Below are 72089 nucleotides of genomic sequence, written 5' to 3' on the forward strand. Positions count from 1 at the left end.
AAATCAATAAGGAAAAGGCAATAAACAAGGTTTCCCTAAAAAAGACAACTTTCCAAAAGGGAATTCCTTCTCTTTTGAGAAGTTTTCAACAAAGGAAAGTTCAGCTGAAAGTGCAACTTTCCAAACAAGGAAAATGGCAGCTAATAACCGAATAAAAGAGGTAAGATTTCGAAAATGAATGCATAGCAATCTTACCATAAAAAAGAAAAATTATTTTGTCACCTAACTTGCCAAAAAAGGACTTTACATCATGTACTGCAGTTCAATTAAAGTCATATTCGGACGAGGTAAATATAAAAAAATAAATATATAAAATTTATACCTTCTCATAAATAGAAGTATATTAAATCTTATTACTAATTATTTTTTTACAGAAATATAGGTTATTTGTCTAAAAAACTACGGAGAAATTATCAGCCAAAAAATAGAGAGTTTAGTTGTATGTAGATCCAAAATGAACGATGAGTTCAAAGTACAATCAATACACCATTCAAGCAGCTGAACCAATAGGAGAGTAGGGAGAAGTTTCACCATACTCTTTTTATTTTTTCAAATAATGTTCCATATATTAAGACTTTTTTAATAATTTTTTCTTCTATTTTAAGATCGAACATTTTCTTTAATTTTAGTTACATAATGTTTGTTTTAAATTTTGCAAAACTTATATCTTGTTCCTCTAAATTCTCTATAAGTAAATAATAAGTATTATTTTGTTATGACTTAAATATACCCAATTATATTTTACTAAACAAATATGATAGCACACATATTACTTTAATAAAACAAATCATTCGCATCATCATACATTTAGATACAATCTAAATAAAACAACAAAGAACTAAACTCTAAATAAAACTAATATTTACGTGCCTCGGCACGTAACTTCTAACTAGTATATATGTATAAGCATAGACATATATTGTATAAATATTCATTCATAACAAAATATATAAATAAAAAATGACTAGAATGTGTTTCAGTCAGATGAGCATGTATATGCATATATAGCGTATCATAACTTTGAAACATTCGAGATCGGATATAACAAATATTCTCGTGCTGATAACGTATTATAAAATATTATAATTTAGAAAAAGAAAAATAAAGAAGATATGATAATTTTTTTAGTATTTTATTTCTATGGGTGATCTCCTATTTATACACATATGAGAATTAAAGATTAGAAAATAAAAAAAAATATTAATTATAATTAATGGTAATAAATAATAGATTTAGATATCAATATATTTATTAATATTTATAATAATACAAATTTAATTGAAAAATTTACATGAAAAATACAAAAACCTAAAAATATTACCCCTATACCTTTACAAGGATACTCCTACATTTTTACATTTGATTTTATTTTATTTACACTAATACCTCCTACACATGCATGATATTATTATACCACCTTTACACACTATCTATTTTCCATCCTTTTCTATCATCTTTTTTCTTTTTCTTTTTTCATTTTTTAGTTTCGTTTCATTTTTCATTATAGCTTTTTGTTTGAAAACTTCTCCCACAATCAAAACTATTTTTGATCCAAAAAAAACTAATTTTGTCCATCTTTCTCAACTGCCTTCCTCCATCATCTGGCCACATTTTTCTAATTTTTTTGTTCTATAAATGGTCATTTTGTCTTCATCTTCCCCATCACCATTGCTGAAAAAATCTTTAAAAATGGGTGAAATCTCTTGCCAATAAATCTAAAGGCAAACATCCAGTTGTTGAAGATGATGAATCAGACTTTGCTCCACCTACCAAAAAAAGTGATTGATGTTTAGCTAAGAAGAAATCAAAAGTTAATATTGCTGAAAACATTTCATTCCCTGAAATTAAGAAAGGAAAGAAACAAGCTACTGAGAGTCTGAAAATTTCTTTTTAATTTCTTTATAGTTTTGCACTAACTTTGCCCTAACTTTTCTTATTACTAATTTCTTTAGGAGAAAAAAATCTCATTTATTCTATTTTTAAATGGGATATTGGCGGCTAAACCACCTGAACTTTACGGTTTGTAACACTTAACCATAAAAACTGAATTTTTGGCGGCTAAACTACCTAAACCCTGGTTCCGTTTTGCTCTGCACACCTCCGTCCAAAAAACACAGTTAAGTGCCACGGTGGACTGTCCACGTGTACACACTTGTACACGTGGCTAATTTTTAGTGGTCCACGTAATTTTAATTTTAAAAAATAATTATAAATATTTAAAAAATAAAAAAGAAACAATTTATAAAAAAAATTATTTTTTTTTCTCTTTTTCTTTCTCTTTCTCTTTCTTCTCGAATCTCGACAGAACCCCTTAGCATAAGGATGTGTACACCCAAAATGGGTGTTTTAGAGATGCTTTAATAGTATTTTTGGAAATGTGTAGAGGTGGTGTTAAAGCTAATCAGTTTGGATATGGCAGCACGTTGAGGGCTTGCACGAGTCTGAGATATTTGGAGACTGGTTTTCAGATACAAGGGTGTATTCAGAAGAGTAGATTTGTTGAGAATTTGTTTGTGCAAAGTGCATTGATTGATTTTCATTCCAAGTGCACAAAGATGGAAGATGCTTGTTGGGTTTTATGCCCTAAATAAAACTCTTTACAATCTGATTAGTTATCAATATAAGAAATTTGAAGTGATTGATGTTTGCATGAATTTTACATGCTAATGGTTTAATATGTTAAATATGTTTATTACATTTACACACAAAATCAGTTAAATCCAGATCATATGTTTATTCACAATTACAGTATCGTCAACACAGTGGAATGTGATTGTGATCATATGAATCAAAAGACTTGGTCCCTGTTTCATCAGTGTTATTGGATTTACACTAATGTGATAATTAGCGATGATGTATACTTACACTTGGAGTAAGTGTTATGTTCTTTCCAGGACATTAGTAAAGTATACTAGTTTCGAATGTATGGAGAATACATTGGACTGGACCGATATTGCAACTAAGTTAAGATATTACAAACTTACCGTTATACATATCTTTCCAAGTCAATATCAGTAGTTGATCTTAAGATTAAAAGAATCTAAATCCTGATATGCTTAGGCTCAACTCAGGAGTGCTATTCATGTTCTTTGATTTATTAGTTAAGCCTACTTTTGGGTCAGGGTGATACGTATATTTTGGGAACATGATAGTATGATTGAGTGGGAGTGCTGAACATAAATATGGAATCTATAGCTTCTACTGGTGTATAGAAGTCAAGTGATGATTCCCTTCGAGCTTAGCAAATAGAAGTAAATGGATGAGCTCTTGTTTAACTGACTAATTATTAGATCACTAAACACCATTTACAGGTAGCTAAGTGTTTTAAGGGGCAAAATACATTGAGGGGTGAGAACGGTAAAGAAATCCCATCTCGATGTAGATCATCTATATAGAGGATCTTTAAATCACAATAAGATTATAACAATGGTTAAATGAGATAGCATATTGATATCGTGGAACATACAATATGCTCTATATAAGTCTGAGAGTGCAATTCTAAGTTCTAAGAGTGGATTCAACGAAGAATTAATAACTAGGAATTTACTTGGTAAATTTGGTTCACTTATTGGAAGCTCAGCATATAGATCCATGGTCCCCATTCTAGTTGAGAACATTCTGCTTGTAAGACTCATTAATTGATTCGTGATTGATCAATTATAATTCTAAAGTTAGACTATGTCTAATTTTATGAATTTTCACTAAGCAGGGGTGAAATTGTAAAGAAAAGAGATTCTAGGTTTATTTATTTATTAATGGAATTTATATGTCTAATTAATAATTAAATTAAATGACAATATTATTTAATAATCTATTTTAGTTATTAAATAATTTGTTTTGGCATCTAAAAGGTTAGAATTGGAAAATTGGCGTTTTTGAGAAAATAGAGATAAAATTTGATAAAACTGCAAAATCAAGTGAGGCCCAATACAACACCATGGCCGGCCACTTAATGTGGGATTTCAAATTAATATTTTCATTATTTTAATGCCAAATAATTCCTAACCTAAACCTAGTAGTTGCCTATAAATAGAAAGTGATGGCTCAGTCACAACACATGCTTTCATTAGTAATCTGACAGAAATTTCTCTCTTCAGAAAAACTGAGTCTTCCCCACTTTCTATACCTGGCCGAAACCCTCTCTCCTCTTTTCTCCTTCATCAATTTCGACCCTAGTGAAAGAGTAAGTGCCCACACACAGCAAGCAGTAACTCAATCATAGATTGGAAGACTGTGAAGGATCAAACTTGAAGAAGAAGGACATTCAGGCTCAGATCTTGATTATACTCTGCTACAGAAAGGATACAAGGGTTAGAGATCTGAGTGGAAGGAGACATTAATTTCGCCGCATCAATGTAAGGTTTTCTTAACTTTATATGTGTTTATTTTATCGTTTTAGAAAGTTCATATTTAAGGTGTTTAAACAATATACTTGTGAGTAGATCTAAGATCCTGGTAAAATAAATTTCCAACAACTGGCCTCAGAGCCATGGTAATTTATTTACTTACATGAAATTTGGACTTTAAAACGATTGTTTGTTTGTTTTTGGATGGTATCATGTTGTATTGAGTGTTATTTGATGATTGATTGATGTTTATAAATTTCGTGAAAAATAATTGCGATTCTGTTTCTAGAATTATTTTTAATGGATAGTATGGAAAAAATTAAGCAAGTTACTTTTTTACAGAACTCAATTTCGATTTAATTTGAATTAGTTATGATTTTTTGAAGATTTGAAAAAATCAGAGCTGTGCTGAAATTTTTTCTGCGATCGCGAAAACTGTCCGTACAACTCACAATTTTTTCGTTTTTCTTCGATTTTTCATGCTTTTTCATGGAATTAACTTCCAATTTTTTGTGTAGTTTTGTATTAATAGATTTACTATTCCTAATTCAATTCTAATTATCATTATGAATTAATTTAATATTTTTTAAATTTAATTCAAGATATTAGTGTAATTTGAATTTTGAAATTAATAAATATCTATCTTATTGCTTAATTATCTATCTTATTTTTAAATTTGATTATATCTTATCTTATTTTTAAATTTAAGGTCAGATTTTAACTATTTTTAAATTAATTTTTTTTTTAATATTTAGACCTTATTTAAATTTAAAATAAGATAACTATAATCATGTAATTTTTAATAGATGTAAGATATTTTGCTAACTTTTAAATTTTGTTATTTTATTTATTCAAATTAAATTTAAAATCAGAAAAAGATATTTACTTATCTTTTCTAATTTTTATTTAATTTTTATTTATAAAATAACATTTAATTTTTTAAAAGTAGTTAGCAAATTTTTGAAATGATATTTAGGTTGGTTGAAACCTAATTTTTCAAAAATTGTAGGTTTAATTTTAATTTTTTTTTAATAAATTCGAAATTTAAAATAATAATTTTTTATTTATTTTCGAAAGTATTTTTTTTTCGAAAATTAAATTATTTTTTTTAAATTAAATATTTTTTTATTTAATTATTAATTTCGAAATTTATTTATTTAAAATTAAATAAATCATACTTCCAACTATCCAGCTAACCTTGTTGCAGGAGTATATGGTTTTAACTTGTATGTAAGTGATATCGCCCAATTAGTTACACTGCGGTCGCGGTAGTAAACGGGCTATATGTCGTATCCACAGGGAGGAAAAATACACTCAAAAGGACAGTTAGTAATTTTACGAGAATAAAATAAGAACCTTGAATGTGATGTGAGAATATTTGAGAAAATGATTTTTCAAAATTAAACAAGTAATTAAAATGAGAAGTGATCAGAAAATAATTATGGAAGACACAAGCTTTGTACATGCAATTATATTTTCATAATAAAATTGATTCTTTAACCTCAACTATAATTCTACACCATTAATTATAGTTGGAAAATGTGTATGAATAAGCTCACTAGAAAAATATGTTCTCTAATTAAATTAATACTACTTCTAAAAATACTATCATATCATATAATTTAAATCGACAAAATACCACCGGCAGAATGCAGTAAAAATCATATAATATAATAAACACCCTAATAATTAATAGCCTAACTTACATAAGAAAAGCATGACTGAACTTATATAAAAGGTACTATTAAATTTAAAGTGCAATTAAGAAGAAGAGAAATTTAATATAACAAATGTGAAAATGAAGAACAAAGAGAATCAATATATTAAAAGAATAAAAATTGCATGAACTTACACTTGAGTCTTGCCAAAGAAATTAGCCTAGAAAAGGCATTGTCTTTACACCAAAATTAATAAAGTAAAATAAAGAAGAAGGAAAGAAAAAGATAAAATTTTGGTATAATAACACTACTAAAATCTGATGCCTTTCACAATAGTTTTGGGTCCTATTTATAAAGAATTACTGCTCACAAAACTAGCATTTTCGTGTACCACTTTAGTTGATTTAGTGGCAATAAAAGCTGAAAGATGGTGTTAGTGGAGTAATCTCATCATTGAATAGGGGTCCGCATCAAATGTGGGCCGAAGAGTGGATCTGGACGTGAAGCGTGGAATATGACTTCACCTTGTGAGTTGCAACTGCTGGATGTGAAGAGAACATAGGTCTACGTGGCTATTTTGTTTCCAAAGTTGACTTCATATCTATTAGTGCACTGAACCATAGGCCCAAGAATGATGTAATGTTATTATTGAATAATTGGACTTCCATCCAAAGTTGATCACGTGGTGGCCTTTTAGAATGTACTTGGGCCAAAATTTTGAGATGGAAATCAAATAGGCCTTAAACCATAATCCTTTGCTTCCATGATTTTATCATTTTTACTCTAAATCTGAAAAATGGCATAAAATTAAAATAAATTAAATAATTTCAATCAAAATAATTTTACAATTAAAACTATAAAAAAAATCTAATTAAATTAATTTTATGCCTATAATTAAAGACTTAAAATGTACAAATTTGAGCTTTAATCAGTAAGTTTTCAAAACCTATTATTACTTGATTGCAAATAGCCATGGTTACTTTTTGCCAGATCTAATGATCTGATGGCTCCCTTGGTCAAGTTAATAATTTGTAACAGGTAAATTTTACAATCTTCTTTCATCTGTGTATGACTTAGCAACATGATAGGACCCATCCAAAGTGTGCCTGTGTGAGCCTATATGTTTATTTTATTATATAGATGCATATAGGTTGTTGCTAAATAAAATGTCACACCATGATAGATTTTATTTAGGTCCATCTAGTTATTGGACCTATTCAATTAATAACAGTTATTCATTTTAAGGTTAAATTCCTCTCTTTTGGGCCTTGTGTGAGAGTTGGGAGCCATAAAAGTGGGTACGACATACTGAACCCAGCACCCCCTCACATGAACTACCCCAATTGTGAAGGCCCATTTGCCTGATTTGAATAACTGTACTAGGTTAATTATATTAGTTTGACCTAATAAAATTGAATTAGCAACATAATTAACTTTTAAAATATATGAAAATTTATTTTCATTTTAATATTTTAAAGTTAATTTTAAGAAAAACACTTTTAGTTTTAGATATTATTTCTAGACAAACTATTTGTATTTTTCTTGTATTTAATTAAATATAGAATTTTAGCTAACTAGATTCTTTCTGGGGCTTATTTAATTAAATATTCCTATTTAAGTTATAAATTAGTTGTATCAACTGATTTTTTTTATCTAACTTAAATTTGAATATTTGATTTAAATTTTAAATCAAGTTGAGGAATCCTAGGTATTAGTTATTAAAGATTCTTAAGATATTTTTTAAGTTAATATCTTTTCGAATATTAACTTAAAATGGAATATTTTAGATATTTTTTAGGTTAATATCTTTTCGAATATTAACTTAAAAAGATATCTTCAAATTAAGTGGTTATAACTTAATATTTAATTAAATCTAAATTTGAAATTATTTAAGTTTTAGATTTTTTCTATATAACTCAAATTAGATATTTTTTCAAATTTTTGTTGAAAAGATACTTAGTCAAATAAGATATTTTCTAGATAGTAATTTCTAGACTACTTATTATTTCTAATATTTAAATAGGAAAATATTATACTTTGTGAAATTAATTATTTAAATAATTAATTTTGGTACAATTTTATTAAGTATATTTTTCCTAGTATTAAACTAGAAATTAATAATTAAGCCTTCTCTACACTTAATTATTATTTCTTGAATTTAATACATTTAATTAACTTGAAAAATCTAAATATCTAAGTTGATTTTAATCATGATACTTGAATATTTATTGATTTTTCATGACACTTAATTAAATAGAAAATTATTTTTAGGTTGAAATTTAATTTTTCAACTTAAATTTAAATAATTTTCAATATATATTTTTCCTTTATTTTATTAATCAATTTCGAAAAAATGGCATTTTATTTATGCAATATTTTTCGAATTTTTTATTTTGAAAAATAGATTGAGTTGTAAATTAATTATTTATTTTAATTAATTATTGGACCAACTACAATCAATGATTTATTCATTTAATTGATTAATTTAAAATAAATAAATTTAAAATGTATATATAATATTAGAAATTGAATTAATTAGTCAAAAGAAAATCTAGATAGGTGATATTTTTGCTTGAAGTACTTCTTTTCTATTTTTATTATTTTTTCGAAAATTGTATAGTTTTTATACTTTAAATTTTCGAGCTCAATAAATATATTCTCAAAGTAAATTTTTAAGTTGTTAATTATTTAATTCAACTTAAATTAATTTCCTTAATGTTTATATTTAAGATTATTACTAAGATGGAAATAATTTATTTTATTTCAATCACCATCTAAGTATAATTTTATAAATATTATATTAAATTCTTATTTTTGAATTTTAATTCTTAATTTCGAATTTAATGAGAATTTATTTATTAGAATAATAAAGAAAATACATTTTAAAGAATGAGCTTTATTATTATTAAGATATTCGATCTCCATTGTGGGTTTTACACCGCGTTTGTTTTAGTGAGTAATCCTCCCTAATGGAGGAACGTTCATTAGCAATTTCGCACCGTTTAATCTCGCATGATAAGTGGTTTGTAAGTGTTTTATATGGTATAGATCACCCTAATGGTGGCGACCATATTTGACTTGCAAATTGCGAAACAATGGTAGAAGCTCATAAGATAGAATAGCCTTGACTCTCGCCTAAACGGGACAACGCTGGATTCCAATCTTGATCGAATAAAGGTTGCTAGAATGTTTAACATTTTAGATGAGCTGACAACTCTATTCAATGGATGGTAGCTTTGACTCTCGCCTAAACGGGACACTGATATCAGTTTATTGAAAAACCTTGGAAATTATTTAGGATTAAATTTTTAAGTATTTTCTCATATCATTCCTACTTGCTATGTGCTTATAATTTCTGAATTGATTTTGTGTTAAACCATTATTAATTTCTATTTGTTGATTTCTATTATTTTGTAGTATCCTGTATTATCAAAATGAATCCCATGTTATCACTGTTGACTGAAAACAAGCTGAATGGATCTAACTTTAATAAGTGGAATGAGAACATTAATATTGCTCTCATAGGAGAAAGTGCCTTGTTTGTTTTAACTGAGCCGTCACCTGAAGTGCCTGGGGACAATGCTTCCAAAGCTGTGAAAGAAAAGTATGAGCGTTGGCAGAAAAAAAATGACAAAGCTCTATACTTTATGCTTTCTAGCATGGTTGACACCCTCAAAACTCGGTTTTCTAAAACCGAGAAGGCTGCTGAAGTTATGACGAAGTTAAATGAGCTATTCGGTAAGGCATCACTTCAGTCACGCTTTGACGCGACTAAGAAGTACATTAATGCACGGATGGAACCTCACCAAAACGTGCGTGACCATGTTCTCCTCATGTCAAGTTATTTCCAAGAAGCCCAGGATCATGGTGCTGAAATGGACAGTGCTACTCAAGTAAGTCTTATCTTGAATAGCCTGACTCCAGCATTTCTACCATACACATCAAATTATGTCATGAATAAGAAGGAAATTGACTTTCATGAATTAGTCAATGACCTTCAAACTTATGAAAATTTGATTGGAGGACCCAAGAAGAAAGGGAGTAAACCTCATAATCCTGGAATAGGTAATGGAACGATGAAACCTGAAGCAAATGTTGCCTCTGCTTCAAAGCCCAAATCGAAGAAGAAGTGGAAGAACACCAAGGAGTGAACAAAAGCCATGAAGAATAAAAAGGCTGTTCCTTCTGGTGATGCTACACTTAAAGGAAAGTGTTTCTACTGCAATGAAAAAGGTCATTGGAAATCCCAGTGTCCTAAACTTCTTGCAAAGAAACAAGGTATTTCCATTTATAAACTTTAAGAGTTTTAGTGAATTATTATCCAATTGGATTTATGATTATGGACTAACTTTGTTTATATGCTTTCTTCTTCTTATAGGCCAATCCACTTGAACTCAATTGAGTTGGATCAGAAAGCTGGACCAAGGGTAAAATCGTCCAGATGAAGATGAAGCTCTTCAATTTATTTTTGAATTAATTGTTTTAGTTTAAAGACAATTTGGATTTCAAATTTTAGTTAGGGATATTTATCCCTGTTTCTCTCATATTGTTGCAATACATTTTTTTTTATTATTAATAAAGTTTCTTTTATTTTCAAAATCACCATTGCAATTTATGAGATTGAGCTTCATTTATCTTATCTTCATCAATTATTACCACATTATATTTGTATGTTTATATGTGTAAGTGTTTTTATTATTGATGCAAATTCTATAATATTTACAACTCTTCATAGAGTTATATTAAATAAACACTAGAAATTATTTCTATGTTTATTAATAATTGTTAATTCTAATACAATTATTAAGAATTTGTTTAATAAAAGGATCTTTTGATCTGATAGGGGTGGAGAAAAGTTAAGAAAACTATGCAGTTCAACGATCTTTTATATCTAATGAACTCTGGATAGTATTCAACTCCACATAAACTCTATCACACTAAGAGAATCATGATCTTTACAACCTTTAGGGGTGGATCATAATCTCTATATACTTAGGGGTGGAGGTTGTCCACAAGTACCCTATATGTATATTCTTAGGGGTGGAGTCTATTCCACAATTCCCTATGTAATACATATCTTCTTTAAACATGGAAGTAATATAATGAGTTAGCTGTTATCAATATAAATTCTTGATCTTGATTGTATGTTCCATTTCGATTTTACTGTTGTAAGTAAAAGTTTGATACCTTTGAAAGTTCTTTGTTAAAGTTTCACACTACCTTAATTGAGTGGGAGAATTTTAAAGTTCTATACCCATCTTCATTAGGTTGATAATTGTGATAGGTACTTAAGAACACTACTGAAAAACAAATCTAACCATTCACATGGATAGGTATAGCTTATCAGAATTATGAGAATAAGATAAAGAACTCTAGTTCAGTCCATTCGAATGACTTGAACCAAGAATTCTTAATCCTCATAAAATTTTATGGTATCTTTATTTTGATTACTTTATCTCTGGCATGTATTTTTCACTTCAAATACTAGTCTGCTATGTTGATGACTTAGTCTTGACTTAAAGTTTTAGACTAATACAAAAGTCACAACTAGGTAACTCTCCAAACAATCAGAGGTTAAAAGTATTATTTAACCAGACATCTGCTATTGAGTGGGAGCTATCTGAGATGTAATCAAATAGGGAACATTAGAAGATATTCAAGAAAGATTTATGAAAGTGATCTATATGTTAGATATTAAGGAACTGTGTATCAGTTGTCCTAATATCTCACCAACTCATTTCGATTTCTATGAGATGGTGTTTACTTTGGGGGTGGAGGAATTATTGTATAATAATTCAAGCTCTACCAGAGAAGAATTATAACTTTGTGTATTCGAAATCCAAGAAAGTTATATCACTGAAGAAAAGTCTACACTGTATTATCTCAATTCCATATTTTAAAATATGAAAGATATGTCTTCTATTTATTCAGATGTACTTTTAAAACAGTAAAGATTTCAGTATCCCTTGATAAGTAAAGCATATAGTAAAGGATGTTTCATAAGAGTATTTATGAACTATTTCCGGAAGTTTGGGTGGATTCAAATATACTACACTTGATCTAAAGATCAAGACATCAGATTGACCTATTTGCGCAGTTTGTTTTATATTAGTGCAAGTGGGAGTTTGTTGGATTTTATGCCCTAAATAAAACTCTTTACAATCTGATTAGTTATCAATATAAGAAATTTGAAGTGATTGATGTTTGCATGAATTTTACATGCTAATGGTTTAATATGTTAAATATGTTTATTACATTTACACACAAAATCAGTTAAATCCAGATCATATGTTTATTCACAATTACAGTATCGTCAACACAGTGGAATGTGATTGTGATCATATGAATCAAAAGACTTGGTCCCTGTTTCATCAGTGTTATTGGATTTACACTAATGTGATAATCAGCGATGATGTATACTTACACTTGGAGTAAGTGTTATGTTCTTTCCAGGACATTAGTAAAGTATACTAGTTTCGAATGTATGGAGAATACATTGGACTGGACCGATATTGCAACTAAGTTAAGATATTACAAACTTACCGTTATACATATCTTTCCAAGTCAATATCAGTAGTTGATCTTAAGATTAAAAGAATCTAAATCCTGATATGCTTAGGCTCAACTCAGGAGTGCTATTCATGTTCTTTGATTTATTAGTTAAGCCTACTTTTGGGTCAGGGTGATACGTATATTTTGGGAACATGATAGTATGATTGAGTGGGAGTCTTTGAACATAAATATGGAATCTATAGCTTCTACCGGTGTATAGAAGTCAAGTGATGATTCCCTTCGAGCTTAGCAAATAGAAGTAAATGGATGAGCTCTTGTTTAACTGACTAATTATTAGATCACTAAACACCATTTACAGGTAGCTAAGTGTTTTAAGGGGCAAAATACATTGAGGGGTGAGAACGGTAAAGAAATCCCATCTCGATGTAGATCATCTATATAGAGGATCTTTAAATCACAATAAGATTATAACAATGGTTAAATGAGATAGCATATTGATATCGTGGAACATACAATATGCTCTATATAAGTCTGAGAGTGCAATTCTAAGTTCTAAGAGTGGATTCAACGAAGAATTAATAACTAGGAATTTACTTGGTAAATTTGGTTCACTTATTGGAAGCTCAGCATATAGATCCATGGTCCCCATTCTAGTTGAGAACATTCTGCTTGTAAGACTCATTAATTGATTCGTGATTGATCAATTATAATTCTAAAGTTAGACTATGTCTAATTTTATGAATTTTCACTAAGCAGGGGTGAAATTGTAAAGAAAAGAGATTCTAGGTTTATTTATTTATTAATGGACTTTATATGTCTAATTAATAATTAAATTAAATGACAATATTATTTAATAATCTATTTTAGTTATTAAATAATTTGTTTTGGCATCTAAAAGGTTAGAATTGGAAAATTGACGTTTTTGAGAAAATAGAGATAAAATTTGATAAAACTGCAAAATCAAGTGAGGCCCAATACAACACCATGGCCGGCCACTTAATGTGGGATTTCAAATTAATATTTTCATTATTTTAATGCCAAATAATTCCTAACCTAAACCTAGTAGTTGCCTATAAATAGAAAGTGATGGCTCAGTCACAACACATGCTTTCATTAGTAATCTGACAGAAATTTCTCTCTTCAGAAAAACTGAGTCTTCCCCACTTTCTATACCTGGCCGAAACCCTCTCTCCTCTTTTCTCCTTCATCAATTTCGACCCTAGTGAAAGAGTAAGTGCCCACACACAGCAAGCAGTAACTAAATCATAGATTGGAAGACTGTGAAGGATCAAACTTGAAGAAGAAGGACATTCGGGCTCAGATCTTGATTATACTCTGCTACAGAAAGGATACAAGGGTTAGAGATCTGAGTGGAAGGAGACATTAATTCCGCTGCATCAATGTAAGGTTTTCTTAACTCTATATGTGTTTATTTTATCGTTTTAGAAAGTTCATATTTAGGGTGTTTAAACAACATACTTGTGAGTAGATCTAAGATCCTGGTAAAATAAATTTCCAACAATGCTTGCTCTGTGTTTGAGAGAATGACTAATAGGGATTTGGTTTCTTGGAATGCGATAATTGGTGGGTATGATGTTCAGGGTTACTCTGAGGATTCGTTTAGAGTGTTTTGTTCATTGATGAGAGAAGGTAATTTAAGATTTTTTTTTTTTTGTTAAATTTCTTAAACAGCTATGCATAAAGACTTTGCCACTCTCTTATTTCTTTGGTTCAACATTTTTGGACTAACATGCATTTGCCAGCTCTGTAATTTGATTCTCAGTCAATCATATGTTGACAGGATGTATATAAATAATATATGTACATATAATGTTATAAATAATAGGGTATGGGCGGCGAGTCAGAGTAGCGGACCAAAAATTTGATGGCCTTGAGGAGGCGTGGGTAGATTTCTACTTCGGTTGAGTTGATCGCCCTTTGAATGAGGGCCCTGACCTTCCCACGGATGATGTTTTGGGGCAAAATGAAAATAGGAATGGGATTTCGGAGGCGGAAGAGGCGGTGATGGTTTAAGAGCATGGTGAGAATGGAAGAAGAAGAAGAAGAAGAAGAAGGGGTTCTGTCGAGATTCGAGAAGAAAGAGAAAGAGAAAGAAAAAGAAAAAGAGAAAAAAAAAAGACTTTTTTTTTTTAATTTTTATAAATTGTTTTTTTTAATATTTATAATTATTTTTTAAAATTAAATTTACGAGGACCACTAAAAATTTGCCACGTGTACAACTGTGTACACGTGGACAGTCCACCGTGGCACCTAACTGTGATTTTTGGACGGAGGTGTGCAGAGCAAAACGGAACCAGGGTTTAGGTAGTTTAGCCGCCAATATCCCATTTTTAAATATCTCTAAGGATTATAAAGTTTTTTTTTATACAAAAGTACAAATTATTTTTTATTTTTTAAATAACTGATTAATTGTACCACCGAGTGTGTGGTGTAGTTGGTTGGAATACTTTGCATAAGATTTCTCATTTGATTATTCTTGAGAGTTTGAGTCCCATGATGACACTTATCTTGGGCATTATAAATTGTGCTATTTTAGTAATAAGAAACTTTTGAAGATTCAACAAATGAGTCAATTGACGAGTGCATATTTGTACACTCATTCTTAGTCAATTATTAGATGAATTAGTATTTATTTTTGTATAGATTTGATGTGTTTTCTCCAAGTGTGTAGGTTTGTGTTGAAAAGACATTTTGTGATGGATTGAGATCTTTGAGCCCATTTTTTACAATGATTTCATTATTTTCTCGAAGAGCTTATGAAACCCAAAATGATAGAGCTCGTTCCCAGCTTTCTAAAACATGTTAAATCATCTCATTTGGAGTCTGGATGCAAAAGTTATGCATGATTTATTGAGCAAGGTCGAAGTAGAAAAATAGCGACAAAAAATAGCATGTGGCTATAACGCCCAAATTGCTGCGCTATAGCATCGAATCTGAAAAAAATTATATTTTTTGCGTTAAAACAAAGCCTCAAGGAGTACCGCATGGCGCGATAGTGCAATACTTATCTTTTTTTATATATATATTTTTTAATTCTAATGAGATTCATCTATCTTTTTTTGGCCTATATAAAGAAGGAGATAAATTAAATTTAGTGACGATTGGAGAGATAGAAACAAGCAACTTTGAGATTAGAAAACACATTGAAGAGTGAGAGAAAAGAGATTCAAAGCAATCATCATCAACTTTCATCATTAAGAGTTTTTTTTCTTCTTCTTCTTTGTTCTTTGTTTAGTTATTTAATTATGAACATGATTATTGTAGTTATTATGTTTGTGATTATAAACTAAACACTCATTCTAGAGTGTTGATGAAACTATTTTAAATTATGAATTTAAGTTTTTAGATTATTCTCATATTTGTTCTTGTTATTTGTTTATGCAATTTTGTGCTAATTATCATCTTCTTAATGCTTGATCACCATTAATTAGTATAGAAATTTTAGGTCTTACACTTGAGAGAGGATATCTAAAATTGAACTTAGAATTACATGACATAGGAAAAGTGTGAGATTGAGAGATTCCACTAATTCTATTAGTTTCATTTAAAGAGAATCATATTGCTTTATGAGTGCTTATTTGATTAACATTGAATAGAGATATCGTGTTAGTTAATTTAAGTTAAATCTATCATCGCTCGAGAGAGGTTAATAGCTTACATTAGGATTCTTGAAATTACAAATTATAGGATAAATTAGGATAATCAGTAAATTGAGATTCATAATTTGAAATAGGGAAATCAATGCTCTAGGTTTTTACTTTTTGATTAAAAATCATTATTTGTCTATTTATTTTTCCATTTATCTTATTATTTGATTCTTAATTATAATTTACTTTGTGTAATCTAATTAAAGTATACAATTAAAAAGTATAATAATTAGTAAAATTTAATAATAAATTCCTGTGGGTTCGACAATCTTTTTAGTATTAAAACTACTATAACAACATGGTATGCTTGCAGTAAAAATTGTGTATCATCAATGTAATAAGAAAATTTTAAAACTTCACATTAATGTGTTAAATATGATGTTGATAATACTTCATGTTTCTGTTAATACTTTGAATATGACATACAATCTTAAAACAACTGCTGTGCAACTAATGAGTTGCTCATTGCAAAGAAGGAGGTATTGTTTGTTGTTATTGTGTAACTTGTGTTGCTGACCATGTTCACACACAATGGATACCTTATGAAGCAAGGTTCTTTTAGTTTTACTTGTATGTAGAAGAATAAGATTAGATCGTCATTTATCCTCAATGGTTGGTATCCTTCTTTCACTTGGTATTTCAGTTACAATGGAATGTTTTCTTGGTTGTGTTGACCGAGATTTTCGGCAACTAATAAAATATTATAAAATTATTGAGCTGTAAGAAAGTGAGAGAAAGATTTTTACGTGGTTGGGGCGTTAATGAGCCTTAGTCCACGAGTCTTTTTTATTTATGGATGTATTTAATACAGAGATTAAACTTGGGAGAATTTCACCCTTATAAATACAGAGAATGTTCTTGGTGAGTATTTACTCTACTTGCTCATATGCAGCCCAAGATTCTCGATCCTATTTAATGAGCTTTGAGGGGGTATTTATAGTGTTTTTGGTGGGGTAATCCCTAGAATTGTCCTTACAAGTGTATCTGTAAGTATCCATAAAGTTGGGTATTCCCAATGAATATACCATGGGTAATGCATGGTCAAATCCCTAGGTGCTGTAGGGTTTTTATGTGGAATGTCCTTATTGCCTTTTGATTGACGTGACTCTTCACAGTGTAGCCGTCGCTAGACTTAAATGATCATTACTGTGGCGCTGCTGGTTGGAGGTTGTGCCGTCAGACTTTATTGCGTGTAGCAGTCCCAACACGCTTCCTCCCATGCGACATTTAATGCGACTTGATTGCTCAGGAGAAACCTGACACCTCGCGGAGATGCCTTAGCGTTATGCGAGCTTCCGGGAGCACCTTGAGTTCCATGTGCCTTCTCCGGGACCTATGTCCGGGACGTTACCTTATGGCATAAAAGACTTAGCAAACAATGTGAATTGCTTGACCCACGTGTCCCTGTCCGGTTGGTCCACGTATATTGGGCAAAATTAGGGGCAACAGGTTGCATTCCAATACCTGTTTCAACTTGTGTACTAGTTCTTCATATTTGCAATCTATTAAAATGTATTGGCCAGTAGCTTTGTAATTTACATAATTTATTCCTTGATCAAACTATCCATTGCAAAATATGAGAAATGAAATTACGTCTTTTTTCTGACAGTTTGAAAATTTAAGCATTGTAAGTCAACTATGGGATAACTGTCATGAAACTGTAGTGCAATAAATATATTTGTTGTGAGGCAACAGATATTAAGCCTTAAAACAACTAATAATGCACCTATGTAATACAAACAAAACTTATCACAATCGAGTTTTCTCTGTACGAGTCGTGTATTGCCAATTCTAAGCGCTATTTTTTTTAAATAATAATATTGTAGTAGCACAACTATTATTCAACCAATATACAACTTAAATGCAACTATAAATTGAAAATTTGAATGAGCATTATCATGAAAAAATTTGTCAGTATTTTTTTTATCACTGATCAACAATCAATTGTACCTTAATATTATTTTAATATTATTATGTGAAGAAACAACTGTTAGAATTCCATACACTAACTTTATATCAACTAAGTGAATATATTAATAAAACTAACCATGCTAAATATTTTTTTTTTAAAGAGCTTTGTGTTGGATTGTGGATATAAAACACCTGCAAATATCATAAAAACTATTGTATCATTGACAGTTTGTAATTATTGATATGTCTAGTTTCAGAGCGTTAGTAAAATATTAATGCAACATCAATGTAACTACGTAGAAACTTAAGAACTAGAACAATATTTCTATGTATGTGGCTCTGTATGAATTTAAATTTTCTTTGTTATTTGTGATTTGATATGACTAAATCCACCATTGAAAATCTGGAAAACAACGTTAATGCAACAGGAGAAATATTAGCTAGTATATTGATACATTTTTTTTTTTCGATTTATACCCGTTTTGGATTGATCAGGATCTCCAAATCTATTTCAGACAGATCTACATTTTATGAATATGAAAATTGATATTAGGAAGATTAGTTTTTTGTGATTTTAATCATAACTCAGGGTTGAATTTTAGTTTCGAACTAAATTTTCTACCCGATTTTGCATAAATGTGAAATTGTATGTGTTTAGATTTCTTACGGTCTTCTTTTCAGGTGAAGTCGCTGAAATTTATGGTGATTCTCTGTCTAGCTTGGTTTCTTTTCAGTTGGCCTGCTGGTTTGGTTGTTGGAAGCTGTCATTGTTAAAGAAGGCGGTTCGTGAGGCTGAATGGTTAGAGCAAGATGTAGTTTTGTAAATTTATGTTGTTGGGCTGTATAAATATTTATAGGGCCTACCCGATATATTTATGTGATATTTTTGCCATTTTAATAGAGAAACTTACAAAAATACTGGAATTTGGGTTAACTTTTACAAAAATACTGACACGGAATTTTTTTCTCAATAATACTGTGTTTTTATAAAACAACAGTGGGACACAAAATAGAACAACTAAAAACAACAATGGAACAACTGATAAACAACCGTAGAACAACAGTAAAAACTTAACACAATACACAGTATAAAACTTACACAAATTTTTTTAAAAAAACACAGTATTTTTGAAAAAAATTCATCCCACAATAAAAAAGTAAGAAAAATAAGAATTTCAGTATGTGGTGTAAATAATTCTTTTAATAGAGGAAATTATATTGTATACCCACTTTACTTTATTTGTTTTAATTTTTACTTTGATTTCCATATTCTTTAAGATACACCCACTTTTATAGATGATGTCCTATTATACTCTTTAGGTTGATGTAAATTATGTGCTAAATTTAAATAAAAGGTGAGGGTATATTAGGCAAATTACTCACAATAGTGGGTACTTTTTATATATTTTTACAGTTTTCTATAAAAATAACAAAAAAACTATGTAAAAGTATCATGAAAATAACATCAAAATAACAACAAAAGATAACATATAAATAACAAAAAATTAACAAGAATACAACATAAAAGACGGTATTTTCTGTAAATAAAATAAAAAAAATATTTAAAATTTATATAAAACCGTATTTTTATAATTTGTGTTTTTTTTGTGAATTTGTGAAATAACCTCTGTAATAAATACATGAAAAAAGCCCAATTTAATTTAATCTCAAACTTCTGTAATTTTTAATAATTTCGGTTTTTTTTTTTTTGAAATATCTTTAAGCTATCTTAAATAGGTGGGTACGGATAGAGAAGAGGGAGAGAAAAGTAAGTAGCTGTGTATGAAATGAGTTGAGCTCGCCCCAAGCCTTTTTGTTTCCCGGTGGGGTTACCCGAAATATCAGGATCGTGCAGATTTCGACACGTGGACCCACGCTTATAATCGGATGCAAACCTATTTATATTCCACTCTTTATTCCTCTTTTCTGGTCCGCCCTCTCTCTCTCTCTCTCTTCTCTCTTTCTTCCTCAACGTCGTTCTTGTTTCTCACTCCTGTATCCTCAAACCCTAGAACCCTTCTCCCCTCCATCCTTGACCCGATTTCATGATTCGGTTCTTTAACACCTTAGATTTTCTCTCCTGAGCATTTACTTTCCCATTCTGTTTCCCGGAGAAAATCCAGCTTGGATTCGTTATTTTCCGAAACATCGTCGGAGTAGTAGGAGGAGGCGGTGGAGGAAGGAATCATCGAGAGATAAATGGCGACTGCAACGAGCAGTGTGTATGTTAGTGTTATCGAAGATGTTGTCAGCAAGGTCCGCGAAGAGTTCTTGAACAACGGTCCCGGAGAAGACGTTCTAAAAGAGCTTCAAGGAGTAATTTTAGCCAAAATTTCATCTTTCTTGTTATATTATAGTCTTCCATTTTGAATTTTATAGTTCTAGATTCACTTTTTGGGTATTTCCACTGATTTATTGCGGTTCTTGCTAGAGTGGTGTTACGGGGGTTCGATCCGATCTTCGTTTTAGGGTTTTGAGATTTGGCTGAGATTTGAGGTTAAGTTATGGTTTAACTGATCCAATGTTGTTTCGGGAAAATTTCAGATGTGGGAAACGAAAATGATGCAAGCGGGTGTAGTAAATGCCCCCATAGAGAGGTCCGGTGCTGCGAAGCCCACGCCTGGAGGTCCAATTACTCCAGTTCATGATCTCAACGTACCATATGAGGGGACTGAGGAGTATGAAACCCCTACAGCTGAGATACTGTTCCCTCCGGTGAGTATTTTATTATAAATATATATATTGATGTATGTCAATTCATCGGTTTCGTTAGTCTTGATATATCATAGTTGACTTGGGTTCTTTGAAATGGTAGACTCCGTTGCAGACTCCGATTCAAACACCTTTACCAGGAACTGCTGACATTTATAATATTCCCACCGGTCCTAGTGACTATTCTGCATCTGGAAATGATAATGGTGGCGGTGGTGCTGGCACACCTAGCAGTGGCAACACTGAGCTGAAATCTGCTACTGGAAGACCCAGTCCATACATGGTAAACCCCACTCTGTGTGTGTGTGTTTAGAGTTAGAGATAATATGTAAGAACGATTTCAATAAATAAATATAAAATAATAAATAATAACTTTCTGTATTCATTGTTGTAGCAACCTCCTTCATCTTGGATGAGCCAGCGGCCTCCACTAGATGTTAACATTGGTAAGCATGGTTGGATACTGCTGACGTTACGAAGCTTCTGTTCTTTATGATTTTATAGTAATTATTGCTGTATGGATGTAGCTTATGTTGAAGGGCGGGATGAAGTGGACAGAGGAACTGCTAATCAATCTTCCACACAAGTAAGTCTTGTTTGTTTTGCTTTCTTAGAAACTTGAAAAAAAGATGCTGGTTTCTGATTTGAAGAAAATTCATGGTTAAAGAGCTGTAGATAATTATGGTTTATATGATTCTTTTTTCTAAGTTTTAATGTTTATTCTATAATTGTTGTTGTTGTTGTTGTAGGAGGTATAACGTTGTATAGCAATGCAATCAACATGTCATCTTTATGGTTAATTTGTGTCTTATGTGGGGGAAATTCCAGGACTTCTTCACTATGAATTCTGGTAAGCGGAAACGTGAAGATCTTCCTCCACAGTACCAGGCTGGTGGCTTTGTCCCCCAGCAAGATGGAGCTGGGGATACCCCTGAGCTTTTTGAGATTGAGGTTTGTAGTTTTTTTTTCATGTTTCCCTTTTTGGAAGTTCTATTATGCCATTTCACGTACATTATCATTATTGGAAGTTCTGTTATGCCATTTCACGTACATTATCTTGTTTTATCTTTTACGGTTGCTTTTCTTTTATTTTAATTTAACACGATCAGTTTGGCCCTCTTGAATATTTTGTGGTGCAACTACTGTTGTCACTTTGCATTTTTGGAGTCCTTGTATTATATTCTACTTATTATGTCCATTGTTTTTGTTGTCCTTTATTTGTTTCTTGAGTGCGACAATTAAGTTGAAATTGGTATCCTACAGAAGGGTTGTCTGTAGATAGGTGAATATGTGGCAGCAGGTGGTTCAGGCAATGACAGGTTTTAGTCTGTAGGAGAAATTTTGACAGAAAAGAGACATCTTCTGAGTAGCTTGTTGTGTTAAAAGCATTTTTTGGTTGAGGATTCAATTTATGTTGCAGTTTATGTATTTTTTAGTAGCAGTTCGTCCTTGTTATATGGTGCATTTTTTTTAAGTACAATAGCTTTAAGTATAAACCTTTTACCTTTACCTTTATTTGTATCACTTTAAGCTTGATTCACGCTTTCATATTAACTTGCATATCTATTTTGCTATTTACCAACTAATTATTTAATTTTAACCTTCCAGGTAATGGGTGGAACCACTTTTCATAGTAGAGGTGGGAATAATGAGATGGTAGAGCGCATGCTTAGGTCATCCTCAAAGATTCCTCAACTTGATGGGCCGATTCCTGATCCTTATGATGATGTGCTTTCTACTCCCAATGTATGCATATTTATTTGTTGTTTCATGTGGCTAAACATTATCCTTTTGTCACTGTTTAAGCCCTGTGCTCATCTGTCATGGAATTATTTTTCATTGTCTCAGTTCAGTTTCCTCCCTTAAATTTATGATGTCCACTCACACAGATTGTTGATAGAATTGAATTCTTTTGTTGTTTCTATATGATCACTGTAATAATTTTGTACAATTATTTCTATGCTATGTACTGTATTTGTTAAAAAGATAATAATGCTTAGACATTTATTTGTTAGGGAGTGAATCATCTTCTACTTTGCTAACTTCATTTGTCGTAGATTACTTTGCAGAGTAGATCTAAATACTATATTTCTCTAAGTTATTTAGAAGGTTGGGATGTCATGTTTGTGGCACGCAGGAGGAGGGGGTAGAAAAAGCCACCCACAACATTGATAATTTGGTGGAACTTTTTATTTTTTATTTGACTACCACATACATTTTTTGGATTTTGGGTCTCTTTGTTTGGTTGGCCTGAATTGACTAGAAGTTTATTTTGAAGTTGAAGTAGATATATGCTATTCTTCATTTGCTTAGAAATTCAAATATGTTGATTGATATTGAGCTGCAGTTTGTTTCTGCTAGCGCTAGTGCAACTTGGATTGTTGTAGTTTCTGTTTTTTTTTTTTTTGTAACTAGGATCCCCGCCTAGCCCTACATTATTGGGGGGGCGAGGAAAGTATTGTTCATATATGTGCATGCATTCTTAGTAAAGTTGCGTCACTGTGCTTATGTACTAAGAAATTTGTAAAGTACCATTAAAATGCTGTTCCCTTTACTCTCTTCTTTCCCCCATTTATTGTTGTAAACTCCTGTTTGTACCTATACCTTACAGATATACAATTATCAAGGAGTCTATAATGAGGACTACAACATAGCAAACACACCTGCACCCAATGGTAAGTATTGGGATATAAAGAAAAATCATTTTTGTTAACTCCAAGTTGATGGCATATTTCTTTATGGTGGTGACATTTTGTTGTGGAATTTATTATTATTTTTTTTTAATTGATCTCTCTCTATTTCACTCTTTCCTTCAGACATTCCAGCCAGCACTCCTGCTATTCCTGCTCCAGAAGATGTTGGAGAGGATGATGATGATGAACCTCCATTGAACGAAAATGATGATGATGATTTGGATGATGTGGACCAAGGAGAAGAGCTAAATACACAACATTTAGTTTTGGCCCAGTTCGACAAGGTAACTCTCTCTCTCTTCACTGTGTTGTTGAAGTCAGCTATTCTGATATTTTGATTTTTTTTTTTATTTCTTTTGTTCGGCTATTCAATCTAGTAATGTAAAATCTTGTGTATCTAATCTGATTGGGTAGGTTACGCGCACCAAGAGCAGGTGGAAATGCACTTTGAAGGATGGCATTATGCACATAAACAATAAAGACCTTCTCTTTAATAAGGTTAGGATGTGCTGAACAATCTTATGGTATAGTTTCATGAGGTGTTTGTCGCCATCTCTCTTACTGAAATTGTGCCAATGGCAGGCAACAGGGGAATTCGACTTCTGAATCTGATTAGCCGAAGATATATATGAGTTTCGCCTACATAGTGGATGTGGCCAGCCTTAGAGGAGAACAAGGGGATGGAGCGGTGTGGTTGGATGTTTAGGTGACTTTTGTTTCTTGATTATATATTAAGTGAAAAGCTTGAGGCAAGAGAAAAAAAAAACTTGATTAGTACTTTTTTATTAAGATTGGGATGGACGTTGGCCTGGTGTACATAATGAATGAGCTTTTTCGGCCTAAGTGGATGGTCGCTCGAGGCATTTCCAGAAGTTGAAATTCTGTAATGGAATATTATATCATTCCATGGACTTCGTATACTTGGGGACTTTTGTTTTTTTTTTTTGGGGGGGGGGGGGGGGGGGGGGGGCGGTTAATTTATGAATTGAATTACTCATCATCTACCCTATTTTTTTCTTCTTATTGCGCGGCCTTATATAGGACCGTTTCTGTGACTCTATTCTAATTCTAGGAAGCTTTTGCTTTCATTTGGTCGTTCGGATCTCTCATCTACAAAAATTACAAAAATATGTGTGGGAGTAATGAATAATATCTAGTTTTTTTTTTTGAATAAGAATATTGTTTAGGATCTATTAGTCAATTTTTCATTACCATTGAATTAGTACGTAGCTTTATTTGTCAACTTTCAATTTTGTAAAATAGAAAACTTTTCTTAAAACTTAACTTGTTCGAATTCGTAACTGTCTATTTGAACTACAATTTTTCTTTTAAAACGAAAGCAATAGCTGCATGTCTTTTTGTTCCATTCCTCTGTTGCAATAATTGAAGAGGGGAAAAAAATACCAATAAGAAATTAACAACTGAAACACAAACAATCTCTTGCCCCTCAAACAGATGGGACTCAGGGGAGCACAGATTAGTGAGGCTTTAAACTGTAGTTTTAGTTTTGTGAACACAAAATACTAATGCAAAGGTAATAATTGGTATACACATTTCTCAAACTAAAAACAGATTTATAAACTTATATACAGAACAGAAGAGAGATCGACATGAAGTTACACCAAACCATGCAACAGAAAAAAAAAAAATGATAATTATAAAGCCAAACTTAGAAAAGATTACAGGAAAAGAAAAAATTAACATAATTATGACTGAGCTTGGTTGGCGATAATGCATTGTGATTGAAAGAAACTAAACAAGGAAGATGGATCAACGAAAGTCGGCACGGCCGGATGTTGCCACCCATTTTTAGGTGAAACGGCATCGTCCTCAGCTACCACACCGTTTTCTCCTTGATCACCATCTTTATCATCGTCCCCTTCAATTTCATCTCCATCGTCATCGTTGCCACCCACACTTGTGTCCTTCTCATCAACTATTCGCTCTTGATCATTATCATCATTGGCAGCAGCATCTGGGTTGGGAGAGAGAATAAGTGGCGATAGCAATGGAATCGCCTTGCAAGAATCGATCTCAGGATAATTAGCCGGGAACCTAGGCTCGGCGGCTACCGCGGCCATTGATATGATCTGATCAAGAAGAAGACACGGCGGCGCGTGAGCCTTCAGCCTCGTCGGCGACTTGTTATCGGCTTTCGCTTCAGCTTCCATTATGTTAGTCTCTAGTAGTGGTTTTTCTATTTTTCGAAAGAATGAAATGAATTGGATGATTCAATGAATCGATTGATCTCTGTTTAAATATTTTCGAGGAGTCAATCAAATTGAGGTGCTATTTATTTGAATATGGCGAAAAATTAAAGCAAAAGCAAATTAAAAAAAAAAACCTAAAATAAGAGTCCGTTATTGAATCGGTTACAATACAATCAAGAGAAAAAAAAGGAAACAAAATAAGTAACGGCTCATGAGATTTGCATTTGTTGGTGTTATTATTATTTTTGACTAACTCTTTCTCTCTCTCTCTCTCTCTTAACAATAACATCAACATCTATCGAAGAAGCTGAGTCATGCAATGTAAAGGCAGAGAGAGATCTCATCATCATTTTTTTCAGGTAACTTCTGAAACAAACTGTTTTATTTATTATGTTTCTGTTACGAATCTAATTTTTATGAGAGAAATAAAGTGATAAGAATAGTTATTTTGTTTAGTGTAAGGGAGAAGATAAATGGAATTGGGTATAATTTATTTTCTTCTGTGTTCTGCAAAAGCTCTACCTGTGGACCAGGAACCAACCAACCAACAAACCCAAATGACATCTAAAGTGCAAGTCAATTGCGAAAACTATCAACATATTTGGTTCTTTACGCCATATACAAACAAAGAACCAAATACCTAATCACTAAATCACAAACCAATTACGTGGTCATCCGCAATTGGCTATTTCTTTTACATAATAAAAAAAATAAATAATAGAAAAAGAAAAAGAGAGATAATAAGGCGCCAAGAAGTAAACGAGTGATCATTGTGTGTCTAGTGATTCACAATGGCTTACAGTGTCCCTAGTGGTAGTAGACCTTTGTTGAACCTGAAACTCTCTGAGAAACGCTTCCGCTTTCACAGATTTAATAATGAGAAAACTCAACTCCTTTTCTTTAGTACTACTAAGTCCTACCCAACCACACACTTCTCTGCAACTTTTCATACTTGCTTCAACTCTAATTATGCCGTTTCTTCAAGTCTAAAAGGGGCTAGACTTGGATTCACTGCCAAGGTAATAATGAAGCCCACCCATTTTGTATTTAGCTTTTTCAAGTTTTGGGTAGTGACTAATTTTTCTTTTTAGGCTGGAGCTCAGGAAGGGTATTCTTCAGGGGAAGAAGCTGAGTCGGTTGTTGATGAGGCAAATTATCAAGAGGAGTTTTCTTGGTTTTCTGTGATATTGCCGTACGTTTTTTCTGCTATAAATTTAATAGGTTTTTGTAGTTTATAATTAAAAATGATGGTGAATCATTCATTAGTATTTTGCTTCTGTTACTAAATCAAGACGAGTAGCTTCTATACTGTTGCATCACAAGTTTATATAGGTACTTTTGCTTAATCTATGATATACGTGAACATGTAGAATTAAGTCCACAGTATAATTTTACTTGGGTTATTAAATCTTAAGGAAAATTTCAGGTTTTTGTTTCCTGCATTGGGAGGTTTGTTATTTGGGTATGACATTGGTGCGACTTCCGGTGCCACAATCTCATTGCAAGTACGTCTTCAGTTTGGCAATTCTCATTATTTTAAATGCTTATTGTGTAATATGTGTTTTTATGTACAAAAGCACCTAAATTGATTCAAACTGTAATGTACATATTTCAGTCTCCTGAGCTTAGCGGCACAGATTGGTTCAACTTTGGCGCTGTTCAGCTTGGTCTTGTGGTATGGTCATGAATCATACAAATACTGTATCCGTGCAAGTACAGAACTTTTTAATTTGTTTCCTCTAAAGTTTGATCACTGTGGATTATACTTCTATTTTAAGGTGACTATGTATTGTTAATGTAGGTAAGTGGATCCCTATATGGAGCTCTTCTTGGTTCCTCCCTTGTGTACCCAATTGCTGATTTTCTTGGTATATACTTTGCTTGTTTACTTTGTCCTGAAATTTTAATCTTGTTTACGAGTGTCTTCTAATTCAACTTCTTGAATTGGCTTATAAAAGGAAGGAGGAGGGAACTTATCATAGCAGCTTTACTATATCTGTTAGGAGGTCTGATCACTGCAAATGCACCAGGGCTTAGTGTTCTCTTAGTAGGACGGCTTCTTTATGGCCTTGGTATTGGCTTGGTAAACTTCTTATAACTATTTTCCTCCCAAATAATAGAAAAGTGTATATGTATATTGGAAGAGATTCTGGTAGAGTTCATGTACTCAAACATGCTTTTGGCATCATCTGTTTGTTTGGACAGGCAATGCATGGGGCTCCTCTTTATATTGCAGAAACATGTCCGTCTCAAATTCGTGGAACTCTAGTATCGTTAAAGGAGCTTTTCATAGTTCTGGGAATCTTGGTATTTTAAACAAACATTGATGAAGTTTGCCCTCATTTTCTTGGCTAAGTGAAATAATTCTTCTTTTGCATCCTCCTGCAGTTGGGTTACTTTGTAGGAAGCTTTCAGATTAATGCTGTAGGGGGGTGGCGTTTCATGTTTGGTCTTAGTGCCCCTGTTGCTGTACTTATGTTGCTAGGCATGTGGAGTCTTCCACCGTCTCCACGGTGGTTGCTTCTCAGGGCTGTTCAAGGTAAAGGGCCTGTGCAAGAATTGAAAGAGAAAGCCATTGTAGCCCTGAGCAAACTGAGAAGACGACCTCTTGGTGATAAAGTATCTGAGAAGCAAATAGAAGATACTTTGGTTTCATTGAAATATGCCTATAAGGATCAGGAATCTGAGGGTAGTTTCATGGAGGTCTTTCAAGGCCCGAATTTGAAGGCATTTGTGATTGGTGGTGGTTTAGTTCTTTTTCAGCAGGTTTTTCTTCATATATGCTACTGCATATATTTGTTAGTTGTGCTCGTTTTCATTTTAAAACTTAACAATGGAGTGTATGAAATATTTATAAGCTAAATTTCTTCTTGATTGTAACAGATAACTGGGCAACCAAGTGTACTATATTATGCTGGTTCAATTCTTCAGGTAATTGATCATTAAACTTGACCTCATAAATTGAAGTGAAGTTATTCCTTTAGTTAACTTACAGTATAATGGATTCATTATAATATTGATCCAGACTGCAGGATTCTCTGCTGCCTCTGATGCAACCCGAGTGTCAGTTGTAATTGGTTTGTTTAAGGTGCATCTAGTACTCTTTTTGTTCTTATTGTTGGTTTTTGGGGGAACTTTTTCTCATGTTTCTGTTTAGTGTTTGATCATACTTTCTTTGTGATTAATTTGTCTGTAGTTGTTAATGACATGGATAGCTGTCCTGAAAGTTGATAATCTTGGAAGAAGACCCTTGTTGATCGGAGGTGTCAGTGGCATTGTATGCTTCTAACTATTTTTGAAATTTATTTCACTAAATTAAGATTTCCCCACCTTTAATTGCTTCTTGTCTTAAAATAAAAGAGAAAAAATATGCATCCATTTTATTTATGCATTTGATCTAAAGCCTTAAATTCTTCTAGCTACTTCAGTAGCACCCATAGAGGTGAAAAATACGTTTGTAGCTTAGCCTTATTCTGCTTTTGTTTTATCCGCCACAGGCTGTTTCCTTATTTCTTCTCTCTGCTTATTACAAATTTCTTGGGGGGTATCCACTTGTTGCTGTAGCTGCTTTGCTTCTCTACGTAGGTTGTTACCAGGTAAAAGTTTTTCTCTTAACTATTATCAATTTCCACTCAATTTTGTCTTAAGTGTTTGAAGACTAGATACGTATGCTGCTACTAGTAATGGTTCTCACATTTTTAGAATTGGAACTTAAGATCAACTTTCACACAATATGTATTCTTTTTTGTCTTTTATCATCTCAGATATCCTTTGGGCCTATTAGTTGGCTGATGGTGTCAGAAATCTTTCCTATTCGTACAAGAGGAAGAGGAATTAGTCTTGCAGTTCTTACTAATTTCGGTTCAAATGCTGTTGTAACATTTGCATTCTCTCCACTAAAGGTCGTCATCATCGTTATCCTTACATTGTCAATATTGTCATTTCAGTTTGAATTATGTTTTCCATTGTTATGCCTTGGTTGATAAGAGATCAACAACTAACACAACTTATGATCCTGCAGGAGTTGTTGGGAGCAGAAAACCTTTTCCTCCTTTTTGGAGCTATTGCTCTATTATCACTTATTTTTGTTGTAGTTTATGTCCCAGAAACCAAAGGAATGAGCTTGGAAGATATAGAATCCAAAATCTTGAACAAATAAGTACCAAGACAGCAATTGCCACCACCATCGTATTTTCATGATAACTCTGTTGACTTTTATGTGCATACTAGTGTTGCCTTGAGAGATAATGATATGTTCTGTAATTATATATTTATGCTCTTTACCTGAACAGACTTGAATAAGGGAACTGTAAGCTATAAATAATGGCATTCGATTTTTTTAGCAATAATTTAGAGAAGATTCAAAGCTTGTGTTTCAACTCAAATAGCTTTACTACGCATACCTTTACAGAAAAGGGACTTCTTGAAGATGCCAATTTGTAAAGAAAATTATATTGTATTTTGTTAAATGTTGGCTCAATCCTTCAGTTAGTATGACTGACAAGCAATGAAAACTGGTTAAGGATCACAATAATTATTATCTTTTTAATCATTTTGTGAAAAGTTGGTTCAATTCTTTAGTTACTATTGGCTGAAGTACTCAATCAAATGTTGACACCGAGGGGACCAATAATAATTAAAGTATGTCCAATCCTTGTGTTAGTTTCTTTTTTTCCTTTGGTTTTTTACTCATTAGAGCATAGTTAGAGGGACTCGTTTGTCTTAAACTGAATCTATTACAGTGACTCGTTTCTTATCCAAAGAAAATCTATTGCAGTAGTGGGGACAAAGACAAACCAACCAAATCAAAATAACAAAAGAAAGAAAGACTTTTAGTGGTGAAGAGAGAGAGAGAGATGGATCCCAACCTCATGAGAATCTTTTATTGGTCCAACACAAGCCACGTGTGAGTGAGGCTAATCTGAGTTATTTGGCCGTTAGTAGTTTATCAACCACACCACAAATTTTCTCAGTCTCTCATCACATCTCCGTACTGTTAAATGCTCAAAATTCAGCACACTAACAAACTCATTCCCCTAAACACACACACACCGGAACTTTCTTATTTTGTTTCATAAACTAAGATCACCACCCTCTTTAGCCATGGCTTCTGCAGTTTCAATTACTGGAGCTGTTATCAGAACTACTGTAATGTCTTCATCACTTTCTCACTAGTTTGATCACTCTTCTTCTGCTACTTTTCATTCATTCATTTTTTTAATAACATCTTCATGGGCAGTTTCTCTTAACTTTTGACACAGTAATTTGATTGATTGAACTTTGTAGTTATGTAATGTCTTATATGCTAATGACCATGTTCATATTTTGTGCAGTTGAGCTTGAACAACGTTGCTTCTGGTGGCAATTCTGTGCCAACCTCGACTTTCTTTGGTGCTAACTTGAAGAAGCTGGTGAACCAAAGAGCTGCCTACCCCAAAGTTGCCTCTGGAAGCTTTAAAGTTGTGGCGGAAATCGATGAAGACACTCAGACTGATAAGGACAAGTGGAAGGGCCTTGCCTATGACGTATCCGATGATCAACAGGACATTACCAGAGGAAAGGGATTGGTTGATTCTCTCTTCCAAGCTCCCATGGGGACTGGTACTCACTTTGCTGTCATGAGCTCATATGAATACCTTAGTACTGGACTTAAACAGTAAGAAAAGTAAACCACATCCTTATATTTCTTTGTTTACATTTTATGGTTTTCGAATTTGCAAACTGATATAATCATCTTGGCTCTGTTGATACATGTTTCAGATACAACTTAGATAACAGCATGGATGGGTTCTACATCGCTCCAGCTTTCATGGACAAGCTTGTAGTTCACATCACCAAGAACTTTATGACACTGCCTAACATTAAGGCAAGAACATAATAAACATGTATGAATGGTTTTGATACATAGCTCAGATAATTAGTCATGTATTGACCAATCTAATCACATATTCAGGTTCCTCTCATTCTTGGTATTTGGGGAGGCAAAGGTCAGGGTAAATCTTTCCAGTGTGAGCTTGTGCTTGCCAAGATGGGAATCAAGTAGGTTGAGGAACTAACAAGTGTTTAAGCTTATTTGCTTGCTTTTGAAATCATAATATAGTGATAGTGTACAATTTGGTTACTAATGTCATTGTCACTACATATCTCAGCCCCATCATGATGAGTGCTGGAGAATTGGAAAGTGGAAACGCAGGAGAGCCTGCTAAGTTGATCAGACAAAGGTACCGAGAGGCAGCTGACATAATCAGGAAAGGAAAGATGTGTGCTCTCTTCATCAATGATCTGGATGCTGGTGCTGGTAGGATGGGTGGGACAACACAGTACACTGTGAACAACCAAATGGTGAATGCAACTCTCATGAACATTGCTGACAACCCCACAAATGTTCAGCTCCCTGGTATGTACAATAAGGAGGATAACCCCAGAGTGCCAATTATAGTCACTGGTAATGACTTCTCGACTTTGTATGCACCTCTCATTCGTGATGGTCGTATGGAGAAGTTTTACTGGGCTCCTACTAGGGATGACCGAATCGGTGTCTGCATTGGAATCTTCAAGACTGACAATATTCCCCAAGAGGATATTGTGAAGCTTGTTGATGCTTTCCCTGGTCAATCCATTGGTAAGAATTATATTGTATAACTTTACTCATTTGCTATTACTTTAGATTTTATTAGATGGACTTGTTTTTTTGGGTTAAGGCTTATTATATGGGACAGTGAGCATTGGAAAATGTAACTTTTGTTTTGCTTTTGCAGATTTCTTTGGCGCCTTGAGGGCCAGAGTTTATGATGATGAAGTAAGGAAATGGATCTCTGATGTTGGAGTTGAGACCATTGGGAAGAAGCTTGTGAACTCGAAAGAAGGTCCTCCTACTTTTGATCAACCTAAAATGACAGTTCAAAAGCTCCTCGAATATGGAAACATGCTTGTCCAAGAACAAGATAATGTTAAGAGAGTTCAATTGGCTGACAAGTACATGAGCGAGGCAGCTTTGGGAGATGCAAATCAGGATTCCATCAAGAGTGGAACTTTCTATGGTAATTAATAGAGTAAAAACTTTTCTAAAAGTCATTGAAACTAACAAGTTTTTCAATTTTCACAATGTTATAAACATATTTTTTTTAATTTTTTTTTATTTTCTTTTATGTAGGACAAGCAGCCCAACAAGTGAAAGTACCAGTTCCTGAAGGTTGCACAGATCCATCAGCAGCAAACTACGACCCAACAGCCAGGAGCGACGATGGTAGCTGCGAGTACAAACTCTAAAGCTTCTCTGCCTATATATCTTAATGGTTGCTGAGGAATTAAAGATGTTAGTCCTATCATTTGTTGGATAATTTATCACGTTTGTTCATTTATGTAATCTTTGGTTTTCATCTTCATGATCAAATGAGTTATATTCTTGGCATCCTTTTTTCTCTTCTTTATTGTCATTTCCCATGAAGTGAGTTATCTATCTACATTCCTTACTATGATGGATGATGTCTAATAGTATTTCTACTAAGCAAAAACGACATGTCTGGTTTTTCAAGTTTCCTGTCATCTAATAATACATCAAAATAACAATGATGGATCGTTTAAGACCTTTGATATTATAGTTACCACAAACAAATATCATTAAGAATTCTAAACTGGAACATAATATTTCAAAATCAATAAATAGTACACTACTGGTACAATTGACATTTTGATTCTCTAGCATTTCAAAATTGGATTATGGATAAATACTAAGCATAATTAAGCTTTAACAAACAATGTGGTTTTGCCAACTATTATTAATGGTGCATGAAAAACAGACTCTTTCCAAGTAGACATGATCAAGATAGTCAGTTCTACACCTTAATTTCCTAAGAAAGAAGATAATTTATGAATGCGTAAGTAAGGTCAAGAAGATTATTAATCGTTTATTATTAAGAGTACACAAGTATTGCATCTCCCACTTCAGTTTGTTTGGAGTATTCTTCCATGATTTTCCTCCTCCATGGCTGCAATAACAGAAAAGTCAAAACCAAAGAGGCCATGTAACTAAGTTGGACTACAAAACACTAATTATTGAAAAGAGTCAATCATCAAGTTACCTTCTCCGGCATTGGTAGAGTTGGGAAAGTGTGATGGTCCTTTTGTGGATGAACGAGTTAGGCTTGCAGATTTTGTTGGAGAGGTTACTGCTGCAGGTTTTGCTGAATGGCTTATCACAGCAGGTTTAGATGGTGGAGAATTTTCAACACTACTACTTCTAAGTAGAGAACTCACAGCCTCTCTCACCTTGTCCACAACACTCATATTTTCACCAGTAGTAGTTTTCTTAGGACTAACTGCCTCGGATATGGCTCGTGAAAGCGCTTTGTCATCTTCTCCTGGCTCAAATTTATGCAACAGGTACTCTTTTACTGACACACCCTTATCCCATACTAGCTTATCACCCCCACTAATGCTTACATGCTTTTCGGTTTTTGGAGCCACAGGGCCTGAGAATATTTGTCTGGAAGAAACAACAGCAGCAGGGGCTGAGGAAGGTTGTGGAGATACTTGAGCTGAAAATGTTTTTGATGTTCGAACTGAACTAGTAGTTTGTGGAGATGAAGGGATGGTTGAAGTGTTTTTAGTCAGCCGCGAAGCTTCTGTGACGATATTCAGGCTTGGAATCTTTGAGGCGATTGATTGAGTTGTCTCGACCACTAATGCATAGGCTGGTGCCGACTTCTGGCTCTCTGTTTCAGATACTGTCTTTGAATAAGTGGAGAGCTTGTCATTGGTTTTAGTTGGGATTGGTTTGATACTAGGACTATGATGGTCCTCCTTATTCTTACTTTTGTTGTTGTTGTTGTTGTTGTTGTTGTTGTTGTTGTTGTTGTTGTTGTTGTTGTTGTTGATATTGTTGTTGTTGTTTTCTTTTATGGAGCCAGTTGAAGGCAATGCATGCTTCTCTGAAATCACAGGAACTGCTCTTGGATGCTGTCTTGCAGTCTCCTTGTAACTCTCAGGGGCCAGCTCTGACTCATACACTGAAAATAAACATGAGATTTATGTAAGAATAGACACAGCAGTTAAAGTACAGGTTTAAATGATGAAATTTTATAGAATAAAGAGCAAGATAAGATTCATGAGTTTCGTTTCAAAATCACTTAGCAACCAATAAAGTAACACATGAACTAATAACTGGAGTGAGAGAGTTAATAAAATACTTAATCCAATCAAATCCAACCAATGAAGTAACACAAGATAAGATTCATGAGTTTCGTCTCAAAATCACTTAGCAACCAATAAAGTAACACATGAACTAATAACTGGAGTGAGAGCGTTCATAAAATATTTAATCCAATCAAATCTAACCAATGAAGTAACACAAGATAAGATTCATGAGTTTCGTCTCAAAATCACTTACCAACCAATGAAGTAACACATAAACTAATAACCGGAGTGAGAGCGTTCATAAAATACTTAAGCCAAACAAATTCACGCTATTCAATTCAATCCGCAAAATGCAGATATTCGTACTTGTGCGAACTGAATTACATTAAAAAATTTAAATTGGTACTTGTGCAAATTAAACAGTAATCGATATAATTAAGTTTGCACATCTTTATATATATATTTTAAAAAATTATATATATGTATAATCAATATTTTTGTTAAATATTTCAAAAATAAATAATAATTTAAATATCATATATATATAAAAATTTAATACAAAATATAATGTAAAATAATACCATAACATTTTTTTTAATTTAATTTGTTATATAAGACATAAAATAATAATATTTTATTATGAGTTATGTGAAGAAAAAAGTATTTTTTAATAAATGTTAAATAATTCAATATTAAAATATAATCAATTCAAAATAATCGATTTAATCTGTACTATTGCAGATTGAATAAGATTAGATTTGAATTATTGTACGGATTAGATTGAATCTAAAGTATAAAATTTGTATTCAGTGTGAATCAAATACAACTATAAAAAATAGTGCGAGTTTGATTAGAGAAATAATATTAATGAGGAATGCTAAAGAACAACCTAAAATGCCCAAGATCTCCTACTATTATTGGTGCAAATGCATATTAGGATCTCACATAATTAAATTTAAAATTTAAATATGTGAGACTACTCATCATTTTTTTTTTTTAAAAAAAGAACTCGTCTTTCTTGCAAAAATTGCAGGGAAATTCATGTTAGCTGGACAAAGATAATGAGGGAAAGTTTAGATTATATTACTTGGGGCACCAAGATATTCTGCATCTTCTTCTTCTTCTTCTTCTTCATCTACATAGTCTTCTAGGCTAACACCCCATGAGGGTGTGGTGTTGCCATCCTCATTATGCCTCTTCTTAGCACTTAGAGAGTGTCTAAGTTTCCTAGCCTTCTCTTTCACCTTAGACAGAACTGACTTCTTTTGATGGTGCCCATGATCTTCTTCTAGATCATGATTCCTTGCAATTGAAGACGAAGAGCATGATGAGGATGAGGATGAGGATGAAGAAGATGGTAACCACCAAGACCCATCACCATCTGCATCAACAAATTTAAACTCTAAACGTTGGAGTAAAATAATGAAGTCTCATTGATTATAATTATTTATTAGTAATTTTATACCTCGGAGCAACTGTTCCATAGTTGCCTTACAAGGCGTTTTAGGAGTAGTAGTTTCACCACGTCGTAATAATGAGCGATCAAGCTGAGCCATTGTAACAATGTTTTTTCACAATATTGTATTGGACAGTGTTTATATATTTATATATGTGGTTTGTTATGAATGGTGAGCAGAGATTAAGGATGATGTTGAGGCATTGGTTTCGGGGTTCCGGAGAAAAAACAAGAGCCCATGGTCACCTGGTTTCATGTGTTTTGTGGGATTTGATTTCTTACACGTGGTGCCTAAGTCTCTGAAATTATAGTCATCTCTTGGCTTTTGGGCTATTTCATGCTACTTGAGGTTGAGGGTTGAGGAGATGAGACTTGTTTTCTTCAAATAGAAATTTGACCATGTCATTCATTCTTACTTATTATAATAAGCAACACACAATCCTAAATTAATTTCCTACCTACACCTATAATCCAAATTCTAGAAATTTACTAACTTCCTTTGACAAAAAAAAAAAAAAAAGAAGAAGATATTTTGTTTTGTCTTTTAATAAGTTACTTAACTAAAATGCCATTATCACAGGAAAATTCTTTAATATTTTATCTGTTAAAATTAAACTAAAATTGTTTTTTTCAGATTATGGGAAAAATAAAAACATATTAAGTGATTAATTAAACAAAAAGGATTCTAAAACATTAATTATACAACTATGTTAAAAATACATGTAAACAAATATCTAGTAAAGGATTTGTAATTTTTTTTTCTTTCTTCTTTTTGAAAATACCTAAAGTCGTCATTAATTGATTCATTGATCAATACTACAAGCTAATACATGTAACAATAATTTTTTTTAAAGAAAACTTTGCCTCAATCATTACAGGAGATGTAATACAATGTGCGCAATTTGATTTTGCTTAATTTTTCAAAAGAAAATTATATTATACAAGAATGAAAAGAGAATGCTATAATAAGGTGAAAGAAAACCAATTTATGAACCGATTATACACTAACCACCCACATAAAAAATAAAAATACTCAATATTTAGACAAATATAACATAGACAAAAAAAATACTCTTCACCATCTTTGAATGTTTAAAGTTTAAAAGTCTAAATTATAATAATAATAATAAAAAAAATTTAAAGTCTAAAGACTTTTTAATGTTTGACATATTGATTATAACTAATTTAAAATTAAAATTTATTAAATTTCTAATTTTTATATTCTTCTTATTCACATCAATCAAGTATACAAAAATAAAAATAAAAAAATAGTAAAATAACATCAAAAACCGTTTTGCTACTGGGTCAAAAAAATAAAATAAAATAAAGGAGGCCAAATACATAATTATTTTGAGAAATAAAGAGTACCTTTAGTAACACTTTTTAATGAGTTTTTTGTTTTTAAAATTAAAAAGTGAAAATATTTTTCAAAATTATATTTTATAAAGCTGTTTTTACTTTTCAATTTTTTAATTAAAATCTAAATTTTAAAAATAAAAAAAATTCACTTTAAAAATTTTTTAAACATATTTTTTAATTAATATTTTGGACACCGACTACAACTTAGACCTTAGAAACCAAACCCGGACCCGACCCCAGACTTGAACCCGCCCTCAGTCCCGACCTTAGACCCAGCCTCGAATCCAACTTAAATTAAATAAAATCAATAAATAAAAATAGAAATAAAATTTACAGAACACGCTTTTATTTTTTGTTTTTTAAATTGAAAAATAAAAGTGATTATAGAACACATTTTTGTTTTTCAAAAATAAAAGTTTTAAAATAAAAACTTTACTTTTATTTTTGTGATTAAAAAATTTAAAAATAAAAGTGTTACTAAATGCCACCAAAGTTTTTAACAAAAAGTTGCTTTAAATTTTGTTTTGTCCAAAATTTTGGAAGGGCCCCCTTTGGAGCTAAAGTAGCTCCGTCCCTTACTTATCAATTTTAATCTAATTAATATTTTAAATAAATTATTATTCAAATATATTTATATATATATATATTGCGTTATTTGTGGCATAACCCCTAATACTTTCACTTTGCTTGTACTTAACCCCCAAAACTCAAATTTTGGCAGTAAAATCTCCAAAACTAGAAAACCGTACGTTAGCAATGTACAGTTTCCATCCATTTTATAATTTTTTTTTTCAGTTCACTTTCACAGATACCATCACCAAATTCACCACCACTGTTACATGAAAAGATTAACAACCACCACCCACCACCCTCCTCCACAACCCACCATCAGTGCAACAAACACTACCACTTCCCTACTGTTTATATCCAAATCACACATAGAAAAAAATTAAACAAAACTTAAACTAAATTTTAAAAAAAAAATTAAACAAAACTTTAACTAAATTTTAAAAAAATTAGATCACACACACACACACACACACACACACACACACTCTTATATACAAAAAAATTTTAGATCTTCAACTTTGAACCAGATCTAACCTACGAACCATCCATCCCCGTCAAACCAAGAATACCATCCTTGTCATTGAACAATGAACCTATGAACCCAGACACACACACACACACACACACACACACACACACACACACACACACACACACACACACACACACACACACACACACACACACACACACACACACACACACACACACACACACACACACACACACACACACACACACACACACACACACACACACACACACACACACACACACACACACACACACACACACTTATATACACAAAAATTTTAGATCTTCCACTTTGAACCAGATCTCCACACGAACCTACGAACCCATCCATCCCCGTCAAACCAAGAATACCATCCTTGTCATTGAACAATGAACCTATGAACCCAGACCATCCCCGTTAAATCACAAACCCACGAATCTATCCCCATCCCCTTCGAGCCACGAACCCCATTGTCATCCTCATTAAACCTGCTCAAAAAAATACAGAGAGAGAGAGGGAAAACAAAAGAGACGAGTTTGGGGGGGGGGGGGACTTGAGTTTTGGGGGCGTAGATCTTGATTTCGTGGTCCAAAGTATTAATTTTTATTTTATCACATTTTTCTTTTCACTATTCATTACCTACCTACTCAGTCAGTACTCACTATTCACTATTCGAACCAGACCAAGACAAACAAAAAAACCCTAGAACTTCTTCTTCTCCATAGGCTGCGGCTGCTGCTTCTTCTTTGGCGGGGTCGCATCCCAATGGCCGGCTTAGTCCGGCGAGCATCGTCCCTAACATCCAAAGTTAGAAAGCCCTCTCCTCTGCCCTTGTCCACTATCTACTTGTGTCCACCTACCTGTGTGCCGTGCCCCCCACTGGTGTCCGATTGTCCACCCGTGACTGCCAAGTTCCGAGGTGGCGGCTGGCGAGGTTATTGGTCGTTGTTGTTCTTGAATCTTGACTTCTTGTACTATTTTTTTTTTATGTTTATGAAATATTTATTTTATATATGAATTTTTATTTTATATATACTATTTAATTAATTTTATATAATAAATTATTTTTATATAATTTTTATTGGGATAATGTTATTAGAAGTTGTTAATGTTTGTACATACACTACAATAAAGAATTTTAACTTTTTATATATTATACTAGTATATACTATATATTACAGTATACTATTACTAATATTATATATTATATTGTTATATATATTATATAATATGGGTGACTATTCAATGGTTACATTTTTATTGTAACCATATGGTTATATTTTTCTTTAACTTGTAATAGCAGGTTACTAATAGGTAGACTTTCCTTTTTTAGATTTAATTAATTATAATTAACTATTTTCTTAAAATAATTAATTAAATAGACATTCCTTTTTAGAATTATTTAATTATAATTAACTATTTTCTTAAAATAATTAATTAAATATTTAACAAGACCTCTTTTAGCAATTAATATTTATATTTAAATCCTTACTTGAATTATTTTAATAATTAAGCCATTTAATTATAATATTTACAATTTTTTTTTTACAAAAATAAAACTTCTTTTGACACAAATTAAAATTTTCTTCTTATAATAAATTTTCAAATAATTAATTATTTTTAAATGATATTTAATTATTTTGTTACAATTATATGAACTAAGTATGAGGCCTCAAGCTAATCAATCGATAACAAGTGCAGCCATTTTTTTTTCTAAAAATTCTTTCAACTTATTTCATTTTTTACTTTTTAAATATTTAAATAAAAAAATTAAATAATTATGTGTAATAATTTAAAATTAAGATTACAAGTATAATAAAATTTAAATTATGAAATTATATGTGTATAATTTTAAATTATAAAAAGTTTTGCTATAAAATTTTAAATAATTTAAGTATAAAAAAATAAATTGCTAAAAGATCTTTATATAGTAATAAATTGTAAAAAATTAATTATTAATTAAAGTTTTATAAGAAAATAAATGATTAGGTTACTTTCAGGTTACAAGTTATTTATTATTTATTTTTATTTAATTTTCAAATTAATCACAACCATTTAATAGTAATCTAATGGCTTAAAAAAATGTAACCATGATGGTTACAATAAAAATGTAACCATTGAAACCTCTTCCTTTATAATATATATTTAGAAATAATTTTTTAGTCAATATTGTACATAAACTAACAATGTAAAATTTTTTGTTAATAGAATTACAAAGAGAAGATTTCAAGATTATCTATTTTGGATTGAAAGAGTAAAAGTGACTGAAATCTGAGACAAGAAAAGAGTCAAGACATTATGGTAAGCCTAATACCTATACTTTTTTTTTTTTTTAAATTAAGACTAAACATATTAAAATTGATGGCTAATACATTATTTAATATTTTGTTATTTTGCATAAATCTATTGATTTTGTTTGGTTTTGTATTGAGTTATATCACGATTTTTTTTGTATGAACTCTTTAAGGACTTTTATGATGTGATTCACCATGGAAATATGTATTGTATATCATTATAATTTGGTCTTTGTATTAGGTACTAAATGATGATAATGGTGTTAATGAGGAACAACCTCTTCTTGATGAAAATCCTACGGATAATGGTATCGATAAGGGTAAGGTAAGGGTACTAAAAAAAAGGATAGACCTCCTACTGTACTTATTCCTAATCCTAAGAAGAAAGGAAAGTCTGCTATTTGGCTTCATTTCACTAAGGAAGACAATCCTCCCCGAGCTACAGAGGATGATGATGAAGAACCTCAACCTCGTGCTCCTAAGTGTGTGTAATTATTGTGGGAGTGATTTTCATTGTGACACTAAAAAACATGGGACTAGTCATCTATGGAGTCATTTGAAAAAGTGTGTGAGCTTAGTCTATTCAAAAATGAAGATGAAAAATAGAAGATTTTAAGTTTTAAGCTTCTTAAGGGTGGCAAGGAGGGGGAAACAAATTTAGTAGGTATGGTCTATAACAATGAAGCTTGTAGGACCGCCCTCACACAATCAATTGTGTTAGATGAGTTATCATTTTGACATGTTGAGGGTGAAGGTTTCAAAAGATGTGTGAAAATACTCTAACCTAGATTTGAGATCCCTTCTCGAATGACTATTGCTCGAGATGTTTTGAAGTTGTATCAAAAGAGAAGGTGACATTGAGAAATATTTTGAGACATGAGAGGATATCGATTACTACCGATACTTGGACTTCTATTCAAAATATGAATTACATGAATTGATCATGCTTGGAAGTATCAAAAAAGGATTATCAATTTTCGTCAAGTTATCGATCATAAAGGAGAAACTATTGGTAAATAGATTGAGATATGTTTAAGAGAATGGGATATCTCTAAGTTGTTGACCATACGGTAGACAATGCTTCCTCTAATGATGTTACCATTAGATACTTAAAGAGGAAGTTTAAAGAGAAAGAGAATGAGACTTATTTTGGAGGAAAAGTTCTTACATGTGAGATGTAGTGCCCACATAGTGAACTTAATTGTTAGTGAAGGCTTGAAGGAAAAATATGAGTCTATTGCCGCAATGCGGTGAGATATGTTAGGTCTTCTCCTGCTAGGTTTAAAGCATTTAAGGAAGTAGTGGTGTAAGAAAAGATTGAATGCAACAGTCTTCTTTGTTTAGATGTCCTAACAAGGTGGAACTCAACATTCTTGATGCTAAACTGTGCAATCAAATTTAAAAAGGTATTTCAAGAGATGGCAGAAACAGATACATTTTATATGAAATACTTTGATGAGGTTAACAAAGATGGGAAACCAAAGGTTGGGCCACCCATTGAAACTGATTGGGAGAATGCAAGTGTGTTTGTGAGATTTTTGGAGACCTTTTATAATGTAACATTGACGTTTAGTGGGTCTACTTATGTAACTGCAAATAAGTACTTCATTGAAATATGCAATCTTCACCAAGAGTTGGTCGATTCTTCAATTGATGAAGATGAGGATGAGTTGTTGAGGAGCATGTCACATAACATGAAATCTAAGTATGACAAGTATTGGGGGAAGCTTGATTATTGTAATGAGGCACTTCTAATTGCCTTGGTTCTTGACCCTAGATACAAACTTGATTATCTTTATCATTATTTTAGCTTTACTCATACAAAGTTAGAATGCAAAGAGATGGTGAAAGGGGTGGAACAAACGATTTGGAGAATGTTTAATCAATATAATGATTCAGCATCAAGTATTGGAACCCTCAATCACTCAATCACAAGCTAAACCTATTAATGATGGTGGTTCTTCCTCATTGATCGTTTCTAGTCGACCTAAAGGCAAGAAGTCTCGTAATGTCCATGATGAGTTCGTGGCATGAAGAATGGAGAAAATGACGGCAAGATGAAAAATGAACTTGATAAGTATTTTGAAGAGGAAGCTAAGGAACCAACTCAACAATTTGATGTTTTAGGATGGTGGGCTAGTAGTGGGTGCAAATACAAGATATTGTCACTCATGGCACGTGATGTGTTAGCTATACCGGTTACTACTGTTGCTTTTGAGGCGACATTCTCTGTTGGGGGTCAGATTTTGGATCCTTTTAGGAGTTCACTTAGCCCAAGGATGGTTGAAGCATTAATTTATCTCAAGAATTAATGGAGCAGATCACATCAACCCATTGTTGTGCGAGAGTACATGGATGAAGAAGAAATACTTCAAACACAAGCATTGCTCGAAGATGGTAATTTTAGTTTGTTATATTTTATTTTGATTTCCATAATTTAAGTTTAATATCATAATATTTATTTTACGTATGCATATTTATTATCTAACTAGATTATACTTTTGATATTTTATTGATATTCTCAATGACAATAATATAGGCACTGGCTTGAGGCAAAATTATTCTGATGCTCATACTAGCTATCTATCCTTTCTTCATCAAAAAGCCAAACTCACTTGGATTCGTGATGGAGATGACAACACAGCAGCTTTCCACTTGAGTATCAAGGGCAGAAGGAACCAAAATAAGATTCTCTCAATAGAAGATGCACAAGGGGTAAGAGTTGATGACCCGAGCAAAATAACTGATATTTTTCTGTCATATTATCAGGCCCTACTTGGCACCAGCAAGCACAACAGAACATCAGTCAATAGACGAGTTCTTAGAAACAACGGACCCACAGTCACCCCACACCAAGCAGATGCACTTGTAGCTGCTGTATCGAATGACGAAGTTAGAAAAGCAATTTTTGCCATTCTGAGATCTAAGGCACCAGGTCCGAATGGATATTCAAGCTACTTTTTTCAAGACAACTTGGATCTAATTGAGGGGGACATATGTGATGCAGTGAGATCGTTCATCCACTGAGGACACATACTCAAAGAGATAAACTGCACCACTCTTACTTCCAAAGTCAAATTCCCCAACACTCCAAGTGACTTCAGACCCATTGCATGTTGCAATGTAATATACAAGGCAGCCACAAAGATACTTTGCTCGAGACTTAAACACATACTGCCAGAACTCATAGCACAAAACCAAGGGGGATTCGTTCAAGGAAGATTCATTGGCCACAATATAATGATATGTCAAGACTTGGTTCGACACTATGGAAGGATATCCAAAAAGGCCAATTGCATGATCAAACTCGATCTCCAAAAGGCTTATGACACAATAGAATGGGACTTCATAGAGGAGGTTCTCAAGGGATTGCTCTTCCCTGATAAATTCATCTCTTTGATGATGAATTGTGTCAAAACTCCAAAGTTCTCTCTTTTTTTCAATGGAACCTTACATGGTTTCTTTGAATCTAAGAGAGGATTACGACAAGGAGACCCTCTCTCCCCTTTATTGTTCATCATTGGAATGGAATACTTGTCTCGGATAATGAAGGAGATAGGATGCAAGCAAGATTTCTCATTCCATGAAAGGTGTGCTTCGCTGAAACTTAACCATCTCAGTTTCGCCGATGATGTCCTTTTATTTTGTAATGGAGACTATAAAAGCATTATCTAAATGCTTCAAGGGCTTCAACTCTTCACTAACACATCCGGCTTGACCCCAAACAAGTCAAAATCAGCCATATATTGCAGCAATATGGCAGACATAGAAGTTAAAAGGGTGATTGATGCCTCTGGTTTTTCCCAACAGAAGCTTCCTTTCAAATACTTGGGCATGCCCATTTGTTTCAAAAGGATCTCAAGGAAGGAATGCACCATACTTGCTGAAAAAATGACAACCCGAATTCGAACATGGAGCACAAGGAATTTATCGTTTGCGGGTAGGGTTGTCCTTATTAATTCAGTCCTCTTTGCGATTCACTCATATTGGTGCCAAATACTCACATTGCCAAAGAAAGTCATCCAAGAGTTAGAAGCTATATGTAGGGCTTTCTTGTGGAAAGGCCAACATATCATGCAGGGGGCTGGGAATGTTGCTTGGAGCAAGGTATGTCAACCCAAATCGGAAGGAGGGGCTGGTTTTACAAAAATAGCTTAATGGAATGTGGCTGCCTTGTTTAAGTACGTATGGGCCATCTGTTGGAATTATTTTACCAGGATCTAGATTTACTACCAAGTATGTTTTATTAACATCCTAATATGAATTCTAAAATAATGAAAATAAACACATAAGAGTTTAAGAAAACCTTACAGTGGCTGCAGCGGAATATTATGACTCCTTCCATTCAGATCTCTAGCCCTTGATTCCTTTCTGTAGCATAGCATTATCAAGATCTGAATCTGGATCTTCTTTTCTCCTTCTTTGATGCAGATTTTCCATAGTCTTACATAATATGATTGAGGTACCACTTGATGTGTGTGGGCACTACTCATTCACTCAAGTGTTTCGAAATTTAGAGAGAAGAAAAGAGAGAGAAGGGCGTGTGGCTTTTCTGAAAGAAACCAATGTTCAAAGTTGTGTGTTTCCTGAAGCCAACACTTTCTATTTATAGAATGCCCTCTAGGTTTAGGTTAGAATTGTATGGCATTAAAATAATAGAAAAATAAAATGGTAAAAGCCTATGCATAGTGGGCGGCCCAAATAAGGAAATTGGGCCTCACTTTGCAACTTTCCCATTTTGTTATTTCTCATTCCCATTTTCTCAAAAATGCCAATTTTCTAATTTAACCTTTTAAATGACAATTCTAATTATTTAATAACTTAAAAATATTTATTAAATAATATTTCCATTTAATATATTTATTAATTTAGACATGTAAAGTCTCTTAATTAATAAATAAACCTAGAATCTCTTTTCTTTACAATTTCGCCCTTGCTTAGTGAAAATTCATAAAGTAGACATAGTCTAACTTTAGAATTTTAATTGATTAATTAAAATCAATTAACTGAGTCTTACAAGCAGTATGGTCTCAACTAGTATGGAGACCATGGGTCTATATAACCGAGCTTCCAATAAGTCGAACCGAATTTACCAAGTAAATTCCCTAACTTATTAATTCCTCATTGAATCCACACTTAGAACTTGGAATTGCACTCTCAGTCATATAGAACGCTCTATATGTTCCATGATATAGACACGTCATTAGTTATCCATTGTTATAACCCTAATGTGATCAATGACCCTCTAATAGATGATCTACATTGAAAAGGCACTAAGTTACCGTTACACCTTCAATGTATTTTATCCTTAAAATACTTAGCTCCGTATAAATGATATTTCAGCAAAGTGAAATGAGATCTCCACCATTTATCTCTGTTTAGCCAAGCTCGAAGGATATCATCGTTTCACTTCCAAGTTCCTATAGAAGTTATAGATTTCATATCTATGGTAGTGCTCCCACTCAATTATACTATCATGTTCCCAAAATGTATGTATCACCCTGATCCAAAAGTAGGCCTAACTAACAAATCAAAGAACATGTATAGTACTCTTGAGATCGAACCTAACCATATCAGGATTAAGGTCATTTGATCTAGGATCAACAGGTGATATTGAATTGAATAGATATTACGGTAAATTTTAATATATCTAATCAAAGTTCAATATCGGTCCCTTCCGATGTATACTCCATACATCCGATACTGGTAAACTTTGCCAATGTTTTGAAAAGGACATAACACTTTTCCAAGGTGTAAGAATACCTATTGCTGATTATACCATATCAGTCTAAATCCAGTGTTATGACAAATCAGGGAGTAAACTTTTGAACATATATGTAATACCCGGAATTAAGAAATGGATTAGCAAAACCCTAACTAGATAATTATGTATAATGGAGGAATTATATTATTATATAGTTCAATATATGTGATTTATATGAATTTTAATATATTAAAGACCCCGTTGGTGAGCCAGGGGCATTTTGGTAATTATGACCCGAGAAGGGTAAAATGATGAAATTAATTTAATTACGTGCTTAATAGAACTATATTATTCTATAGTATGCCTGTGTTGTCTTTTCAGGTGTGTTCTGACAGGTTAGCGCGGTATAGTCACAACTGGAATTTCGGGCCGAACTGGGTTCGGGCCCGAAAGGTAAATTGGATTGATTATTTGGCATTTTATTTGATGAATGATAATCTAAAATTTATTTGAAATTAATTGAGTATTGAATGACTATTTTACCCTTGTGAGTGTGTATGTGGGTATTTAAGCCCTAAGGGCATTTTGGTCATTTGACCCCTAATTACTATGTTTGGAAAATGTGATTTTTGAGGAAATGAAATGTTAATTTCTGGTGGCTTTCCCCTCTCAACCGAACCCTCTCATCCTCTCTAACCCTCTTCTTCTTCAAACTTGATTTTTGAGAAGAAAGCTTGATTTTTAGCTTGGTTTGGAAGCTTGATTTGTGTTGGAAGCTTGGAGCTTGTTTGAGCAAGAGATTAAGGTAGCTTTCCATGATCTTAAATTTGTTTTTGCTTGCTGAATTTTAGTGTTGAAAATGCATGACTATGATGGTAATGAAGATGATAATTACATGTTGCATGAGATGATGTTCTTTTGTTAATTTAAGTGAGTTTTGCTTGAATTCTTTGTGTGTTGGTTGTTTGAGCTCTAGATGGAGTTCTAGGGTTTCTTCTTTATTTTAAATTCAAAGTATTTGATGATGATTGTTGCTGGAAAATATTGGAAAGATGTTGGTTTATTGGAAAGATTGGAGTTTAAGGCATGATTTTAATTATTGTGCAATCTGAAATTATGGGGTTTATTGTTGGATTTTAATGCATAAATATGTGTTTTAGATCCTATAATATTTGCTAGCTGCTGTAAGTGGATTAATTGTTGTTTTGGTTGTGAGAAACAAGCTTGAGTTCATGGAACTCACGCTTGGTGCTTTAATGGCACTTTTTGATTTTTAGTGCAATTGTTGGGTTTAAGTTGTGGAATATGTTTATTATGACATATATTGATGCTCTGGAAAGTTTGGGAATGTTTGGGGATGATTTGAGTGAGTTTTGGGGGTTTAAAGATTGAGAAATTTCGTGTTCTCTGCCCAGACAACCGGAATTCCGATTGGTTCATCCGGAATTCCGGTTGGAGTTCATCGGGAAATGCTGAATTTTGTTTCGACCATAACTTTTGACTCGGGATTCCATTTGGGACGTTCTTTATACCGTTGGAAAGCTCTTTTCGAGCTCTATGTGATTATCTGTATTTGAAATGCCATGAATTTATTTTATGAATATGAAATCAGGGGTTAACCCTATTTGTGAAAATCCCGGATTGTGTGACTAGGATTACCGGCACCTGGTCAGGAGCACCCGGGGATTCGGAATCTCTACCTTTGCGGGACAACAGGTAAGACAGTAGTTGCACGTAGAGATATGCATTTAAACTTCCTGTAGACCGGCCGAACATGTACATTCGTCGTCAGAGATAAGCTCGACTCATGGTGCAGTAAGTATTGAGAGTAAATACTTGACTGTATGTGTGATCATCTGTTTACTGCTTTCCATTTTAGGAAGTATGCAAGCATCTAGAGTATGTATGTGTTATGTGATGCCATGCTATAAATGCTAATTGTTTATGTAAATACGTATGAGGTAAATAGATGAGTTAGGGTTTAAGGCATTAAGTGCGTAAGTGTGGTATTGGTGCTTAATTCGCTGGGGTTGTTGATTACACGGGTACTAGTAGTGGACCCTCTTTAATCATCTAGACCACAGGGCGAGTTAGTAGAGCTTGGTGTAGACCAAACCAATTCACCGCACTGCCCCACCTCCGCGGAATCCGGGGAATTAATGCGGAGGTTGGCAATGCTAATCCTCCTGCTAAATGGCAGCAGATGTTTCAAGAAATGCGAAGTGTCATACTTCGTCAAGAAGAAGAGTTGTGACGATTAAGGTAACCGACTGCCCCTGTTGATCAAGTGTTACCACCAGCACCTGTGCCAGTGGTGGGTAACCAGGGGTTTGTTATGCCGCATTGAGACTCGGTGTTTGAGCGGTTCGTGAAGCTGCAACCTACGACTTTTCTAGGAGGTATTGACATAATTAAGGCCAAGCAGTGGATGAAGAGAGGAATGAATGCCACAATCAGTCGGGACTTGAAGGTTACCACTTCATATGACACTTTGTACAAGAAAGTGATAGAGCTGGCCTTAATTGTTGAGGAGGCTGAATAATTTGTAATAAATGAGCAGATCGCAAAGGATGCCGTCATGACATCGAATCCGCCTGCTAGTGGTAACGTCAGTAAGGGGACCGATAGTGGCAACCCTGATTACAAACGGAAGGCTGAGGCTTTCGAAGTATCAGGGAGTAATAGAAAGTATCGGGGAAATTGAGGTGACCGTCAAGGTCACGAATCTTCTTTCAAGTCATATCTTGAATGTCCGAAATGTAAGAATCACCATCAGGGTGAAAGATGGGCCAAAGCTACGTAGTATACTTGATATAGATTATATGAATCGGACGTTCCAAGATTACCTGATTAGATGTGTGATCGTGTTTATCGATGACATCTTGGTGTAATCTGAAACAGATAAAGAACATGAGTTGCATCTCAGATCAGTTTCACAATGATTACGGGACAATAAGCTGTATGCTAAATTCAAGAAGTGTGAGTTTTGGTTATCCCGTGTCTCATTTTTGGGGCACATAGTGGATAAAGATGGGATCATAGTGGATCCGACAATAATTGAAGCTATTCGGGATTGGCCAGTACCGAAGTCAGCTACAGAGGTCAGAAGTTTTCTGGGTTTGGCTGGTTATTATCGTCGGTTCGTTGAGGGATTTTCAAAGATTGATGTACCCTTAACGGAGCTGACCCGAAAGAACCAGAAGTTTGTTTGGACTGATCGGTGTGAGAAAAGTTTTCTGGAGTTAAAGCAACGCTTGATTACCGCTCCTGTACTAACTCTTCCTTCAGATAAGGAAAAGTTTATGAAATATTGTGATGCCTCGAGACAGGGTCTCGGCTGTGTGCTTATGCAGGCTGGGAGGGTAATAGCTTATGCTTCTCGGCAGTTAAAGGAGTACGAGCAGAGGTACCCTACTCACGATCTAGAACTCGCAGCAGTGGTATTTGCGCTAAAGATTTGGCGGCATTACCTTTATGGCGAGAAATGTGAGATATACACTGATCATAAAAGTCTGAAATACTCCTTTACCCGGAAAGACCTGAATATGAGATAGAGGCGTTGGCTAGAGTTGGTGAAGGATTATGATTGTGAGATCCTTTATCACCCTGGTAAGGCCAACGTGGTTGCTGATGCCTTAAGTAGAAAGGGTCAGAGTCAATTAAATACGGTGAAGCAAATCTCCCAGCAGCTAGCAAATGAGATGACTCGAGCTAATATTGAGTTGGTTGTAGGGTAATTAGCTAATATTACCCTGCAATCTACTCTTTTGGAGCGAATCAAAGAAGCACAAGTGCAAGATTCAGAATTAGTAAAAACTCGAGCTAGGGTTTCGGCTGGGAAGGCTAGTGACTTCTCAATAGATGAAACGAGAATGTTGAGATTTGGGAATTGAGTTTGTGTGCCCATGGATGAGAACATCAAGATAGAGATCATGGATGAGTCTCACACGACTCCTTATTCAATTCATCCAGGGTCGACAAAGATGTATCAAGACCTGAAAGCCATGTTCTGGTGGACAGGCATGAAAAACGACATCGTTGAGTATGTTGCAAAGTGCCTTACGTGTCAGCAAGTGAAAGCTGAGCACCAGCGACCTGCAGGGTTGCTGCAACCACTGCAAATACCAGAGTGGAAATGGGAAGACATTGCTATGGACTTCGTGGTAGGTATGCCCAGAACCACGGGACAATTTGACTCTGTGTGGGTCATAGTGGACAGGTTTACAAAGTCTTCTCACTTTTTACCTGTTCGGACGAATTTCTCCATTGACCAGTATGCTGAGTGGTATGTTAGAGAAATTGTTCGTCTGCATGGTGTCCCAAAGTCCATTGTGTCGGATAGAGATCCGAAGTTTACATCAAGATTATGGAAAAGTCTGCATCGAGCTATGGGAACTCAGTTAAAGTTTAGCACAACTTTTCATCCTCAGACGGATGGGCAATCTGAGAGGACCATTCAGATTTTAGAGGACATGCTACGGGCATGTGTGCTTGACTTTGAGGGATCATGGGTAAAGTACCTTCCCCTGATCGAGTTTTCTTATAATAACAGCTATCAGGCAACAATCGGGATGGCTCCTTATAAACTTTTATATGGAAGAAAGTGTAGATCGCCCATTCACTGGGATGAAGTGGGTGAAAGAAAGTTCTTGGGTCCTGAAGCTGTTAAAAAAAACAAGTGAGGCAGTTGATAAGATTAGAGCACGAATGCTCGCGGCTCAGAGTAGGCAGAAGAGTTATGCCGATCCAAAGCGCAGAGATATTAATTTTCAGGTTGGGGACATGGTATTTCTCTGAATATCTCTGATGAAAGGCATAAAACGCTTTGGGAAGAAAGGAAAGCTTAGCCCGAGGTTCATTGGACCTTTTGAAATCCTTGAGAGGATAGGGCAAGTAGCGTACAGGTTGGCTATGCCCCCAATGTGTTGTACATAATGCGTTTCATGTTTCAATGCTTCGGAAATATGTCTCGGACTCGTCCCATGTTTTGAGTTATGAAGCATTGGAACTTCAGCCGGACTTGTCATACGAGGAATAACCAGTGCAGATACTTGATAGAAGAGAGAAAGTCTTGAGAAGAAAGACAGTGGCACTAGTGAAAGTACTGTGGAAGAACAGTAAGGTAGAAGAGGCAACCTGGGAACTCGAGACGGATATGCAGCAGAAATATCCGGAGTTGTTCAGGTAAATTTCGGGACGAAATTTCTATAAGGAGGGGGTAATTGTAATACCCGGAATTAAGAAATGGATTAGCAAAACCCTAACTAGATAATTATGTATAATGGAGGAATTATATTATTATATAGTTCAATATATGTGATTTATATGAATTTTAATATATTAAAGACCCCGTTGGTGAGCCAGGGGCATTTTGGTAATTATGACCCGAGAAGGGTAAAATAATGAAATTAATTTAATTACGTGCTTAATAGAACTATATTATTATATAGTATGCCTGTGTTGTCTTTTCAGGTGTGTTCTGACAGGTTAGCGCGGTATAGTCACAACCGGGAATTTCGGGCCGAACCTGAAATGTAAATTGGATTGATTATTTGGCATTTTATTTGATGAGTGATAATCTGAAATTTATTTGAAATTAATTGAGTATTGAATGACTATTTTACCCTTGTGAGGGTGTATGTGGGTATTTAAGCCCTAAGGGCATTTTGGTCATTTGACCCCTAATTACTATATTTGGAAAATGTGATTTTTGAGGAAATGAAATGTTAATTTCTGGTGGCTTTCCCCTCTCAACCGAACCCTCTCATCCTCTCTAACCCTCTTCTTCTTCAAACTTGATTTTTGAGAAGAAAGCTTGATTTTAGCTTGGTTTGGAAGCTTGATTTGTGTTGGAAGCTTGGAGCTTGTTTGAGCAAGAGATTAAGGTAGCTTTCCATGATCTTAAATTTGTTTTTGCTTGCTGAATTTTAGTGTTGAAAATGCATGACTATGATGGTAATGAAGATGATAATTACATGTTGCATGAGCTGATGTTCTTTTGTTAATTTAAGTGAGTTTTGCTTGAATTCTTTGTGTGTTGGTTGTTTGAGCTCTAGATGGAGTTCTAGGGTTTCTTCTTTATTTTAAATTCAAAGTATTTGATGATGATTGTTGCTAGAAAATATTGGAAAGATGTTGGTTTGAAGCTCAAGTTTAGAGCTTGAAGTTTTGGAGTTTAAGGCATGATTTTAATTATTGTGCAATCTGAAATTATGGGGTTTATTGTTGGATTTTAATGCATAAATATGTGTTTTAGACCCTATAATATTTGCTAGCTGCTGTAAGTGGATTAATTGTGATTTTGGTTGTGAGAAGCAAGCTTGAGTTCATGGAACTCAAGCTTGGTGCTTTAATGGCACTTTTTGATTTTTAGTGCAATTGTTGGGTTTAAGTTGTGGAATATGTTTATTATGACATATATTGATGCTCTGGAAAGTTTGGGAATGTTTGGGCATGATTTGAGTGAGTTTTGGGGGTTTAAAGATTGAGAAATTTCGTGTTCTCTGCCCAGACAACCGGAATTCCGGTTGGTTCATCCGGAATTCCGGTTGGAGTTCATCGGGAAATGCTGAATTTTGTTTCGACCATAACTTTTGACTCGGGACTCCGTTTGGGACGTTCTTTATACCGTTGGAAAGCTCTTTTTGAGCTCTATGTGATTATCTGTATTTGAAATGCCATGAATTTATTTTATGAATATGAAATCAGGGGTTAACCCTATTTGTGAAAATCCCGGATTGTGTGACTAGGATTACCGGCACCTGGTCAGAAGCACCCGGGGATTCGAAATCTCTATCTTTGCGGGACAACAGGTAAGACAGTAGTTGCACGTAGAGATATGCACGGTGGTGCTTATATTGAATATTATATTGGTGATAATTAGAAACTGAGATTAGGGTTATTACCCTAAAGTGAGCGGTTTAATGGCCTAGGGTTATTACCCTAGTAATTATTAATGTGTAAATGTTTTGCCATGATAAATATATTGTAATAAAGAATTATGCTCACAAGGCATAATTAAGTTAGACTCGGTAAATTAGTACCTTGAGTTTGATAGTAATGCGGTCTAGGGTTATTACCCTAGAAGTTATGTGAAGGTAAGAAAGTCATGATGTACAATAATATTGCTAATCAAGTGAAAGCATGAATTAGGGTTATTAATCTCTATAAGTGTTATTTTGAGCATGCAATGATATGTTATATGAGAGACTATTTGGTATGTAATTTAGGGTTATTACCCTAAGATTCTATATGTTTTGTTATCTATTGAATACATACATATATTTCAAGAGTTATGTGCATAAGACATAACTTGGGTAGACCTAGTATATTACTAGGATAAACCACTGAAAGAATGTAATGTATGGATTACGTAAATATATATGAATAGGGTTATGTGAGCAAGGCATAACCAGGTTAGACTCGGTAATTATAATCGAGATAAACCTTACTAAGGCCTTATTGTAAATAGACGTGTGAGCGTAACACGTAGGTCTATGCTACATGGACATATATAGACGTGTGGGAGCAACACGTAGGTCTATGCTACATAGACATATATAGGCGTGTGAGCGTAACACGCAGGTCTATAGCAAATAGACAAATAGTGCAGTGGCACCAATAATTATATGATAAATATATATGTTGAGACTAAGGGTTATGCGCTCAAGGCATAACCAGGTTGGACTCGGTAACAAGAACCGAGATGAACTGATCTAAGGCCTTATTGTAAATAGACGTGTGAGAGCAACACGTGGGTCTACGCCACGTAGACATAAATAGACGTGTGAGCGCAACACGTAGGTCTACGCCACGTAGACATAAATAGGCATGTGAGCGTAACATGCAGGTCTGTGTCACACAGACAAATTTGAATAACATTGTTGTTTATATTGTATGATGAGCATATTATTGATATGTTTTATACTATCTTGCTGGGCTTGGCTCACGGGTGCTCTACTGTGCAGGAAAGGGTAAGTCAGTGGCTGATCAACCATGAGTTTGAGGAGCAAGATGAAGAATGTACATGTTCAAGCCATATCAGACCAAGCGGGTTAAGGGTCTATCAGTGATGAACTTTTGAATTCTATTTTGCCATTTAGGTCGGCTAGAAATAAATGACTTGTAATAGCGGTTGTAAATATTTTTGGGATCCCAACTATTTTAAAAGTTTTAAATATATTACAAGTTTATTTTCTTTCTGTTTAATATAAAAGTTTAAATTCTGCGCTATTTTGATTAGTAATCTCGTTTAGGGGATTAGGGTTTCATAAGTATTTTGGGTAGCGTGCCTAATTATTTAGGGCGTTACAATATAATTAAGATTATATTCCACTGTGCCGACAACACTATAATCTTTAACAAATTCATATGTTCTGGACTTAAAAAGAATTCATACATTATATACATATAATCATGAAATAAATCATGTGAACCATGCAACATAAAATGTTATTTCTGATCTTTATTAATAAGTAAATCTGATTATATTGAAATGGATTTTATTTAGGGCACAAAACCCAACACCATCGCCAACAAAGAAGACAACCTTTGGGTCCGATGGATTCACAATGTTTATTTCAAAGAGGAAGAATGGTGGAGCTACAAAGCTCCAATCCAAGGGAGCTGGTATTGGAAGCAAATTGTTGCTGCTGTTAGGCTAAAATTAGTCTAAGTTTCGGGTCGTATTTTCGGTTAGTTTTCACTCTTTGTTTCTAGTTTTAGGGCTATATTACGCTTGATTCTTTTGTTTCAGGTCCTCGGGCATTTAAAGAAAGTATGTACAAGAATTGAGGAAAAACGGTGAAAGAATCGAGAAGAAAAACCAAAATTGGTGTTGCTGCCTATTCCCGTCGCGACGGGAAATTTGCCAGTCGCGACGGGAACTGGCAGAAACTTTCAAGAGATTCGAAGCTGAACCCCCGTCGCGACGGGGGCTTTGCCAGTCGCGACGGGGACCCTTATGACGGGATTTTTGGGCAGTTTCGTAATTTCACGAATTTTAAAGATGAGAATTGGTTTAAATAGCAAGGGTTCGTGAAAATTAGAGGAGATTCAGAATTGGAACCCTAGAAACAAAGGAGGAGGCTAGAAGAGCGACTTGTGGCGACCCGGATCAATGGCTTCAACTAGTTCTTTCTCTTCTCTTTAATTTTTCTATGTTCTTTTCTATTTCAATGTTAATTATGGATTTGATTATGGATGTTTTGAACTAAACTCCTATTTAGGGAGAATGATGAATGTTGTTTAAGTTTTTCCTAGTTAATGAATAATTGCCATTCCTCCATCTTGATTGTGAACACTATTCAAATTTGTGTTTAATTTCCATGTGCAAGATTGATCACCTTTTACATGTTTTATGATCTCAATTCGAAATCTGAAAAGTGAGAATTGAGAATGCTAAAATTGGATAGTCTAGGTTTTGATGTGAAACGAAAGTATTTACATAGCCTTTGTGACATTTAGATTATTGCTTAATGCTGATTTCATGTTAATTTAATTAAGAGATTAATTAGAGAGCATGAGATTTAGAACCTAGAAGATCTGAAAAGAGCTAGGTTAATTTATAATCTGTCATTCACTTCAAGAGAAGGATAGCAATTAGACATTAACATTGGTAACTTAACAACAGGATTCGTCTCCCTATTCTCTCATCTTGATTAATATTCACTTGTTTCTTTAAGTTTCTTGAATTTCTTTCTTCCTTTTTTAATCATAAATACTTTTGATTTGCCAAATAGAATTATAAGTATAGTTTAGTAGTAATTAATCCAATTCCCTGTGGTTCGACCTCACTTGCGTGAGTATACTACTTGATTGCGTGCACTTGCGTAGTAATTAATAATTTTCGCAACAGCTGCAAAAGATCAACTCAAAGAACTAATCGATACTCAACAATTCACATCCAACAGGTATACTATCTCTCTTGGCTATAAGTTGCTTTGTCCACCACAAACTAAAGTCACTTGGAGTAATGAAGTGTGGGGGAGATTTAATATCCCCAAACACAGCTTCATCACTTGGCTTTCAGTTCAAAACCGATTGAAGACCAAAGATAGATTGCACAAGCTCCATATAGCAGCTGATGCCACTTGCGTTGTTCTTTAACTGCCAGCTAGCTCAGGAGTGTGTGAAACAGATTAAAAGCTGGTTGTCCTGGGGTGTTCTCTCCAATGACCTCAACAAACTTCTTAGATGGATAAATCATGCAAAGATCAGCTCCTTCAAGAAGAAAGTTCTTTCAGCGGCTGTAGCTGGGTTAGTGTACTCAATATGGCATACTAGAAAGGACAAAATATGGAATAATAAGATTGATAATGTAGATGCAATTGTAAAGAAAGTTCAGTTTACTGTCAAACATAGAATTGACTCCCTTTGTCCAAAAAAAGTGAGTCAAATAGATAGAGAGTGGTACCAAAACTTGTAATAGCTTAGAAATATTTTTGAGATCTCTTTTTTCATGAGATGCTCTTACTTTGTAAATGGTTTGTGGATTAATACATTGCTGATTTATCAAAAAGAAAAAAATACTATAGACACTCTTTCTACTCCTTCAACCTCAACAAGTCAACAATAAGACACAACCTTGGATTGAAAAGGTTTATTATTATACTTTATTAAATTTAATTTATTGATTTCATTTACTAATTTATCTTTTTTTTCATTTTAAAAAAAATATTGAAAGGTTTGGAACTTTGAACTAGGAGGACTTTGGGTTTTGTTGAATTGTGTAATGAACGCATATTAGAATATGGATTAGTGAAAACAATTAGCGTAATTGTTGACATTTTTATAATTAAACATGAGTTTTTATGTTGTGGGTCCCATTTTTGAAATGGGCGCTAGAATTATAATTTTTCAATTCCGGAGATTTTATTAAACTCTAGAAGTATTATTTGTGTTATATATGAGTTTTGCAATTTTTATGATTTTTGCCCAACGACGACGAAAAATACGATGGATGGTCATTAGAGTCACATGGGTAAGTTTAAAAACTATTTTCTTAGTGGGATAAATATTTGAGCATTTTATGGCTTTTGAGCGGGATTATGGCTTTTGAGCATTTTATCCCTAAGCTTGTTATTACTTAAGTTATAAATTTAAAAGATATTTTGGTAATTTGCACATATGGATTTGGGTGGCTTCTCCTTTGCAGGACAACTGGCCACTTAGAAATTAAGAAATAAACTTAGTTTATTTAAAGGAATTAATTAACTAAAGAAAGGAAAACATTAGAAGTTATATGTTAAACCCCATTTCATTGATCTCTCTCTCTCTCTCTCTCTCTCTCTCTCTCTCTCATGAACATCCTTACATGTCACTTGAGAACACATTATAGAATACAAAAATAACAAACACAAAGAGTAGGGTAAAAGATCTTATGCAAACTTCTCTTTAATTATTCCCATTCTCTCATTGAATGTTATTATAGATTAAAATCTTACTCTCTCTCTCTCTCTCTCTCTCTCTCTCTCTCTCTCTCTCTCTCTCTCTCTCTCTCTCTCTCTCTCTCTCTCTCTCTCTCTCTCTCGTTTTTGTAGCAGCCATAGAACCAAGGTTCCTCCAATTTTTTTCTTTGTTCATTCTAGCTGGAATTCAAGGGTTTAGAAGAAGCTTTGGAGGAGGAAAGCTAAGGTGAGCCCTAGAACTAACTTTTCCTGAAGTTTTGAATTATGCATAACTATTAGTTAGCTACTGTTTGGTTGGGTTTCGGTTAGAATTGGTTTCTACAAATTAGGTTTGATGTATTAACCTTTATTGGACTGTTGTTGTTGGCTGGTTTTGGGGTTGCGCAAGTTTGAGTTCTAAGAACTCAAACTTGAGTCAACAATGGCATATTGAGTATTAGTGTGTTTTTCTTGCTACTTTCACTTGGAAATTATCCTAGAATGGTTTTGCAGGTGTTCTGAAGAGTTTGGATTGGTTTGGACACAATTTGGACATGATTTCGAATTATTTGGGTTACTGGCACCGATTAATCGGTTTTACAGGCCCTGTAAAATTAGTTAATCGGATTAGGAACAGGTTTCTCGAATTTTTTGTGTTGGCGGTTTGTGTTATTTCCAGTACCTTAGTTAGTTATTTCCTTAATTTTTTTGGGTATTGTTATAGTAGTTACCAATAACAGAACCCTTAGTTGGAGTTTGGGTGTCCCGAATTAGGGTTTTGATATGTCATTTACCCGTTTACGTGAATGTGACTTAGGGCATCCATCCAGCACGAGGTTTTCTGTTCAGGTCAACCAACTCTCATGAATTTGGAAACAAGGTAAGACTAGCATAGAACGTATTATATATGGGAGCTAATACAATAGGTATTATGATTTTTACCTATCAATAGAAATAGTAATTTGCAGCCTTTGATTTAATCAAATGACTCAAATAACCTTTGAAAATCACACCATAATTAATATATTTTTTTATTTATAATTAATCTTGAATATTATTAATTACAAGTTCAACTAACAAACTCCAAACCTAACTCCAAACTCATAATTTTTTTTTTACTTATTTATCTTATGACTATTTATAACTTTCAATTAATTATTTTTTAATTTGAAATTTATATATTTATTTTTAATTAATTTTATTTTCTACTTAACACAATAATTGTAGCTAGAAAAGTACAATATATTTAAGTTATTTAATCCTACAATAATCAATACAACCAATAATATAAGAGTGGTGTAAGTGGTAAAATTATTGTATATCAAGTAGAATGACATGAGTTCAATCCTTTCAAAAAATATGATTTTTTTTTTAATTTAAGATTTTAAATTAATTTAATAATTTGATTTTTTTTTAATTTTTTTCTAAACAATAGTTTTTTTTTTTTAATATTTACTAATATGGAACAATTCTTATACTACAAAAATGTTAAAGTTTGTAATTATTGTGGTGGAAAGTCTTAAACTTTTATTTATTAATATATATATTGATGGTTGTATTACATAAAATATAATAGTGAACAATAAAATAACACATGCAATAATAATAATAATAATCAAATAAAAAGTTTGTCAAATAAAAATTGAATAATAAATTTTGTCAAATAAATAAAATACATTATAAATAGATGAAAAATTTTGTACTAACAAAATATCTGAATGATTTTGATTTACCGTCGATCTCATCCAAATTTTATAGTTTATGACAACTTGAATTATAAGGTGCTTCAAACGTACTATAAACGATCGAATTGCTAGTAAAGACATAATTTTTTTATTATTTATTATTAATTTAACGTTTAAATTAATTTAATAATTTAAAATTTTTGTTTCAAACAATAATGTATGGAATATACTATAAAAAATTCAAGGTTGTAATTATAATAGTGAAGAATAAAATAATACATGCATTAATAAATAATAGGGAAATTTGCAGCATAAATACTATATGTTTTAATTTTATACACTTAAATACTATATGTTTTTTTTTTTGGCGAATTTAACACCAAACGTTGTATTTTAGGTCTCTCCGTTACTACTATTCTGTTAGTTGTGACTAGGTGTACACGTGTAAGGCCCAGATTAAATCCCCATTTTTTTTAAATGTTTAGTTAAAATTAAAAATTTAACTTTTTAATCTAATATATCTAACTTAAATTTAATTTTTTATAAAATTGTTTTAATGAATTAAACTAAAAAAAATTAAAAAGCAAATGGGAATACCAATCAATCATCCCAAATAAGCCTATATCTTATCCCTCTTCTTCCTGCTGCCTTCTTCAACCAAAAAAATAAAAATAAAAAAAAATTACAGCAGTCAAGCACAAAAATAAAACAACTGCCTCTCTTCCAATATCTCTTCCCTCCCAGACAACATCCTCATCTATTGCCTCTCCCGTGTGTTGGAATTTATTTTACCAGGATCTTAGATCTACTCACAAGTATGTTTATTAACATCCTAAATAAGAATTTTCTAAAACGATAAATTAAACACATATAAAGTTTAAGAAACCTTACATTGGGTGCAGCGGAACATAATGACTCCTTCCGTTCAGATATCTAGCCCTTGATTCCTTTGTGTAGTAGAGCATTATCAATATCTGAACCTGGATCTCTTTCTCTGAATCTTTGATGCTGAAACTCCTTTGCTGATGATCTTTCTTCACGATCTTCCTCACTATGATTGAGGTATCACTTGATGTGTGTGGGCACTACTCATACACTAAGGATTTCGAAATTCAAAGGAAGAGAAAGAAGAAGTGGCAGCTAAAGATAGGGAGAGAGAAGGCTCAGTTTTTTCTGAATCAGAAGTGTAGAAATTTTAGTGTAAATTTCCTGAAGCCTTCACTATCTATTTATAGCATTCCACTAGGGTTAGGTTTGAATTATTTGGCATTAAAATAATGAAAATATCAGTTTAAATTTCCTACAAAAGTGGCTGGCCCTATACTAGTGGATTTGGGCCTCACTTTTTGCAATTTTGCAGTTTTAACACCTTTTGTATCTGATTTTCTCAAAAATGCTAATTTCCTAATTCAACCATTTAAATGCCAATTCTAACTATTTAATAACTATAAATAATTATTAAATAATATTGTCATTTATCATATTTATTAATTGAACCATACAAAGTATCATAATTAACAAATATGCCCCTATAAACTCTTTCTTTACAATTTCGCCCTTACTTAGTGAAAATTTCACAAATAGACATAGTCTAATTTGAGAATTATAATTGATTAATCAAAACCAATTACATGAGTCTTACAAGCAATATTATCTCAACTAGTGGGGGGACCATGGGTCTATATAACCGAGCTTCCAATAAGTAGATCAAGAATTTAGCACTAAAATTCACTAACTTATTAATTCTTCGTTGAATCCACGCATAGAACTTAGAATTGCACTCTCAGTATATAAAATGCTCTATATGTTCCACCATATAGACACATCATTAGTTATCCATTGTTATAATCCTAATGTGATCAACGATCCTCTATATGAATGATCTGTTGGGTTTTATGCCCTAAATAAAACTCTTTACAATCTGATTAGTTATCAATATAAGAAATTTGAAGTGATTGATGTTTGCATGAATTCTACATGCTAATGGTTTAATATGTTTAATATGTTTATTACATTCATACACACAAAGTCAGTTAAATCCAGATCATATGTTTATTCACAATTACAGTATCGTCAACACAGTGGAATGTGATTGTGATCATATGAATCAAAAGTTTTGGTCCCTGTTTCATCAGTGTTATTGGATTTACACTAATGTGATAATCAGCGATGATGTGTACTTACACTTGGAGTAAGTGTTATGTTCTTTCCAGGACATTAGTAAAGTATACTAGTTTCGAATGTATGGAGTATACATTGGACTGGACCGATATTGCAACTAAGTTAAGATATTACAAACTTACCGTTATACATATCTTTCCAAGTCAATATCAGTAGTTGATCTTAAGATTGAAAAGAATCTAAATCCTTATATGCTTGGGCTCAACTCAGGAGTGCTATTCATGTTCTTTGATTTATTAGTAAAGCCTACTTTTGGGTCAGGGTGATACGTATATTTTGGGAACATGATAGTATGATTGAGTGGGAGTGCTGAACATAAATATGGAATCTATAGCTTCTACTGGTGTATAGAAGTTAAGTGATGATTCCCTTCGAGCTTAGCAAATAGAAGTAAATGGATGAGCTCTTGTTTAACTGACTAATTATTAGATCACTAAACACCATTTACAGGTAGCTAAGTGTTTTAAGGGGCAAAATACATTGAGGGGTGAGAACGGTAAAGAAATCCCATCTCGATGTAAATCATCTATATAGAGGATCTTTAAATCACAATAAGATTATAACAATGGTTAAATGAGATAGTATATTGGTATCGTGAAACATACAATATGCTCTATATAAGTCTGAGAGTGCAATTCTAAGTTCTAAGAGTGGATTCAACGAAGAATTAATAAGTAGGAATTTACTTGGTAAATTTGGTTCACTTATTGGAAGCTCAGCATATAGATCCATGGTCCCCACTCTAGTTGAGAACATTCTGCTTGTAAGACTCATTAATTGATTCGTGATTGATCAATTATAATTCTAAAGTTAGACTATGTCTGATTTTATGAATTTTCACTAAGCGAGGTGAAATTGTAAGGAAAAGAGTTTTCTAGGTTTATTTATTTATTAATAGACTTTATATGTCTAATTAATAATTAAATTAAATGACAATATTATTTAATAATGTATTTTAATTATTAAATAATTAGTTTTGGCATTTAAAAGGTTAGAATTGGAAAATTGGCATTTTTGAGAAAATAGAGATAAAATTTGATAAAATTGCAAAATTAAGTGGGGCCCATTACAACACCTATGGCCGGCCACTTATAAGGCTTTTTCAAATTATTATTTTTATTATTTTAATGCCAAATAATTCTAAACTTAAACCTAGTAAGTTGCCTATAAATAGAAAGTGATGGCTCAGTCAAAACATAAGTTTTCAATAAGCCTTTCTGACAGAAATTTCTCTCTTCAGAAAACTGAGCCTTCCTCACTCTCTACCTTGGCCGAAACCTCTCTCCCTCTTTTCCTTCATCTTTTTCGTGACCCTAGTGAAAGAGTAAGTGCCCACACACAGCAAGCAATAACTCAATCATAGATTGGAAGACTGTGAAGGATCAAAGCTTGAAGAAGAAGGAGATTCGGGCTCAGATCTTGATTATACTCTGCTACAGAAAGGAATCAAGGGTTAGAGATCTGAGTGGAAGGAGACATTTATTCCGCTGCATCAATGTAAGGTTTTCTTAACTTTATATGTGTTTATTTTATCGTTTTAGAAAGTTCATATTTAGGATGTTAATAAACATACTTGTGAGTAGATCTAAGATCCTGGTAAAATAATTCCCAACAACTGGCCTCAGAGCCATGGTAATTGATTTACTTGCATGTAATTTGGACTTTAAAACGATTGTTTGTATGTTCTTTGGATGGTATCATGTTGTATTGAGTGTTATTTGATGATTGATTGATGATTATGAAATTTTTGTGAAAAATAATTGTTATTTCGGTTCTGGAATTATTTTTATTGGATAGTATGGAAAAAATTAAGCAAGTTAGCCTTTTACAGAACTCAATTTGGATTTTATTTGAATTAGTTATGATTTTTTGAAGATTTGACAAAATCGGGGCTGTGCTGATAGTTTCCTGCGATGGCAGAACTGTCCGTACAGTTTGGAATTTTTTCAATTTTCTTCAATTTTTCATACTTTTTCATGGAATTAACTTCCAATTTTTTGTATGGTTTTATATATATACTATTACTATTCCTAATTCAATTCTAATTATCATTTTGAATTAATTTTTTTTTTTAAATTTAATTCAAGATATTAGTGTAATTTGAATTTGAATAGAACTAGTATTTATCTTTTTGCTTAAAAATCTATCTTATTTTTAAATTTGATTATATTTTTTTTAAATTTAAGGTCAGATTTTTTTTAAGATATTTATAATATCTTTTAAAGATATTTATAATATCTTTTAAGATATTTAAAAATATCCTATCTTTTAAGATATTTTAAAAATATCTTATCTATTAAGATTTTTTAAATCTTTTTAGATATTTTGACCTTATTTAAATTTAAAATAAGATATTTATAATCATGTAATTTTAAATAGATATAAGATATTTTGCTAATTTTTTAAATTTTGTTATTTTATTTATTTAAATTAAATTTAAAATCTGAAAAGATATTTTATTTATCTTTTCTAATTTTTATTTTTAAAATAACATTTAATTTTTAAAAGTAGTTAGCAAATTTTGAAATGATATTTAGGTTGGTTGAAACCTAATTTTTCAAATAGTAGGTTTAATTTTAAATATTTATTTTTAAAAATAATTTCGAAATTTTAAATTTATTTTATTTTCGAAATTAATTAAATTTTTTTATTTTTCGAAATTAATTAAAATATTTTTTTTAATTATTTATTTTTTCGAAATTATTTATTTAAAATTAAATAAATCCTACTTCCAACTATCCAGCTAACCTTGTTGCAGGAGTATGTGTTTTTAGCTTGTATGTAAGTTTTAAAAACCTATTATTACTTGATTGCAAATAGCCATGGTTACTTTTTGCCAGATCTAATGATCTGATGGCTCCCTTGGTCAAGTAAATAATTTGTAACAGGTAAATTTTACAATCTTCTTTCATCTGTGTATGACCTAGCAACATGATAGGATCCATCCAAAGTGTGCCTGTATGAGCCTATGTGTTTATTTTATTATATAGATGCATATATGTTGTTGCTAAATAAAATGTCACACCATGATAGATTTTATTTAGGTCCATTTAGTTTTTGGACCTATTCAATTAATAACAGTTATTCATTTTAAGGTTAAATTCCTCTCTTTTGGGCCTTGTGTGAGAGTTGGGTGCCATAGAAGTGGGTACGACATACTGAACCCAGCACCCCCTCACATGAACTACCCCAATTGTGAAGGCCCATTTGCCTGATTTGAATAACTGTACTAGGTTAATTATATTAGTTTGACCTAATAAAATTGAATTAGCAACATAATTAACTTTTAAAATATATGAAAATTTATTTTCATTTTAATATTTTAAAGTTAATTTTAAGAAAAACACTTTTAGTTTAGATATTATTTCTAGATAAACTATTTGTATTTTTCTTGTATTTAATTAAATATAGAATTTTAACTAACTAAGATTCTTTCTGGAGCTTATTTAATTAAATATTCCTATTTAAGTTATAAATTAGTTGTATCAACTGATTTTTCTTAACTAACTTAAATTTGAATATTTGATTTAAATTTTAAATCAAGTTGAGGAATCTTAGGCATTAGTTATTAAAGATTCTTAAGATATTTTTTAAGTTAATATCTTTTCAAATATTAACTTGAAATGGAATATCTTAGATATTTTTTTGGTTGAATTTTTTTTTTAAATATTAACTTCAAAAGATATCTTCAAATTAAGTGGTTACAACTTAATTTGTGATATTTAATTAAATCTAGATTTGAAATTATTTAAGTTTTAGATTTTTTCTATATAACTTAAATTAGATATTTTTCAAATTTTTGAAAAGATACTTAGTCAAATAAGATATTTTCTAGATAGTAATTTCTAGACTACTTATTATTTCTAATATTTAAATAGGAAAATCATACTTTGTGAAATTAATTATTTAAATAATTAATTTTGGTACAATTTTATTAAGTATATTTTTCCTAGTATTAAATAGAAATTAATAATTAAGCCTTCTCTACACTTAATTATTTATTTCTTGAATTTAATACATTTAATTAACTTGAAAAATCTAAATATCTAAGTTGATTTTCATCATGATACTTAAATATTTATTGATTTTTCATGACACTTAATTAAATAGAAAATTATTTTTAGGTTGAAATTTAATTTTTCAACTTAAATTTAAATAATTTTCAATATATATATTTTTTCTTTATTTTATTAATCAATTTCGAAATTTGCATTTTAATTATGTAATATTTTCGAATTTTTTTTGAAAAATTAGATTGAGTTGTAAATTAATTATTTATTTTAATTAATTCTTGGACCAACTCAAGTCAATGATTTTTTCATTTAATTGATTAATTTAAAATAAGTGAATTTAAAATATATATATTATTAGAAATTGAATTAACTAGTCAAAAGAATATCTAGATAGGTGATATTTTTGCTTGAAGTATTTCTTTTCTATTTTTATTATTTTCGAAAATTGTATAGTTTTTATACTTAATTTTCGAACTCAATAAATATATTCTCAAAGGAAATTTTTAAGTTGCTAATTATTTATTTAATTCAACTTAAATTAATTTCCTTAATATTTATATTTAAGATTACTATTAAGATGGAAATAATTAATTTTATTTCAATCACCATCTAAGTATAATTTTATAAATATTATATTAAATTCTTATTTTGAATTTTAATTCTTAATTTAGAATTTAATGAGATTTATTTATTAGAATAATAAGAAAATACATTTTAAACAATGAGCTTTATTATTATTAAGATATTCGATCTCCATTGTGGGTTTTACACCGCGTTTGTTTTAGTGAGTAATCCTCCCTAATGGAGGAACGTTCATTAGCAATTTCGCACCGTTTAATCTCGCATGATAAGTGGTTTGTAAGTGTTTTATATGGTATAGATCACCCTAATGGTGGCGACCATATTTGACTTGCAAATTGCGAAACAATGGTAGAAGCTCATGAGATAGAATAGCCTTGACTCTCGCCTAAACGGGACAACGCTGGATTCTGATCTTGATCGAATAAAAGGTTGCTAGAATGTTTAACATTTTAGATGAGCTGACAACTCTATTCAATGGATGATAGCTTTGACTCTCGCCTAAACGGGACACTGATATCAGTTTGTTGAAAACCTTGGAAATTATTTAGGATTGATTTTTTTTTTTAAGTATTTTCTCATATCATTCCTACTTGCTATGTGCTTATAATTTCTGAATTGATTTTGTGTGTTAAACCATTATTAATTTCTATTTGTTGATTTCTATTATTTTGTAGTATCCTGTTTGTCAAAATGAATCCCATGTTATCACTGTTGACTGAAAATAAGCTGAATGGATCTAACTTTAATAAATGGAATGAGAACATTAATATTGCTCTCATAGGAGAAAGTGCCTTGTTTGTTTTAACTGAGCCGTCACCTGAAGTGCGTGGGGATAATGCATCGAAAGCTGTGAAAGAAAAGTATGAGCGTTGGCAGAAGGCAAATGACAAAGCTCTATACTTTATGCTTTCTAGCATGGTTGACACCCTCAAAACTCGGTTTTCTAAAACTGAGAAGGCTGCTGAAGTTATGACGAAGTTAAATGAACTATTCGGTAAGGCATCACTTCAGTCACGCTTTGACGCGACTAAGAAGTACATTAACGCACGGATGGAACCTCATCAAAACGTGCGTGATCATGTTCTCCTCATGTCCAGTTATTTCCAAGAAGCCCAGGATCATGGTGCTGAAATGGACAGTGCTACTCAAGTAAGTCTTATCTTGAATAGCCTGACTCCAGCATTTCTACCATATACATCAAATTATGTCATGAATAAGAAGGAAATTGACTTTCAATGACCTTCAAACTTATGAAAATTTGATTGGAGGACCCAAGAAGATAGGGAGTAAACCTCATCCTGGTAATGGTAATGGGACGATAAAACCTGAAGCAAATGTTGCCTCTGCTTCAAAGCCCAAATCGAAGAAGAAGTGGAAGAACACCAAGAAGCGAGCAAAAGCCATGAAAAAGGCTGCTCCTTCCGGTGATGCTACACTTAAAGGAAAGTGTTTCCACTGCAATGAAAAAGGTCATTGGAAACCCCAGTGTCCTAAGCTTCTTGCAAAGAAACAAGGTATTTCCTTTCATAAACTTTAAAAGTTTTAGTGAATTATTATCCAATTGGATTTATGATTCTGGACTAAACTTTGTTTATTTTCTTCTTCTGATAGGCCCAGCTACTTGAACTCAATTGAGTTCGATCAGAAAGCTGGACCAAAGGGTAAAATCGTTCAGATGAAGATGAAGCTCTTCAATTTGAATTAATTGTTTTAGTTTAAGACAATTTGGATTTCAAATTTTAGTTAGGGATATTTATCCCTGTTTCTCTCATATTGTTGCAATATTTTTTTTTTATTAATAAAGTTTTATTTTCGAAATTCACTATTGCAAATTATGAGATTGAGCTTCATTTAATTTATCTTCATCAATTATTACCACATTATATTTGTATGTTTGTATGTGTAAGTGTTTTTATTATTGATGCAAATTCTATAATATTTACAACTCTTCATAGAGTTATATTATATAAACACTAGAAATTATTTCTTTGTTTATCAATAATTGTTAATTCTCATACAATTATTAAGAATTTGTTTAATAAAAGGATCTTATGATCTCATAGGGGTGGAGAAAAGTTAAGAAAACTATGCAGTTCAACGATCTTTTATATCTAATGAACTCTGGATAGTATTCAACTCCACATAAACTCTATCACACTAAGAGAATCATGATCTTTACAACCTTTAGGGGTAGATCATAATCTCTATATACTTAGGGGTGGAGGTTATCCATAGTACCCTATATGTATATTCTTAGGGGTGGAGTCTATTCCACAATTCCCTATGAAACACATATCTTGTTTAAACATAGAAGTTATATAATGAGTCAGCTATTGTCAATATAAATTCTTGATCTTGATTGTATGTTCCATTTCGTTTTTACTGTTGTAAGTAAAAGTATGATACCTTTGAAAGTTCTTTGTTAAAGTTTCACACTACCTTAATTGAGTGGGAGAATTTTAAAGTTCTATACCCATCTTCATTAGGTTGATAATTGTGATAGATACTTAAGAACACTACTGAAAAGCAAATCTATCCATTCACATGGATAGATATAGCTTATCAGAATTATGAGAATAAGATAAAGAACTCTAGTTCAGTCCATTCGAATGACTTGAACCAAGAATTCTTAATCCTCATAAAATTTTATGGTATCTTAATTTTGATTACTTTAATCTCTGGCATGTATTTTTCACTTCAAATACTAGTACGCTAAGTTGATGACTTAGTCTTGACTTAAAGTTTCGTACTAATACAAAAGTCACAACTAGGTAACTCTCTAAACAATCGAGAGGTTAAAAGTATTATTTAACCGGACATCTCGCTATTGAGTGGGAGCTATACGAGATGTAATCAAATAGGGAACATTAGAAGATATTCAAGAAGGATTTATGAAAGTGATCTATATGTCGTATATTAAGGAACCGTGTATCGATTGTCTTTGTATCACACCATCTAATTTCGAAATTCTTAAGATGGTGCTTACTTTGGGGGTGGAGGAATTATTGTATAATAATTCAAGCTCTACCAGAGAAGAACTATAACTTGGTCTATTCGAAAATACCAGAAAGTTATATCACTAAAGAAAAGTCTACACTGTATTATCTCAATTACATATTTTAAAATATGAGAGATATGTCTTCTGTTTATCCAGATGTACTTTTAAAACGAGAAAGATTTCGGTATCCCTTTGAGTAAAGCATATAGTAAAGGATGTTTCATAAGAGTATTTATGAACTAGTTTCCGAAGTTTGGGTGGATTCAAATATACTACACTTGATCTGAAGATCAAGACATCAGATTGACCTATTTGCACAGTTTGTTTTATATTAGTGCAAGTGGGAGTTTCTTGGGTTTTATGCCCTAAATAAAACTCTTTACAATCTGATTAGTTATCAATATAAGAAATTTGAAGTGATTGATGTTTGCATGAATTCTACATGCTAATGGTTTAATATGTTTAATATGTTTATTACATTCATACACACAAAGTCAGTTAAATCCAGATCATATGTTTATTCACAATTACAGTATCGTCAACACAGTGGAATGTGATTGTGATCATATGAATCAAAAGTTTTGGTCCCTGTTTCATCAGTGTTATTGGATTTACACTAATGTGATAATCAGCGATGATGTGTACTTACACTTGGAGTAAGTGTTATGTTCTTTCCAGGACATTAGTAAAGTATACTAGTTTCGAATGTATGGAGTATACATTGGACTGGACCGATATTGCAACTAAGTTAAGATATTACAAACTTACCGTTATACATATCTTTCCAAGTCAATATCAGTAGTTGATCTTAAGATTGAAAAGAATCTAAATCCTTATATGCTTGGGCTCAACTCAGGAGTGCTATTCATGTTCTTTGATTTATTAGTTAAGCCTACTTTTGGGTCAGGGTGATACGTATATTTTGGGAACATGATAGTATGATTGAGTGGGAGTGCTGAACATAAATATGGAATCTATAGCTTCTACCGGTGTATAGAAGTTAAGTGATGATTCCCTTCGAGCTTAGCAAATAGAAGTAAATGGATGAGCTCTTGTTTAACTCACTAATTATTAGATCACTAAACACCATTTACGAGTAGCTAAGTGTTTTAAGGGGCAAAATACATTGAGGGGTGAGAACGGTAAAGAAATCCCATCTCGATGTAAATCATCTATATAGAGGATCTTTAAATCACAATAAGATTATAACAATGGTTAAATGAGATAGTATATTGGTATCGTGAAACATACAATATGCTCTATATAAGTCTGAGAGTGCAATTCTAAGTTCTAAGAGTGGATTCAACGAAGAATTAATAAGTAGGAATTTACTTGGTAAATTTGGTTCACTTATTGGAAGCTCAGCATATAGATCCATGGTCCCCATTCTAGTTGAGAACATTCTGCTTGTAAGACTCATTAATTGATTCGTGATTGATCAATTATAATTCTAAAGTTAGACTATGTACGATTTTATGAATTTTCACTAAGCGAAGTGAAATTGTAAGGAAAAGAGTTTTCTAGGTTTATTTATTTATTAATAGACTTTATATGTCTAATTAATAATTAAATTAAATGACAATATTATTTAATAATGTATTTTAATTATTAAATAATTAGTTTTGGCATTTAAAAGGTTAGAATTGGAAAATTGGCATTTTTGAGAAAATAGAGATAAAATTTGATAAAATTGCAAAATTAAGTGGGGCCCATTACAACACCTATGGCCGGCCACTTATAAGGCTTTTTCAAATTATTATTTTCATTATTTTAATGCCAAATAATTCTAAACTTAAACCTAGTAAGTTGCCTATAAATAGAAAGTGATGGCTCAGTCAAAACATAAGTTTTTAATAAGCCTTTCTGACAGAAATTTCTCTCTTCAGAAAACTGAGCCTTCCTCACTCTCTACCTTGGCCGAAACCTCTCTCCCTCTTTTCCTTCATCTTTTTCATGACCCTAGTGAAAGAGTAAGTGCCCACACACAGCAAGCAGTAACTCAATCATAGATTGGAAGACTGTGAAGGATCAAAGCTTGAAGAAGAAGGAGATTCGGGCTCAGATCTTGATTATACTCTGCTACAGAAAGGAATCAAGGGTTAGAGATCTGAGTGGAAGGAGACATTTATTCCGCTGCATCAATGTAAGGTTTTCTTAACTTTATATGTGTTTATTTTATCGTTTTAGAAAGTTCATATTTAGGATGTTAATAAACATACTTGTGAGTAGATCTAAGATCCTGGTAAAATAATTCCCAACAACTGGCCTCAGAGCCATGGTAATTGATTTACTTGCATGTAATTTGGACTTTAAAACGATTGTTTGTATGTTCTTTGGATGGTATCATGTTGTATTGAGTGTTATTTGATGATTGATTGATGATTATGAAATTTTCGTGAAAAATAATTGTTATTTCGGTTCTGGAATTATTTTTATTGGATAGTATGGAAAAAATTAAGCAAGTTAGCCTTTTATAGAACTCAATTTGGATTTTATTTGA

General features: G+C 32.5%; 6 protein-coding genes across 7 annotated transcripts; 4 read left to right on the forward strand and 2 right to left on the reverse strand.

Moving 5' to 3' along the window:
* Positions 1-19858: 19858 nt before the first annotated feature.
* On the forward strand, positions 19859-24596 carry LOC115719626 (transcription initiation factor IIA large subunit). The gene is made up of 11 exons (XM_030648735.2): positions 19859-20412; positions 20641-20811; positions 20912-21091; positions 21203-21254; positions 21336-21394; positions 21637-21759; positions 22417-22554; positions 23420-23483; positions 23625-23785; positions 23916-23999; positions 24084-24596. The coding sequence occupies exons 1-11, from the start codon at positions 20296-20298 to the stop codon at positions 24105-24107; spliced, it is 1173 nt and encodes a 390-aa protein (XP_030504595.1). The 5' UTR covers positions 19859-20295; the 3' UTR covers positions 24108-24596.
* Positions 24597-24982: 386 nt separating this feature from the next.
* Positions 24983-25672, reverse strand: LOC115719765 (uncharacterized). Its single transcript, XM_030648951.2, has one exon. The coding sequence runs from the start codon at positions 25670-25672 to the stop codon at positions 25208-25210; it is 465 nt and encodes a 154-aa protein (XP_030504811.1). The 3' UTR covers positions 24983-25207.
* Positions 25535-30096, forward strand: LOC115719762 (D-xylose-proton symporter-like 3, chloroplastic). 2 transcript variants are annotated; one of them, XM_030648948.2, is made up of 15 exons: positions 25535-25675; positions 26016-26070; positions 26803-26903; positions 27138-27216; positions 27327-27386; positions 27513-27579; positions 27670-27794; positions 27917-28018; positions 28100-28477; positions 28595-28642; positions 28737-28799; positions 28908-28988; positions 29209-29307; positions 29476-29613; positions 29733-30096. In XM_030648948.2, exons 2-15 carry the CDS (start codon positions 26026-26028, stop codon positions 29868-29870), a joined length of 1524 nt encoding a protein of 507 aa, XP_030504808.2. In that variant the 5' UTR covers positions 25535-25675; positions 26016-26025; the 3' UTR covers positions 29871-30096. The 2 variants fall into 2 exon arrangements, with proteins under 2 accessions (XP_030504808.2, XP_060966708.1); XM_061110725.1 differs by lacking the exons at positions 25535-25675; positions 26016-26070 and adding an exon at positions 26483-26730.
* Positions 30097-30493: 397 nt separating this feature from the next.
* Positions 30494-33122, forward strand: LOC115719763 (ribulose bisphosphate carboxylase/oxygenase activase 2, chloroplastic). Its single transcript, XM_030648949.2, has 7 exons — positions 30494-30859; positions 31045-31367; positions 31472-31577; positions 31665-31750; positions 31861-32333; positions 32470-32751; positions 32865-33122. The coding sequence occupies exons 1-7, from the start codon at positions 30815-30817 to the stop codon at positions 32978-32980; spliced, it is 1431 nt and encodes a 476-aa protein (XP_030504809.2). The 5' UTR covers positions 30494-30814; the 3' UTR covers positions 32981-33122.
* Positions 33123-33276: 154 nt separating this feature from the next.
* Positions 33277-36597, reverse strand: LOC115719764 (uncharacterized). The gene is made up of 4 exons (XM_030648950.2): positions 36312-36597; positions 35934-36227; positions 33793-34719; positions 33277-33699 (listed from the first exon to the last, which is right to left on the reverse strand). The coding sequence occupies exons 1-4, from the start codon at positions 36400-36402 to the stop codon at positions 33656-33658; spliced, it is 1356 nt and encodes a 451-aa protein (XP_030504810.2). The 5' UTR covers positions 36403-36597; the 3' UTR covers positions 33277-33655.
* Positions 36598-44279: 7682 nt separating this feature from the next.
* LOC133034426 (secreted RxLR effector protein 78-like) lies at positions 44280-44714 on the forward strand. The gene has a single exon (XM_061109511.1). The coding sequence runs from the start codon at positions 44280-44282 to the stop codon at positions 44712-44714; it is 435 nt and encodes a 144-aa protein (XP_060965494.1).
* The last annotated feature ends 27375 nt before the right edge of the window (positions 44715-72089 follow it).

Source organism: Cannabis sativa, chromosome 2 (assembly GCF_029168945.1).
Source record: "Cannabis sativa cultivar Pink pepper isolate KNU-18-1 chromosome 2, ASM2916894v1, whole genome shotgun sequence".
Classification (NCBI taxonomy): domain Eukaryota; kingdom Viridiplantae; phylum Streptophyta; class Magnoliopsida; order Rosales; family Cannabaceae; genus Cannabis; species Cannabis sativa.

Coding starts and splice junctions, on each gene's coding strand:
- LOC115719626 (XM_030648735.2), top strand. CDS start 20,296: ATGGCGACTGCAACGAGCAGTGTGTATGTTAGTGTTATCGAAGATGTT. Junction 20,812..20,911: donor CTGAGATACTGTTCCCTCCG/GTGAGTATTTTA, acceptor TTGAAATGGTAG/ACTCCGTTGCAGACTCCGAT. Junction 24,000..24,083: donor AAGACCTTCTCTTTAATAAG/GTTAGGATGTGC, acceptor TGCCAATGGCAG/GCAACAGGGGAATTCGACTT.
- LOC133034426 (XM_061109511.1), top strand. CDS start 44,280: ATGATATGTCAAGACTTGGTTCGACACTATGGAAGGATATCCAAAAAG.
- LOC115719762 (XM_061110725.1), top strand. CDS start 26,503: ATGGCTTACAGTGTCCCTAGTGGTAGTAGACCTTTGTTGAACCTGAAA. Junction 28,019..28,099: donor TCATAGTTCTGGGAATCTTG/GTATTTTAAACA, acceptor ATCCTCCTGCAG/TTGGGTTACTTTGTAGGAAG. Junction 29,308..29,475: donor TCTACGTAGGTTGTTACCAG/GTAAAAGTTTTT, acceptor TTATCATCTCAG/ATATCCTTTGGGCCTATTAG.
- LOC115719764 (XM_030648950.2), bottom strand. CDS start 36,402: ATGGCTCAGCTTGATCGCTCATTATTACGACGTGGTGAAACTACTACT. Junction 36,228..36,311: donor TATGGAACAGTTGCTCCGAG/GTATAAAATTAC, acceptor TTGTTGATGCAG/ATGGTGATGGGTCTTGGTGG. Junction 33,700..33,792: donor CTCTACCAATGCCGGAGAAG/GTAACTTGATGA, acceptor CTGTTATTGCAG/CCATGGAGGAGGAAAATCAT.
- LOC115719765 (XM_030648951.2), bottom strand. CDS start 25,672: ATGGAAGCTGAAGCGAAAGCCGATAACAAGTCGCCGACGAGGCTGAAG.
- LOC115719763 (XM_030648949.2), top strand. CDS start 30,815: ATGGCTTCTGCAGTTTCAATTACTGGAGCTGTTATCAGAACTACT. Junction 31,368..31,471: donor CTTAGTACTGGACTTAAACA/GTAAGAAAAGTA, acceptor TACATGTTTCAG/ATACAACTTAGATAACAGCA. Junction 31,578..31,664: donor TGACACTGCCTAACATTAAG/GCAAGAACATAA, acceptor TCACATATTCAG/GTTCCTCTCATTCTTGGTAT.